Genomic DNA, 72,089 nt, shown 5'->3' on the forward strand with positions numbered 1-72,089 from the left:
CTTGGTTTAGTAGACATCTTTTTATTGATCTGTTAGACATCTTTTACGTATTCTAATTAATGTTAAAACATCGATACTTTGGTGTTAATTCATTCGGTACTATGTTCTGTAGTATTCAAAATGAATTATTGAGGGTAAATTTGTTCGATAACTCTAGGTTATCTAATCTTAAAACTAGATATTTTTTCCGACTCCTGTTTTGTGACAGGCTATCGAAGACTTAAAACTAAATCGGGGGAAAGAAGACCATTAAGTTATCGATTGTCTTAACTTGCAGGCTACATGAGCAACGGCTCCAGAGTTAACTAGAACAGCTCATTATTTGCCTGTTATATATAGTTATGTGGTCTATAACAGATATCTTTTTAGTGGTCATAACTAAACATCTTTTTTATATGGGCTAATCTTAATAATTATACTTAATTTAGAGATAATATATACAAAACTAAGATCTATTAGAATTATCATATTATATAAAAACGATGAGCAAGGAAAGGTTGAGAAAGGGGATGTAGTAAAAAGGGTCTGTTCCAAATATTATATAATAAATAAATAAAGTTTTAAAGAATGGTATGATTCAATCACCTAAATATGCTAGTCATATTGATATAAAATTATGAGTGATTTTAAAAGGTGAAAAGAGCAATATAATAAAAAGTGACTGATTCAGATGTAGGTATCAATATTGTAGTTGTAATAAATAAAGCTTTAAAAATGACTATTCAATTAACATCCATCTTAAAGTCAATCAAATTATCAAGGATAAATGTTAAAATAGGATTGGCTTATTGAAATCTTACTTTGTGTTAAATCTAATCAACGTCCAGCTCAAGATTATCAACTAAATAATGCCCCCAGGGAAGCGTGTCATAAGACTCCGGAAGGTGATTTCTTTTATCATCATTAGGGCTGAGCGCAATCTTGCTTTGTGTTATGGTATAAACATGGTGCTTATCTGAGCGTATTAGATTCTGTGAGGCTGTCTTAGTTGTAAAGTTATCTAAACACTCGACGTAGTCTTCGAAGGTAATTTTAGTGTTTACAACAGATTTCTTAACCCCCTTCGCCTTCTTTGTCACACCATAATTTTTAATAAGTATCTCAATCTCATCGTCCTCATACTCCTGATCTATTAACTTCCCCTTCAGTTTTTTGATGTCATTATCTGTGATAGCTACTTTTATCGTGTATAATTTAGATCGGAGCCCTATGTAGTCAGTCATAATGCAGCCATTATTCTCATCCTTCATCATACCCAACACCTTCTTGTTAACCTGGGGAATGCCATAAATATTGTCTTTAGGATAGTCAGACGTGTCAAAGTGCCGATGACAGTCTGTTTTCATAGCTTCATAGGGATCTTTTTCCCGTATCTCCACGATCACACTATCGGTATCTGTATAGCAGGTCGTAAAGTTCTCACCAAACCTTCTATTTAAATACCCATAGTGAAAATCGTATATCGTAGTTTTAGCCAAATCCAGTATACTCATGCCCACATATATTGGTTTATCTAACCATATTTCCGCTCTACGCATCTCGACAGCTACCAAATTTTCGTTAAAAATAGTAACATTCTTAAACAATGGACTGCTTATTCGAGCTTCAGCTCCGTAACGACCCTCCCATTCAGTAAGCAATTTAATATCAACGCGCTTGCGTACATTTTCCATGGTCTTGCCGAACACAGCATTGTTCATAAGTTTGAAAAGATTTTTCTCTAATTCATTTTTCGCTGCCTTCCGGAGATTTGTATTCAAGTCAATGTATGACTTTAACCAAGGAGACTGCTTAAATTTCAGGACTCGGTGAATCTTTTTGAGCACCAATCCGTGAGCTAGCGCTTGCTTCAAGGCCCTGTAATGAATTACGTATCTTTCTTTATCATGAAGGGTAGCCATTAATTTGGTTTGCTCTCGCGGTCGTTTAGGGGGAAGCATAGTTTTAGAGTTCAATGATTGGGGGCAAAACGGAAGATCTTTATGACGATCGTGGATATGTTGGGGGTACGCCAGATCGACCTCGAGAAAGTACCCTTCAGAAGCATCGTCAGGTATGGACAGGACATCAATGTTGGCATCGACCCATTCGAAGCCTCCATATGGAAGGAATTGAGACATTGCCCAGCCATATTGATTATTGACATCGAAATACATCAGATATGAGTCGGGCTTCGATGGATCGTAAGATGTCATATACTTGTTATTAGCGTGGACGCGGCGTTTCGAGCAAACTTGACTCAAACCACCACGAATACCACGCTCCACAAACAGAAACATATCTGGATCTGTTAAAAGCTCCAGTTCCTGTTTTGTGTGCTTAAGCATTGCATCCCACGTGAAGCCGGGAAGAGTAAAGTAATTAGCTGGGTCAAGATTATATGTTTTGAGACAACTGGTTCGAAATTGCTCAAAGACGTCTGCAAGAAGAAGAATGTCCGTTTTCATGTATAAATCGACATAATCCCCGAGAGTGGAACAGGAGAATGAAGACCAGACATCTTGGGCTCTATGATAATGCCGACGGGGACATGGTTTATCGTCAAGTTTATTATAAAAAGACTCAATAGGAGGTAGAGACGTTTCAGTAAATTTTATAAAAGAATCAATATAATCATATGGCATGATTCCTTTCTTAGTTAAAAGATGAAAATTCTCCTCAGGAAGCGAAGTATATTGAGAGCGGAGATTAGGATATTCGGTCAAATAAGAAGAGAGCTTATCGAGAGAAGACGCCAAAAATCGAAAACTATCGATAAAACGGAATTTAATTCGAGCATCATTGAGGTGTTTCGTAAAAGAGATATATTTCTCCTTAGTAATAGGAAGAAGATCTACGGGACCTTTGATGTGTGTAGCAATATCATTAACAATAAAGTGGGCGGCATATCCACTAAGGTTATGAAATATCACTGGGATAGTGTGAGCATCTTTATAATTAATGTTACACCCTTCATGGGCAGCCCCTCTGTAGTTATGTTCTGGAGTGAGGTGGTTGTGGTCCCGCACTTTCTTATCATCGAGGGAGAAGCGCTGCTCGCAGATATGGCAATGAGTGGCTGCATGAAAATCACTCTCTTGCTGAGATGTCATATCTATATCATATGGGCACATAAACACTGTAGAAACATTCACAGCAAGCTGATTAAGTTCATCTGCGAACCACTTCATACAATCCTTTCCTCGATATGAGCTATAAAACGATAGGGTATCATCATATGAACATTTGAAAAAATACCCAACTGCTACAGGAATGTGTTCCTGATGTTTCTTAGGATCTCCTGTACGTTTTAGAGCACTTTCGAGATCTGCGTAAACGGTAAAGGGGGCTTTAATCTTATTCCAGAAATTCTTAAATCTTAGCATTTTACGACTTTGTTCTGGCATTTTGATGGCTGTTTCATTTATTCTTACACAATCGTTGGTGTGGGCTTCTAGCTGTGTAGACGATGAAAATGTTTGTAAACACCTATCACAGTTAACATCTGATCGCCCTTTGCAGCATGCCTTATGAACATTTAGCTTTTCCTTAGTAATAAAATAATGTAAACAACTATCGCAGAAATACTTTGTTCCCTTATCTTTACTTAATTGGTTGGAAAGCAGACGGGATAGATTTTTTATCCAAACGTAATGATATCTAATCGGACCTTGCTCATCATATGTATCTTGAACAAGAAGAAGATTCACATGTTTATCTTTCTTGTTCTTTGTTAGGAAGGTTGGGAGGGTCGTATAGTTTTCCTTCTCCTTTTTCAAAATGTATACGTTGATCGACATATTATTCTGCTTTTCAAAATTCGGAATCTGTTTGATGGTCATAGGCCACTGAATACCTTTAAGTTTTAATATGCTCGAGTAGTGCGGGTAAGATGTCATTAAATCGACATTTTTAGTTGTAGGGTATAATGCCGATATGATAGCCCATGCAAAGCATGCCTCGTCATCGTTCTTAACATTAATGCATGCCTGTTTTGTTTTTATCTGAGGGGGAAGTTCAATGTATGAGGAGCCAAGCTGCGGTGTAAATTTGTTAATGTTGACTCCCAGGTTAACAACTGCCTTTAGAGCCCATCCAGAATCGCGTTCTTGGAATTCTTCCAAGTCTCTGGAGATGGGCTCCACTACTTTTTTCTCAAACCATTCATCAAGATTCGTATCTCTATAGATGGGGGAGTTTGAAGTAGTGAAATACTTGGTATCATTAAGGACCTTATCTCCGCTGGCTACTTGAAATTCTCCACCAAATACCATATTCACCTTTACTGCCTCATTTTGCTTAAGAGCGTTATGAATTCTACGTTTGAATAGGGCTTTGCAATCTACCAGGAAACTACCCGGGTCCTTGTGTTTAAGGTTTGAGATGACTCCAGTTCTAATTCTTGAATTAAATGCAGATATAGAGTCATCCCATTGTACCCTTTTGTAAGCAGTCTCCGGTCGAGTGTTAAGTCCCGCCCCCTTCTTCTGTTCGGCTTTTAGTTGGTTTCTTAACGTTTTCACCTGCCGCATCTGGGATTCGAGGTGCTGCTTTTCACCAATCGTCTTGGCATATCTCATGGAGTTCCTTAATTTTTTGGATGTCTTATTACATTCTATCGAATAATACAGAGCGTTTTCGAAAAAATCCTAAAACAAACAGTGCGGAATAACAAACAGTAGCTGGTAGCAAAATCTCCAATTTAAGATTTGCTGATGACACTACACTTATAGCAGCAAATGAGCAAGAAATGCTTGATCTCCTTCGAAGAGTTGAGTAAGAATGCTGCGCATACCTTGGACAGCTCATAGGACAAACGTTTCCATTGTAAACCAACTCGACATTAAATAGAGGCTGTCCACAATATGTATGCAACGAATTCTACAATTCATCAGTCACGTGGTTCGCAGAGGTGACGATAGTTTGAAAATATTAATCTAGAGGACGATTACCAACTAGATAGTCCGACCAAATTATGAATTCAGCTGAAAACTCATTCCGCGAAGTTCTTAGAGTAGCTGAAGATAGAGACCAATGAAACAGAATTGTTAGGAATATTGGAAGAAATCATGATCCTCAGTAATGGGGAAACGACAAGAGAGAGATGATACATGAAAGTATCAGTAGGTTTTAGTTGTCTCAAGTTATTTCGGATTTTTTTTTTCGTTTAGTTATAAGTTGTCTCTTTAAATCCTTATTCATTGTAGGTATCAACGTCTGAACAGCTTTGAATCAGGTCTTGATCAGGTCTCGATCAGGTCTCGATCAGGTCTCGATCAGGTCTTGAACAGGTCTCGATCAGGTCTTGAACAGGTCTCGATCAGGTCTCGACCAGCTTTGATCAGGTCTCGATCAGCTTTGATCAGGTCTCGAACAGGTCTGATCAGGTCTCGAACAGGTCTTGAACAGGTCTCGATCAGCTTTGATCAGGTCTCGATCAGCTTTGATCAGGTCTCGAACAGGTCTTGAACAGGTCTCGATCAGCTTTGATCAGGTCTCGAACAGGTCTGATCAGGTCTCGAACAGGTCTTGAACAGGTGTTGAACAGGTGGTGAACAGGTCTGAACAGGTTTCAAACTGGTCTAAATATATCTGTTCGATATCAGAACAGTTATGAAATTATTTAGTGTGTACATGTGTCAAGGAGCTTACTGAAGAGACCAGCAGATACCAACACAATTACTTAAAAAATATGCAACGGAAGGGCGAAGAGAGCATACATGAAGAAGATGAACACCTTCAAACATATTGGTATCATTCACCAGATATTGATAGAGCTTACGATCCACAGTATGTTTGGCAAACTGATAAATGGATGATGGGCGATAAGGAAATCAAATTTACTCCCAAAAATGTTTGGATTAACGATAACAAGTATACAGCTACTTGTGGGCTATATAATTTACTATTTTATAAAAATCCACAAGACTACGACAAAGGACAGCCTTAATTATAAAAAAAATATTAGAAGTCACATGTATGCATAGAGATTCCAGAGAATATTTGAGACATCAAGCATTTCCGGATAAATTTAATAAACTCATCAAGCCTTTGTTTAAAAATGAGCAACCACATCGTCGAGGCTGCTTTGAAAATGCCAAGAAAAATTAAAAAAAAAACGTCGCAATAGTGATGAACAATCTAATTGACAATTTAAACAGCGCACAGACATAGAATGCGAGACACCATCGTTTAACCGTTATGCCGTTAGGTCCATGTGTGAAAATGTTAAAATAAATCGGCTAGGGCATCTAGTTTTTTAATTTCCAACTTTAACAGTGTACTAGTACGAATTTAAATAAAAATAATAAAATAACGCATAGTGTTTTTATTACTTACCTAATGCAGCACTAAGATTGACAATTCATTTTTATAAAATAAAATGCAACACGATTACTCTCATACTGTTAAAAATTCATTACTGTCATACTGAGAATCAGCTATACTTGGTAGTATATTGTTAAAAAGAAGGAATACGGTAGAATGTAGCATAAAAAAGCTACTATTTTTTTAAATAAATCGTAAAATTATTTAAAAATATAAGGACAGATGTATCATACAATTTATAAAAACAAGAAATAATAAATAAACCATAAAATACTATTATCCTAATGTAGATAGCAATCAAATCCCGTCTCGTTTCTGTCTTATAACAAGAAAATGACAAAACAAGACGAAGTACTTGCTACATGTGTCATCAAAAGGCATTATTTTTGAAAATAAAACATAAATCAACAAAAAATATGTGGACAGGTACATCATACAATTCGGAAAAAACAAGAAATAAAAAATATTTGTAAATCAAATTAGAAATTAGAAATAAACCGTATAATCAAATACCTTTAAAAGAAATAAAATTATATTAATTTGTTATTATGTGCTAAAAATAATTGCAGAAAACAAGAAATCTCTACATTTACTAAATACACCTACCTTATAAAAGTATACACACACACACTTCACTGAATTCACTATTTCTTTCGCTCATCTATAATGTTCTTGTTAGATTCTGTGATTTTATACCCTCTCTTATCTCAGCTTAAAATTCTAGAACAAAATAATATATTTATCGTTTTTATTAGTAGAAACCGCATCATAAAACTGATCTTTTTGACCTGTAAAAATGTAGTTTGATAACAACTTATTTACGTCAGAGTTGACCTTTTTGACCTGTAAAAATGTAGTTTGATAACAACTTATTTACGTCAGAGTTGACCTTCTTGATCTGTAAAAATGCAGTTTAAAATATTTCTATAAAAATAATTCTAAGTCTTTGATTATTCATTTCATACAAATTATATAATATTTTCGTAAAATATACTAGGATTTGATATTGATTTTTCATTTCTTCTTTAAGTACATTGTGAACGTTGGTTATTAATTTGGAAATTCTGATGTTGCTTACGTACGGCACTTCTGAATAGTTCGACCAAACGTAAACATTCGCATTGCGCAATGCGCATCCATGTGCATCCAAACCACTTCCACAGATTTTGGACCCACGAATGTTTTCTTCTGACCAACCCTTGCGTACTGTCTATTTTGTCCTTGATAATAAATTGTGTTCACGATTTCTTTCTATTTTCCGATTATGTGGATTAGCTCCACGTTGGCTACATGTTCGGTCTAGTATATACGAAGATTGCGTCGGTACACCCACATTTCAAATGCAACTTCTTTTTCTTCTTCTTCGTGAGCGTCTAGACCTTTCTAATGGTATATTGTATGGAGCACTTGGTGCAAAATTGAGCGAATTAGGATTTGCTAGAGATCAAACTGCGATAAGCGATCATTCTTTGCCAATGGTTTTGTTTTAGTGTCAATAACAATAAATAAGCGTTTGCAGTTCGACCAAGCTACCGCAACGGCCTTTATGGTACTGTACCATATATCTTTTGAATGGATAAGCGGAAATCGATGTATGACCCATCAAATTAAAGGATTTTGAATGATGAATTACGTTGTGATGTCTGTTTTAACAAAATGCCACGTATAATGCCTTTTTGATATCATATAGATAAGTTTTATATCGATATAATTAGTACAAGAGTATTGAGAATTTGACGTTGGTTCGTTTTATGATGTTTTTGGACATAAATAATGATCGTATCGCACTCGGTCAGTGATTTTCGTAATATGCATGAAAATACCTTCCTAATGGTATATTGTATGGAGCACTTGGTGCAAAATTGAGCGAATTAGGATTTGCTAGAGATCAAATTGCGATAAGCGATCATTCTTTGCCAATGGTTTTGTTTTAGTGTCAATAACAATAAATAAGCGTTTGCAGTTCGACCAAGCTACCGCAACGGCCTTTATGGTACTGTACCATATATCTTTTGAATGGATAAGCGGAAATCGATGTATGACCCATCAAATTAAAGGATTTTGAATGATGAATTACGTTGTGATGTCTGTTTTAACAAAATGCCACGTATAATGCCTTTTTGATATCATATAGATAAGTTTTATATCGATATAATTAGTACAAGAGTATTGAGAATTTGACGTTGGTTCGTTTTATGATGTTTTTGGACATAAATAATGATCGTATCGCACTCGGTCAGTGATTTTCGTAATATGCATGAAAATACCTTCCTAATGGTATATTGTATGGAGCACTTGGTGCAAAATTGAGCGAATTAGGATTTGCTAGAGATCAAATTGCGATAAGCGATCATTCTTTGCCAATGGTTTTGTTTTAGTGTTAATAACAATAAATAAGCGTTTGCAGTTCGACCAAGCTACCGCAACGGCCTTTATGGTACTGTACCATATATCTTTTGAATGGATAAGCGGAAATCGATGTATGACCCATCAAATTAAAGGATTTTGAATGATGAATTACGTTGTGATGTCTGTTTTAACAAAATGCCACTTATAATGCCTTTTTGATATCATATAGATAAGTTTTATATCGATATAATTAGTACAAGAGTATTGAGAATTTGACGTTGGTTCGTTTTATGATGTTTTTGGACATAAATAATGATCGTATCGCACTCGGTCAGTGATTTTCGTAATATGCATGAAAATACCTTCCTAATGGTATATTGTATGGAGCACTTGGTGCAAAATTGAGCGAATTAGGATTTGCTAGAGATCAAATTGCGATAAGCGATCATTCTTTGCCAATGGTTTTGTTTTAGTGTTAATAACAATAAATAAGCGTTTGCAGTTCGACCAAGCTACCGCAACGGCCTTTATGGTACTGTACCATATATCTTTTGAACGGATAAGCGGAAATCCATGTATGACCCATCAAATTAAAGGATTTTGAATGATGAATTACGTTGTGATGTCTGTTTTAACAAAATGTTCTGCATAAGGCTTCTGTGAGTTTATTATTAGTATTAATTGTCGAATCTTGTAATATGACACCACAGATTAAATGATTTTGAATGTTAAAGTACGTTGTGGTGTCTGTTTTACCAAAATGTTACGTATAAGGCCTCTTTGAAATCCTACCACTTAATATTAGCATTAATTGTCGAAACTTATCATATGACAACTTAAATTAAAGGATTTTGAATGATGAATTATGATGTGATGTTTGGTTTAAGAAAATACCACGTATAAGGCCTCTTTGGTATTCTATCATACGTGTTATTTGATTATATAAATTGATGCTTATACAATTATGGATCAGTCTATTTTTGAATATAAACAAGGATGGAGGTGTTTTTAATATGTGTTCTACTTCTACGTTTCATAGCAGCAACAGACGCCTTTTCCGAAGACGATGCTATGAAGTTTCTTCAACGATATGGATATATAGATAACAATTCTATAGCAGATTTCAATACAACGCTCCTACATTTCCAAGAACAATATAATTTATATGTGGATGGTACACTAAACGATGAAACCATATCATTAATGCAAAAACCTCGATGTCAAACTGGCGAAAACGATTACTCTCTTAAGGGAAAATGGTATAAACATAATCTAAGATGGTATTTTCCCCAGGCGAATCATGTGAAAGATATAATTCAATTAGTTGAACGAGCCTTGAAAATGTGGGAAGATGCTTCAAATTTGCATTTTACTAGAGTGACTGTTCCTGTTCCGAAACCAGATATCACTATAACAGCAGTTAAAAGAAAACATTATTTTCGCTCCAACTGTATGGGGAACCAAAAGTGTGGAATTCAGTTTGATGGTCCTGGTGGAAAATTAGCACATTCTTATTTTCCCATCGATAATGATACTTGCGTAGAAATACATTTAGACTTGGATGAAAAATGTAGTTATAATTTGAATGATACAGATTATGATTTCACCAATCTTTTTATGGTTATTCTTCATGAAATCGGTCACAGTTTAGGATTATTACACAGTAACGATGAGTCTGCTATAATGTATCCATGGTACCATAATAAAGTACGAAATATTAGTCAAGATGATATTAGTGGCTTAGAGGCTTTATACGGACGCAAAAGTACAGATGCATATATCCCTACACAAACTAGTGCACCAACACGGTCAACGTCGCATATATCGAGGGTGCATACTACAAGATCCCGTCCTAGACCAAACGAGATTATACCTCAACAATCAACGAAAGCTACACCACATTTTTGTGCTATTGAATATCCCTATATTCTCTTTCTAGCATATGATCCTCAGTTTAAAAACCATCATATGTATATAATACATGAAGGATTTGTGTGGAAAAATGATCTAAATGGACATATGGTACCAAATAATCCAGAGCATTTGAGTACTTATTTACCTAAACAAATAAGAAATATCTCGCATGTGTTTCAGAATATAGCTGGGAACTTAATTGTAGCATCAAATAACACTATGTACTCTGTATCATTTCCCAGCATAACTATTTCAAGAGATATACCTCTGTTTGTATTACCACCCCATGCTGAGATAAATGTGGTATTTCAGACTCACACCGGAAAAACATATATATGGTATGACAATACATCATTCATCATATACAGTTCGTTCGTGATCATTGAATCGACCGGTCGATTTATCGAGTGCGAAGTAATTAATACCAGTGTCCAATTTCGAATAATTTTGTTAAAATTTCGAGTGTAGTAGATTTTATAAAAAATTTAATTAACAGTGAGTGTATAATATGAGTGCCACCGAGGGGGGTGGTGAAGCCCCCCAAATTGGAACTCATTCTCCAAGCAGTGGTGACATGGATGTCCCGAATAATTGGGATATGGACGTCGAATCACAACGTAATGTATTAGACAAAAAAACAATAGAAAATATCAACATTCCAAATGTAAGTACAAATAATATTTCTAACGTAAAACATACGGAGACAACAACAGATATACAACAGAAACCAGTACGTATTGCAACTTTTTATAATAATGTCGATATCGCACCTTACTACGTGTATATTGAAAATAGTCTAGACAAATTCGATGGTAAATTAAACGCTATTAGAATAGGAGATATTTTGTTCAAAGAACATCCAGAGTTGGATTCCAAAATTAATTGCATAGATTCTATAGGGCGTAATAGGTTGAGAATTAAATTAAAAGACTATAAATCGGCAAATAATTTATTAAAATCGGTTAATTTAAAAAAATATAATTTGTTGGCATATATCCCTAAATTCATTACACATAAATTTGGTATAATAAGAAATATAGACTATGAGTTTGGTGAAGAGTATGTTAGAGGGAAAATAAATCCGTTTGATATGCATTGTAAATTTAGTGTGGAGGCGGTTAAACGAATGAATCGAAAAGTAGTTAAACAGGACGGTACTAAAGAATACGTGCCTACAAAAACCTTTTTTGTTACTTTTAAAGCATCTAGGTTACCACAATATATATGCATTAATCATGTAAGAATTCCGGTAGAACCCTACGAGCAAAAGGTCCTTTTATGCTTCAATTGTTATAGGTACGGACATTTAATTAAGCAGTGTAAAAGTAACGTTCGCTGTTTAAAGTGTAAAGATGGACACGAGACAAAAGACTGCAAAAAAAATTTAGTAGAAAAAACATGTTTCTATTGCCGTGGAAAACATTATACAAATCAAATAAAAGAGTGTCCAGAATTCGATAGACAAAAATCAATTAAAAAATTAATGACTGAGCAAAATTTATCTTATGCAGAAGCAAACACAAAAACCCCTAAAGTTACTTATGCACAAGTGGTCGTTAAAAATCCGGGACCGACCGAAATTTTAAACAATAAATATATAGCCGACAGTAATCATAATTTAAACAATAATTCTCATGACCTTCAGTTACAATCTAATATATTTCCCTCTTCCCAAATGCAGTCAAGCGGGCAAAAGTCGAGTTCGGTGCACTTCCAGCATTCTGCGGTTTCTCACAAAAGACCTAGGTTGGTGAGGTCTCAAGAACAGGATAATACACTGAATTTACATAAAAAAATTATATCACCAATTCATTTACCGAGTTCATCGACAGCCGTTTTCGAAAATCAAAATTACAAATCAAACTTAACATTGAATCAGTATCATCAAGAGACTTGTGTCACTGTTACGGAGAACGCTTTAGTAGGTTTAATTTTATCCATTATAGGAATCTTAAAACAACAAAATAAATTTGAAATTCAAGAATCAACTTTACTTAGTATTATTCAAGATAAATTTAATGCAATATCTGATGATGAGTTGTTTTAAGATCTGCCAGTGGAATTGTAGATCAGCTATATCTAATAAAGAAAACCTTCAAAATATGTTAATAAATGAAGATATAGATATTGCTATGCTTTCAGAGACGTGGTTTAAACCATCAAAATATGTAAATTTTGCAGGTTATAACGTTATTAGGGAAGACCGCCCTGACGGGTACGGCGGGGTGGCTTTTCTGGTAAAGTTAAATTTAAAATATAATGAGATTATTGTAAGACACTCCAATAAATTGCAAGCAAACTGTATCCAACTACTATCAACCAACAAAATCAGTATATTTTTTGTAAACATTTATGTTACTCCAAGAAGTTCCATAGGGACGGATGAGTGGGGCGAGTTTTTTGAATCTCTCCCGAAGCCATGTGTAATCGGGGGCGATTTCAATGCTCATCACACCGCTTGGGGATGTTTAACAACCAATTCTCAGGGCAACAGGTTACAAGATGCCATAGACAATACGGATTTGGTATTATTAAACGATGGCAGTCATACATTAGTGCCCACATTAAACAGTAACTCCTCAGCGATAGACTTAACACTCTGTTCATCAGGTATAGCACATCTTTTTGAGTGGCAAATTATGGACGATCCACATGGTTCTAACCACATTCCGATTTTAATTAAATTTAATTGTGAAATGAGCAGTAATGAAATGATGGTGTATAGTAGATGGATAACAAAAAAAGCCAATTGGAATAAATTTCAAAGCGAAATGGACGAACATTTTATAAATAATGATAATAATTATAATTACAGCCAATTTATTAATGCAATTAATAATGCAGCTGTAAAAGCAATACCACAGAGATATAAATATAAGCAAAATAAAAAAAATAAACACTGGTGGAATGATGAATGTCAGGCAAAAGTTAATAACAGAAAACAATTATTTATAATATACAAAACCAATCCAAACCTGCAAAATTTAATAAATTATAAAAGAGCTGATGCAATAGCAAAAAGAACGATAAAAATAACTAAAAAAGAATCATGGAAAATATATTGTCAGTCCTTAAATAAAACCACGCCTATGAAACAAGTTTGGCAAAAAGTAAATAGTTATAAAAATAGAAAACAAAACAATACACATTACATAGAATCAAGTGCTGAATGGATAGAGGATTTTCAAAATAAATTATGTCCAAAAGTTTGCATTTCTAAACCATTGCAACCTTGTTTATATGATTCCTCTGGAAATTCAGATAATTATTTAACAACGCCTTTCAGCATGCATGAATTGAATAGAGCTATGAAAAAAAATTGTAATACATCCCCTGGAAAGGATCAAATTCAGTATAACATGATATTTAATCTATCTTATTCCGGCAGAAATGCGTTGTTGGACATATATAATAATATATGGTTTAATAAAATACCAATTCCCAATGATTGGCTTGATTATATTATAGTCCCTTTATTAAAGCCTGGGAAAAAATCTAATAATTCAGATTCTTATCGACCTATAGCTATGGCATCTTGTTTATTAAAAACTTTTGAACGAATGATTAAAAACAGACTAGAACATTTTTTAGAATTCAACAAATTATTACCCGAAAACCAATTCGGATTTAGAAAAAATCGTTCAACGTTAGATAATGTGACTACTCTAGTTACTGACATACAAAGTGGATTCTCACACAATTTTTCAACAACCTGTTTATTCATAGATATAAAAGGAGCGTACGATAATATTCAATTAGACATTTTAATGGACAAGATGAAAAAGCTAAAACTACCGGAACTACTTATTTTTAATATTTATAAATTGTACAACGAGAGAAATATTTATATTCGTACAGTAGACAAGTTAATAGGTCCTCAAAAAGCCGCTGTAGGGCTTCCTCAGGGCAGCATATTAAGTCCTATTTTGTACATTATATACGCATTTGACTTCGATACTATATTCCATAGGAATATAAAAACATTACAATATGCCGATGATATATGTATATATACGGCGGAACAAAATATAGAAAAATGTCATCAAAACTTAGAGGTAGCTTCAGATTCATTAGAAAAGTGGATAAAGAATAACGGACTTTCCATTTCAGAAAATAAGTCAGCAGCTGTTACATTTACTAGGAAGAGGTTTCATCATCCGTCTTCCATAACACTAAAAAATTACACAGTCCCGTACCTAGCTTCAATTAAGTATCTAGGTATTACTCTAGATACGAAACTTAACTGGAAATCTCATATTCATTATATAACATCTAAGATTGAAAATGCTATAAACATCATAAAAGTTTTCAGCCATAGTAAGTGGGGGGCAGATCCGAATATTTGTCTTCTATTTTATAAATCTTTTATCCAGTCAATAATCGATTATGGGTGCGTATTATATGGATCGGCCTCTGAATGTCATCTTAAAAAGATTGATCAAATCCAAAATAAATGTCTACGAATCTGTAATGGGTATCTGAAATCTACACCCATAGTTGTTATGGAGGCGGAAAGTTGCATACCTCCACTTCTGTTAAGGAGACAATTCCTAAGTAATAAAAACTTATTTAAGATATACGCAAAAAATGACAATCTTACACACACAATTCATCAGTTAACTATCGAGGTTTTAACAAATCGTTATTGGAAATATAAAAAAACTCCTCTATTGATCGAAAGTTATTATAACTACCCAGAAATTAAGGACAATATATTGACTATTAACAACTTCACATCATTTAAACACTACGATAATCGCCCTGTATTTTATTTAATCGATGACTACCCCAGACTCCCGGAAAAATTACTAAATAAATATTTTCTTAATAAAATTCATCATCAATGGGAAAATCATGATTACATATTTACTGATGGTTCTGTAATTAACGGAAATACCGGTTTGGCTCTTTATCACGTTAATAAAAAGATAAAGCGACTGTATAAACTGCCTAAGGGATCGTCAATATTCACTGCAGAAATAGTCGGAATTAAATATGCACTAATCCATGCTCAATCCCTATCCGGCACTAATATAGTAATATTCTCTGACTGCAGAAGTGCATTAGAAAAGATAAAAAATATTAACATAACTGACCAGTATGACGATTTAATGAAAGATGTATATGAAGTACTTACAAAATTGAATAAAAATGGAAAGATAATTACATTATCATGGGTGAAAAGTCATTGTGGGATAGAATATAATGAGATAGCAGATATATTAGCAAAAAGAGCTACTACAGAAGGGGAGATGATTAACATGAAGCTACCTTTTAACGATCACGTAAGCCAAATGAAAATAACTATGAAAACTAAATGGCAGGAAAAATACGAAAAAGCCAACTCTGGGAAAAAGTTTAAATTGTTGCTTCCAAAAATAAAAACAAAACCATGTTTTTTTAATGTACATAATAGAAATTTTATAAAAACAATTTCACGAATCAGAAGTAACCATGCAATGTGTCCGGAATATAAACACCGTTTAGGTATCCAAAACGAAGATTACTGCGAATGCGGAAAACATGGTAGTTTAGAACATATTATATTAGAATGCCCGTCTATTCAACAAGAGATCTCTACACTACTTAATAATCTATATAAATTAAAAGTAGACACACCTTTTAACTTGTCGAGCTTACTAGCAACTGAGGATATACGAGTATATGAGGTTATTTATGAACATACGGTTAAATGTAAATTTAAATTATAAGCACACTAACATAAATCCTACTCTTTTGTATCCATTCCAGGGGTCCCCTCCCCCGTGTTACAATACCCCGCCGAGATGACCCTTCGGCAAATTAGCACTCCTTCTAAATCTCCTTTGTGATAACTAACAAATTTATATGAATGGTAAAAAAAAATAATTAAAAAGTAACCAATATAGTTAAAAAAAAATAAATAAATTAAAAAAAAAATGATAAAAACAAAATAAAAAAAATTAAAAAAAAATAAAAAATAAAAAAAAATATTAAAAAAAAATAATAAATAAATACTAAAAAAAAATAAAAAAAAAATAATAAAAAAAAAAAAAATATACGTACCTATATTAAAAAAAAATAATTTTAAAAAAGATACAATTAGGTACATTATAAGGATAACCATTAATGTAATATTGAGTATTATGTACAATAATATGTGTTGTTCATTAAATATAAGATAATATAAGATACACATTATGTGAAAATTAATACTTACCTGAAGCATTTTCCTTATAACTTTTACACACTTGTTCTGGCTAATTGGCTTAGTTCCAGTGCCATAAAAAAACACACACACACACATACATCATTCATCGAATATGACGATCTAATAGACCTAGTCATTAGCAGAGGCCTTATAAAGGACATATTTCCTGGAGTACCGACCACCGTTAAATCAGTGTTTAAATACATAGACGGTCATTTATACTTTCTAGATGGCAGCACTTATTATAAATATAATGAGTTTACAAAGAAAATGATCGAAATTGGCAGATTTAATTGGAACTTATTCGGGATTCCTTGTCCAGATGATGGCTTAGTTACACAGTTGAAATATTTACTGAATAAAGTTGGCTCTTTTTATAAATAACTTTGTAATATATTATATGAAATAATAAACTTGTTATCCTCATTTTATTATATCCCTTATTTCTATTGTACGATATCTAATATGAGATTAATAACTGTGACAGTTTCATATATACGATCTTGAAATCGCATTTGATTTAGAAATTCAATATGTTCTTTGTAAAGAGCAGGTGTATAATTAGAGGGAAATCCATGAATTGTCATTGTACGCTACACCATCCATTATTTTAAAGTACATTAAGGTTCATTAAGCGCGAAGGAAATAAAATATGGTATATATTTTATAGAAATTTATTATGGATATCTAAACATTACATTATAATTCATTAATCCATGATTAATACATTTACATTTAAAAAAAAGCCGTTCAGATTCATCGTTGGAGCAAAATGTTGTGAATTCATTATTTTTCTTTATGTGATGTATAAGTTTGCATGCATATCCTCTTCTCCGATGGTTAGGTAAAGTGTATACGTAATCTAATACTCTTGGTACATCGTGTTTTCCGAGTGGATCAAAGTCACGTTTTGATAATAGTGCAAATGATGCTGGTACTCCGCTGACATAAAGGATATAGCAAGTAACTTTTGTGTTTGTCATCCATTGATTAATATGTATGTCATTTACATTTAACTGCTTAATTTTTCTGAATGCGCTTGGACCTCTGAACAACTCAATTTTTTCCATCTTACTTCATCGAATGATTGATTGATACTGATTTTTGCTTTATTACAATTAGCGATAACCAAACAATTAAAAACCAATGTATAAATATCCCTATCATCACTATAACTTGATCTTTTTGACCTGTAGTTTGACCTTTTGACCTTTACAGTTTTCACTTATTGACGTCAATTTCTCTGATTTAGTTTTAAGTTTTCGATAGCCTGTCACAAAACAGGAGTCGGAAAAAATATCTAGTTTTAAGATTAGATAACCTAGAGTTATCGAACAAATTTACCCTCAATAATTCATTTTGAATACTACAGAACATAGTACCGAATGAATTAACACCAAAGTATCGATGTTTTAACATTAATTAGAATACGTAAAAGATGTTTAACAGATCAATAAAAAGATGTCTACTAAACCAAGTTACATAATAATGAGCTGATCTTAGTACGTAAGTTACGTATATTGCTATTATTAAACATATTATCATATAATGTAAAATAATTCATTCCTACTAACCATCATCCTTACTAACATGGCGGTCGATGTAGTCGTACCTTCACGTTGGTGACTGCTGTTAAGAACATATTTTTGTTTTTTCAACAAATTTATGTTCGACCGAATTGACTACCTTTCATTCATTGCATGCTTACATCATTTTTTATACATCGCTTTACACACATTCCGTCGCTTAGTTAGTAACATTATTTTATTAACGTTTTTAGATACTTATTTTAACCATTAGTTACTGCTTGACTGTCGTTGCTAACATTTTTCAAACAGTCTTTGTAGCTATGCACTCTAAATTAATTTATGGTCATAGGTAAAATATAGTACATGTATTTTTTATTTCAATAATACTGCTTATTACACTATGTTAAATGCCTTTTCTATGTCAACATATACATCATACCAGTATGTTTCCATTATTAACCCGAGACTGTAAGTACACTACCAACCTACAAAATATAATATTACCCGACTTACCGTAGATAAAATAAAGTATGCAACTCACAATACCATTTGTATTTGGTGATTTTCATAATATTACCTGACTTTCTGTAGATAAAATATTGTATGCAACTCACAATACATCTGTATTTAGTAATTTACATTTCTTTGCAAAGAGCAGGTGTATGATTGGAGGGAGATCCATGTATAGTAGTACTCAATCAGAGAATATAATATTGAGGATGTTTGTTGGTTTGGGCATACTGTAAGAATGGTATACGCTCTTCGACATATACTATTTCTAGTAATACCTCATAGGCTGCTGCACGGTATATCGTTTTCAGCGACACCTCGTCTGTATCTTTTATGAATTGTTTTGAAAAAGAGAGAGAGAGAAGCCATAGGCTGAACATATAGATGCTAGATGGCTTGGACATAGTTACAAGTTGTAGCAGGCGGCCATGAGAAGTCGGTTTGTTTAATAAAACGAAAGAACTCTAATACACGAAATCTAATCTCACATTAATTTGACACATTAACATAGGTCCAATGGCAATGACGATACGATATAGTGCTGTTTTGGTAATGTTATCATGTTTGTTTTCTTCTCGATTGGCGTATCTCCATTCATTCTATGTCTCTTACACTAAAATCGGGTCAATAGCAACGGAGATACGAAATAGTGCCGTTTTGATAATTTCTATATATGGTTGTTTTTTGCCCTAACGAATTCGCTATACCCTCCTCTTTCATTTAACGTTTTAATCATTAAAATCAGACCAATAATAACGGAGATATGTAGTAATGCCCTTTTGATAATATCTTTGCGTTTGTTTTTTGTATTAACGTATTCGTTACCCCCTCCGCTGTCCAACGACCCCTCACACGTAACGATCCGATGAGCCGTCGCGCCTCCAACACAAAAAGAGTCAAAAATGAGCAGAATGAACCTTAGCGATTTTATTCGTTTTCCCATAAGAAATAACATGGGGCGCCTCCACCAAATAGCCCGTTCCCGTATAGCCCTTTTACTACCGTAGTATCTTTTGATTTGCATATTTAGTCTGGTCTGGTAGTTGAATTTAAAATTTGATATCAATACGTATCATTTTTAATATTTTTACGCGTATCTAACTACGCATTATTTTGAGTATCACATGTTATTTGATATTTCATCATTTTCATGTACTTTTATTGTCTATTATTTATGTTCATACACGAATATTACATTTTACGTCACTATTCCACTAATTTTTACAAATTTGATAAATATTTTGACTTGCAATAATATTCGCTTATATTTTGTTTATTTTTTATGTTCTTGCACATTTAAATGATATTTTGCGAATTGATAACGCCGTTTTGACACTAACTCTAAACGTTTTTCATAATTTTGCAATGATTTTTACATTTTTTATAACTTTTTTTCCATATATATACTAACTTTTTTTTATATATATACTAACTTTTTTTTTGTTTTCTATATATATACTAATTTTTTTTTACATTGTTGGTACATATGGATTTCATGCCTTTTCGACTTTAACTTTGACATTTTCTTGCTGTCACGTTTGTGTTTTAGTCATTTTAGGCCCTTTTTTTGACCAACTGCTTGTTTCTGGCCCTTGTGTGCTCCCTGTCGCGGTAGACTGCATTTGTTCCAAGTTTCTGCAGGACTTGGACAAATTTTGGGTCTCCGATGGTAGGGTTGCACATACAGGGTGCGGCAAAAGTCAGTTCTCCGATTTGCATAATCGAAAAATATCGGAAAATGAAAATGCAAAACGTTTAATTAAGTCGTAAATTTGGGTTACAAAGGTGCATATAAAACTCTAAGCTTTATGTTCGAACTGGTGTCCATCTTCCTCGATACAACGTTCACAACGGCTCGCAACGCTACGGCATGTTCGGTTGAGGATTGCCTTGTTCTGACGGAGGTGTTCAAATTCTTCCTCAATAATTGTCTTCAACTGTGGGAGAGTTTGCGGTCACCTAGCATACACACTATTCTTCAGCAGACCCCATAAAAAGAAATGGCAAAAGAAAAACGCGTTCTTATTTCGTGTACTTGCCGCCCGCCTGCATGCTTAACTCGTTACTAAAAACGCACCGACACTCACAACGAACAGCAACACGCGACAGACAGATGAACGAAACTCAAGGTTAACCCTACAAACAGTAGGGAACACCCGTTATGCGAGGCCGATTGTTAGCATGTACTTATCGCGCTTATGCACGAAATTTCATAGCGGGAACTGACTTTTGCCGCACCCTGTATATAAGGGAGAAATATGCATGAGGTTAATACTTTTATTGGTGGAATCAGACGAATTTTCCAAGATTTCTACGTTGTTCTCACCGATGTTAGAAGGTGTTCGATTTGCGTAGAAATCTTCGAAGTAGGGGGGGGGGGGATAACACCAGGTGTTGATTCCAGTAATCAACACACGGCGTGCCTTTTTCCTCCCCTCTCACCCCTTTGCCCTTTTGGCACTCAGATACTCAAAAGTTTTTTTTCTAACATGCACAGTTGTCTCACAGTGCATCATTTTGCACGTCTCTCTTTCTTTTAGGGTCCATCGCACCCGTTTGTACAGTAAGTTGGTGGGAATAGCAGCACCCACACCCAACTTTCGATTTTTTTTTCTGTCGTTCTACTTAATAGAACAGACAGAGTCAATTGGCCTACGCGATATAGTCGCATGTTTTTCCGTCAGTGTGTTCGTCTTCGCCGAACCGACGGATTAACATTGGCTCTTTGCGATTGAGACGGAAGTTATCTTCCCTGGTCTCTCGCTCTATCCTGCGTCAGAAGATTCTCTGCATAGAATCGACGTACAGGAATTTTTACCTCCGTCAAAAGTTCATCTGAGTCGAACTGACGTCGAGGAATCTGTGTTGAATTGGAGTCCGGCCTCCTTAGGATTCGACACATTTGTCTTTGCGCCCGGAAGTGCGGATAAACTCCGCAAAGGCGCAGGTTTTTGGGTTTTTTTGGTCTTTGTATATAGTCGTTTCGTCTAAAGCGTTCTCTAAGCAGAACAGACGAAGGGTTGGTGGTTTTAGCAGAAGCTCTGCCTTCCGATGCTTACACCGTTTCGTTTTAACTATGCAGCGTTATATGCGGCCCAAGCCCGCATCTGCATAGTCACGTTAGATATAGCTCTTACGTATATGTCTAACCGTTGTACATACATAGACGTCTGGATGGATTTTTGGCTCTAAAAATTTTACTGAGTTTTTCACTTTGCTGGAAGCTTTTCTAAGTCACGTAATTCGAATTTTTTTCACAAAATTCTTAGTCTTTCAAAAGTCGCTTATTTGGTATTTTACAAAAATTTTTACAAGTCCATTATTTTATATTCATTTTTTTTTACTTTTCACTAAAATTTTTCTAAGTCATTGACTTCGCATTTTTTTTGTATGAAAAATTTTATAAGTCTGTAAAATGATTTTTGTCTTCTCGCAAAGTTTTTCTAAGTTGCTTAAAAATTTTGTCTTCACGAAAATGTTATGTCGCTTGTGACTTTTGAAAAGTTTTCTAAGTTTAAGAGTTCTACCTCTGCCAAAAATCTTTCTAAGTCGCCTGTTTTACCTTTTTCTTTTTTTTTACTATTTCTATTAACTTTTTCGTCAAAAGGTTTCCTTCTAGTGAAACAGATGATCACCGATGGTCAAACAGAAGCCTGCCTTCCAATGCTTCCATCGTTTTAGCGCACAACGCGCAATTTTCATGTAAAATTTGAGTTTTCATCTAAGTACATATAGAAGCTCATACTTTTCTGTCGTTTTCTACGACCCACCTTGGTGGATAAATCTTCCCTAGAGGGTATTGTCTTTTCCGTGTGTACAATTACTCTAACTTTGCCCTTAGTATGGTGTGTTCATAATCGGTCTGATCGTGGGCAGATGAGGACTGGACACAGTTTACACGATAATGGGTTTCCGTGGTACCCGTTGGACGGTGTATGGCCACCTCCACGGTACACTTTCGTATCGGCTTGACGACTTAGGGCGGATATAGGTAAAAATTTTTTTTTATCACGTACGATTTTTTTCTTTTTTTTTCTGACTTATTTTAGACGTTCTTTCTTGACTTGTTTAAGTTTATGTTAGCGTCCCTACTTTTAGCGTGACCTATACTGCCCTACTAGGAAAAAAGACCTTAAGTCCAAAAAAAAAACATTGAGATAAGGTCATATTAGGGTTTTATAGGTGGTTTTCTACCTTTTTTTGAGGTTAGAAAGCGGTAGCTCCACTTCTTCAATGAGAAAAACGCTAATGAAATATGCCTTATGTCCTAAATTGTCTGCCATTCTAGTGAACAAAGCCTCAACTGCAACTTTTGAATAAAGAAAGCCTCAAGTTACAGTCGTTTTTGACTTAAGGCTTTTTTACTTCAAATTTCTATTATTGCAAGAGAAATTGGAACCACGCCTTAACTTACATCAGATAAAAGAAAGCCTTATATCCACTTGCCAGTGGAGTTAAGGTTTTCTTTTCTCTGATGAGTTTCTTTACAAGTGGCTTTTGATGCTGTTTTTCACTAAAACTAACAGGTGTTTCTTTTATGCTCAGCTGTTTCCCTCCGTTATTAGGTATATTATTTTGACAGTGATTACCTAGTTACTAACCTCAATTATTCAAGAAGAGTGTTTTGTTATGGTGTCGTGGGTTGTATGAAAGTTTTACGCTTTTTTTTTGTAACTTGTGACATAAATTAATTTACAACGTGACATTGGACATGTGTAGTTCAAGATCAAGTTATATTTTGAGTTTAGTGAAGGATGTAAAAAATCGAAACGAAGATGATCCTGACGATCCGTTGCCGCTAGCAGCTATTATGTCAACTTCAACAACTACTCCTGTTGTTAACTTTGATTGTAATAATAGTGAGGAGCACGACAACAGTTATGTTTTAACTCAGCTTTCACCAGTTCAACTTACTAATTTCGACAATAATTCAGGTTCCCATGACCTCGACGTTCAGGATGGCCTAGGCGTAGGGATTGTTCAGCCTATTAACTTATTGCCAGAAAGCGAAGACCAACCTGCTGAAAATATACAACCGGAAGACACCCGAGAGGTACTCCAAAATGTACTCCGCCAACAAAAATTGACCGAGAAGTTGTAAAAGCACATATAGAGTCATACAACTCATCCATTGCACACCACCGCAGAGAACACGCTCCACTGAGGCGCTACCTCCCTAGTGATATCACCATAAATAACATGCATCAAAACTTTGTGGCCAGACATCCGAACTTGAAATGCTCCTATGATTTGTATAGGGCTATTTTAAAAGAAATGAATATATCGTTTACCAAATTGGGAAACGAAGAATGTGAAACTTGTGAAGTCTTTATTAACCATAACACTGACCACAGCAAAGAAAATTTAAACTCCGAATGTAGTACTTGCAACGAGTGGTCTGATCATATTGCAAGAAGTAATGATGCAAGAAACCTCTACAAAACCCATGCAAACACTAATATAGATAAAGACCACATATATTATTCATGTGACTTGCAAAAAGTTATTATGTTGCCTAGGATGGAAGGTTTCAAAACTACCGTTTTTACTAAACGCATAGTTGCATTTAATGAAAGTTTTGTGCCCCTTGGCACTAACTGCAAAAATGGTAGGCCAATTGCAGTAATATGGCATGAGGCCATATGTGGACGAAAGAAGGAGGACATAGTTAGTTCCTTTGATACATTTTTCAAATATTTCAGAGATGTTCCCCTCATAACACTCTGGCTTGACAACTGCTCCGCACAAAACAAGAATTGGTGCCTGATGACCTACCTTGTTCACATTATTAACTCTTCGGAGTCAGCCACTCAAACCATTGAACTGTACTTTTTTGAACCAGGGCACACATTTATGTTGGCCGATTCTTTTCACCATCAAGTAGAGTTGTCTCTCAGTCGCCATGGCAAAGTATATGACTTTTCAGACTTTGAGAATGCTGTTGGAGCAACTTGTTCTGGGAAAACAGTGGTCAAATCAATGCAGCATGAAGATTTTGCAGTATGGCCTTCTTGTGTCTCTAACTACAAGCTGAATAAATTTGTGAATCGACCCTACCTGAATGATTTAGTGTACATCAAAGCCGAACGTGGCAAAGATACATTGTTGTACAGACTTTGCTACGATGAATATTGCCCCCTTCAGGAACTAGACTTTATGACCAAAAAGGGAGCTGAAAAGGCGAAGAGCCCCCCTATTTTCCGAACTGCACCTCGAGGCATCTGCTCGGCGAAGAATATATTACAAGAAGATATTATTACAAAACTGCTTCCCTTGATGCCTGAAAATAGGAAACGTTTTTGGTTGGACTTGCCTGAAAGTGATGTTCCAGACTTGTGTGTTTCAGACGACATCCCTAGTTGAGAAAAGGGTGTGTGTGTTCCTAACTGTAAAACATATTTTTTTTGTTTTGGCTTAAACTTTTTTATGAACGCATTGTTATATTATATAGATACAGGTCTCAAAATTTTATTCATTTTTAATGTTGACACAAATCCTTGCTAAAGTTGTTTTATTCTAATAACTTATAATCCTGTATTTTTAATGTAGCATACCTTGAATTTTATAGGCCTAATTACAATAGTTTCACTCTAACTCAAGCTAAATATTATGATTTTTTTGTTGAAATAAGTTTGTGTATATTTCAATTAGCAAATAAGCACTATTTAACTTTTTAAGAAAGCATTATATTATAACAAACATTTTCAAACAAGACTATTAAATGTAGTTTTAGATTTCAATTAAAAATAGTAAAATGTGTTCTTTCTTAAATAGTCCGTCTCTAAGTATATTTTGAGTAACATTCTATGAATAAATTTTGCAAAAACTCCTGGGTGTTTACCTTTTTTAAACCCTAAATGTTTTTTTAGTTTTAAAGTAAAATACATAATGAGCCACCATGGGAGTTAAGGTTTTTATGTTACGGTTTGCACTACTGTTTGGAGGTAACAAGGCCTTAAGTGCCATTTTTATGCCCAAAAAAAGCCAAAAACAATTTTTTTTAACAAAACTTGTTTTTTATTTATTTTTATTAAATTATTAAGGCCTTTAAACGTACATTTTAGAGAAAAAAGGTTGTGAAAAAGTATATTTCACGTTTTATTGAATATCTCCGTTTCAAGTAAATTGGAGTTAAGGCTTTCTTCTTAAGCAGGGCAGTATAAGCGTATTAACAACTGTTCACAACTTTGTAATTTTAATACACTGTAAACCTTTCAGTTTTGTGTTATTTTTTTTATTCTAGGAACATGACGTATAAAAATTGTTCTATTTTTCTTTTGACACTTTAGGGAAACCTCTAAATAAAGGTTGTACCCATTATTTCCCTAAAGCTGTCGCACTACATTTATTTTCATGTATTTTCATGTATTTTGTATGTGTTTTTTTTTTAATAAAATGCACCGCAGCACAGGTTCTTCGAAGCAGGGGGGCGTCACCAAACCGCGCATATCTACGCGTTTGCTTTTGCTTAGCCTCCGCCCACCAGCCAGGAAGCTTTCTGATTGGTCGGTTTGTGTTTCGAATTCTATTGCGTCTTATTCGCGTACCTCGAAAAGGTATATAATAAAGTGAATCTTTTCATTCACTCTCTTTTTTTTTACTATTTTTTTAGTAGTAGTAGGAGTAGTAGTAGTTCGGTGCCGGCCACCGACGGAAGCAGACGTGCAGTAGAGAGAGCAGTAAGCTTATAGAGTAAGAGTAAGTTTGGTAAGCAGGTCTTTTCAGACCAAACTGTGAATGTAAGCACAGTAGCGAGCCAAACCCTCAAATTCTAAAAGCAAAAACCGAGGCAAAAGCTAGTTTAGTTGATGCAGTGAGCTTAGCGAGTTGTTTTTTTAAATCGACTCCTGAGACGCTGTAGCAATTAGCTAGAAAACAGAAAATCCAAAAACGGGCTCTCGGTGAGCCTGTTTGGGACACCTACTGTGCTCCGTAAGGGTAGACACTGCAGGGTGTAGTTTTTTTAGTAATCTACACGGCTGCAGACACGGCCCCTTGGCGAGTAGGTTAAGAAAATCAAGAGGATCCCCGTACCCAGTTCTGTCTGGGTACGTGAACAACCGCGGACTGTCTAGGGCTGCCTACCCTAAAACCGTGCTGGCAACGGGCCAGACGGCGGCAAAAAAGGCTCATTTAAGCGACGATTCCCTCCCTGACGACATGTCTGACAGTGCTAAGTCACTGTCTGTCCCTTTCCACCCTTATGCAGATTCACGTAAAGTGAGTCTGAACCTTTTTCAGGGGTTGGAGTCAGAAAATGAAGGCAGAAATAAGAAAACAACAGGAGGATTGGTGACTCTGAGTGACGGCGGAGGAAAATTCAGGGAACCGGAGAGACCAAAAAAGAAAAAATTGAAGAAGAAAATAGAAAAAACCGAAAAAGACGACCTCACAACAGACGATGAGACAATAAACAAACGAGACGAAGAAATGGACCACGAAACGGCCAAAAAACCTGCCTCAAAAAGGCAAAGAACGACACCACTCAACGTGAGTGAAGATGAAAAGAACGAGGAGATAGAGACTTTGAAAAAAGTAATACAGCAACAAGCGGACGACCTAAAAGCAAGAGACGAGGAAATCAAAAGTCTCAAGGCACAAATAGAAGACCTAAAAAATACCATGGTTCAGACAAATAAAACCTTATTGGAACGCATGGACGCGAGATTTGATCAACTCGCCGAAAAACAGAGCACAAAGGCCACGCCTACCATAACCGACAAAGATGCCACGCCCAACAAACAGGTCCAACCCACCAAAGAAAATAAGGGGACAAAATCTAAGGGGGCAATAACGAAAATAAAGGAAAAAGAAGACTTTCCAGCGCTGAAAACGACTGAAAAACCAAAGAAAAATGAAAAAGACGAATGGGAATCAAAAGCAAAAGACGCTATGAGACCACATTCACCACAAAAAGACGACTACACCTTACCAAAAGGACCAATAGAGCCTATCCATCCGGCTAAAAAAGCAAAAAAAGACGAAACAAACAACAAAGAAGAAAACAACGAAGCAGAAAACAACGAAAATACAATGGATATAGACGGGGAACAAAAAGACGAACCAGAAAAAACCAATAAATACAGAAAACCGCCGATAATAAAACTCCAAACGGTGAGTGAAACACACGGCATCCTGAGCACAGCGCAAAAAGCGGGAGTCATAACTACAAACAGGATGTCAAGAAGTGGCAGAGAAACGCTAATACAGGCAAAAAATCCAGAAGATTATAGGAAAATGATCCATATAATAGAGGACTACAACGCAAGAAAACCGATACAATGGATAGCATTTGCCTTAGATGAAGATGTAAAAGAACAGAAAATAGTAGTAAGAGGACTACCGACAAACACAAAAGAAAAAGAAATATTAAAAGACCTAAACGATGACTACGAGATAGTAGGAAAGAACGTAAAGAACATGACATCGAGGAAAAAGGACAAAAGAAGCCTACCAATGTTTATAATAACAATCAACAAAGACGACCTGAAAAAAGCACTGAAAATCACAAACATAGGACATATGAAAGTGACAGTAGAAGAATTGAGGAAACCCACAGGTCCCACTCAGTGCTATAACTGCCAAGGGTACCACCACGCACAGTCAGCCTGCCACAAGGACCCCAAATGCGTGAAATGTGGAGATGACCACACAAGCAAACTGTGCAAAAGACCAAGACAAGAGAAGGCAACATGCGCTAATTGCCAAGGAGAGCATCCAGCCAACTTCAGAGGATGTCCACGATTCCCAACTTGGCAACAAAGGCCACAACAGAGACAGCAGAACACAAATGTACCACAAAGGAATGAGAGAACAAATGGAACCACATACGCACAAGCGATGAAAAAGAACACAGAAAACCCAATGATGACAGCAATACTACAACAAACAGATCTAAAAGAAATGCTGAAAGACGTAGTAACGTCATTAGTATACAACGCGATCAGCGAAATGAGGTTAGCACTGAACTAACCAGAAGTAATAGGGGATACTTGAGGATAGGTTCCTGGAACTCTGGAGGAATAAGGACCAACCAGAACATCTTGGACGAACTGGTCAACAGGTATGAAATGGACGTAGTAGCCCTACAAGAAACAAAAATTACTAACAACATCAACTTGAAGTTTCCAGGCTACGACGTTTACAGAAACGACAATACAGGAAGATCGGGTGGCACAGCTATCCTAGTAAAAAGAGGTATAAAGCATACTAGGATACCAACACCACAACTAGTTAACATGGAAGCCACTACAGTGAGGATACAAATGGAACAGGGAGAAATCAGAATTACCTCTGCATACGTAAGACCACTAGACCCACTGTCAAACGACGACCTGAACGCGTTTCTCGACATTGACGAACCTGCAATAATAATAGGAGACCTAAACGCAAGATCCCCAAATTGGAACGACAGAGCTACGAACAGAAACGGAAGAATACTTAATCAATACACAGAAAACAGAGATGACATAGAGGCAATGGGACCAATTGAACCAACCAATTATCCACCTAACGGACTTCCTACACACATAGACATAGTAGTAGCAAGAAACATCGATATGCAAACAGAACTACAAACAATAAATGAAGGTACAGTAGGCCACAACCCGATACTACTAGAACTAGGAACGTGGGAAGAAGAAACCGTCACAAAAAGAACAAAAAAGAGGACAAAATGGACAAACTTCAAACGACTAGTTAGCCAAGGGATAAACACCGTTCCTGTAATAAATAGTCCGAGAGACATCGACGAAAAAGTCCTAGAGTTGGAAAGGATAATTCAAGAGGCGCTAAGAAACAGCACAACAGAAGAAGAAATCGAAATACAGACAGGAAGGTTCAAAAATATCACACAAGAAATAAAAGACATGATTCGGGAAAAGAATAGAGCCAGACAAAGAGCCAGAAGAACAGGACGACAAGCCGATAAAGACAGAGCAAACAGATTAATAAGAGAAGTCAAAACCGCACTAAACGAACACCGAAGTGAAACGTGGAATAATTACATACAAGAGATGGACGAAGATGCACCAAATATGCAAAACATTTGGAAACTACAGAGAATACTACGAAATGACAGAAAACCCATCCCACCACTACACGGACAAAACGGTATAGTGTATACTATAGACGAAAAATTAGAAGTAATGAAGTCCACCCTAGAAAGAGAATGTACGCTAAACTACAGACAAGAAGAGGACGTGGACTTCATAGAAGAGGTAGAAAACCAAAGAAATAGGCCAGATGAGCCAGAAGAAGACATCCCTCCAACTTCACCAGCAGAGATAAATGTACACATCAAAAAATGTTCACCAAAAAAAGCTCCAGGCCCAGATAACATCACGAACAGAGCTTTAAAATATCTACCTGCGAGGGCTATAGTATACCTAACAAATATAATAAATGGCATATTAAGATTCAAAAAATTCCCGAATCGATGGAAAGAAGCCCATGTCATAATGATACCTAAACCTGGCAAAGACAGCACATTTCCGCAAAACTACAGGCCGATAAGCTTACTTCCAGCAATCAGTAAGATAACAGAAAGAATAATCCTAAGCCGCTTACAAGCCGAAACGAACAGGCTAGAAATCATCCCTGAAGCTCAGTTCGGTTTCAGAGCAGAACACTCCAGCGAGCTACAGGTACTCAGAGTAACAGAGTACATAGCAGCTGGACTAAATGACAAGCAATACATAGGGACAGCATTCCTGGATGTAAGCAAAGCATTCGATAGAGTCTGGCATAAAGGACTAATATACAAAATGCGTGAATATGGATACGGTGAGGCAATGACAAAGCTGATCTCTTCGTACCTGAGCGGCAGGAGATTCAGGGTTCGGATAGGACAAGTCCTGTCGGAACTCGGAACTCCAGAAGCGGGGGTACCACAGGGAGCAGTACTGTCACCCTTGTTGTATTCAATATTCACTGCAGACATACCTAGGTCACATGGTACTATGCTAGGCCTTTATGCTGACGATACAGCAATAGCGGCCAAACATAGAAACATCGCTACAACAGTAGAGAATCTACAATCCGCACTAGAAGATGTAGAAGAATGGTGTACAAAATGGAAAATAGCCATAAATGCGGATAAAACACAAGCGGTAATGTTTAAAAAGAGAAGAGAACAGCCAGGTGAACAGCTAAGACTACTAGACAATCCAATCGAGTGGAAAGACGAAGCAAAATACCTAGGAGTCACATTAGATAAAGACCTTACCTTCAACAAACACGCAGAAAAAACAATAAACAAAGTCAACGCTGCAAGAGCATCGGTAAGAGGACTCATAGGTAGAAAAAGTAAACTAAAAATAAAAACGAAGATACGACTAATAAACAGCCTAATTATACCGATAATAACTTACGCATCTCTCGCATGGGGGCAAGTATGCACGACAACCAAAAAGAAAATTCAAGCGGCACACAACAGAAGCCTAAGGGAAGCAGTAGACGTACCTAGATACGTAGCAGAAAGGTTCATATTTAGAGAACTACAACAAATTAGAGTAATCGACACCATTAAAGAAAGAGCGAGGATAATATTCCCTGAACTAGAGAACCATCCAAGTCCAATACAGCGAGAGATGCTAAGGTACGACGCTTTCCACCGATGGAAACACAGAAGACCGAAACAACAGATAGCTGAATAAAGGTACAAAAAACGACAAAACAGACGGTTCGTAGCTCAACAAAACTCAAGAGATAAATCAAAGGTGAGACTAATTAATTAAGACATATTTAATAAATTAAATAATAACAATGGGACCAGACCTTAAGTCTGGGACCCAAGCAAGCAAAAACAGTACCGCGGACAAATCATTCCCAAAATATAGAGTGCAAAAACTCAACAGTTTGCTGTTGCTATGCGAGAACAACATTTTTCTTTGTAGTTGTAAAACCAAACGGCGCTGTTTTCCGTGAGGATCCCGCTACCCCTCGCCCCTCGAGCTACCGGCAGTCTTTTTAGTAAGTAGTCAGTCGGAAGTTAGACACCGTAAGGATTGTTAAAAGTATGTACCTAGTTAGTGCCGATCGCTTTAGTCACGAATAGCTCGTGTAGGCTATGATGCCAATTCTCTCAAAGTCTCTATACCTATAAACAATGTATCATAGTTTAGTATCTCTTTTGTCAGTAAAAAGTGTATGAAAGTGCAGTGCGTCAACAAGAAACAAGTGCGCCACTCTATTGTAAGTAGAAGTTAGTATGTGCTCAAGGTTCTGACGCCTAGTCGCAGCAACATTGTTGCTAACACCACTCTCTCATGTTTTGTAAGTAGTTGTAGTTTATTCTCGCTACCTCACACACCAGGTATTTCTTAACCCTTTGTTTAATATACTATTGTAGAGTATAATTCTCTAACATTTCGTTCACATGTTATTTGTTTATTTATGTTTGATGTTAAGTTCCTTTTAACATTAAAAGTGTTTACAGTTTTCTGTGGTCTTATTTCTTAACATTTGAACCATAGGAACTGTCCCCTTGCTCTGACCAAGGTCTGAATGATTTACAACCATTCACGGCTAAAAAGTGCAAGAACCAGTGCGCATGAGCCAAAGCCCCTGGTTAGAACAAGTACCGGCCCTTAATCTATCGGGAGCTCTAATAGTTCAACTGCTTCTTCTTAGTTAGTCAGTGGTCTAATTGGTATAGAGCAATTATTATTGTCAAAGATAACTGTTCCTCTAGCTTGAGGAAGTTCAAAAGCTATATGACGAGCATCAAAATTCAAATTTTGTTTTCCTTTCTCTTTTTGATAGTTTCTTAATGTCTGGAATAATATTAACTCTACAACAGGCTTTTTATTACCTTTTCTTTATAAAATAAATTAATACTAAAATAAATTAATGACATTACAATGACCTTTTTTACACCTTAGTCAACCAACAACGCCCAAGTTTGTAATCCGACTTGCCTAACAATACCACATCAGAAAATGTTTTTAATCTATCTATTATGACATTAGGGTGATCGTTCCTAAACCTTAGACAATCAACGATGCTCACGTTAGTAATCCGGCTTACGTAACATCACATCAGAAAATGTTTCTAACACTACGAAATTATTATGATGATGGATTTAAGTTGGCGGTTCCCAGAATCAAAATTTTGTAAAAATAATTATTGAATAATGCCTATTCAGCCATATTCCTTCATAGTTAGTTCGTATTCGTTCAGAAAACTGTACATGAAATCGCAAAGCGACGAGCAATCGATATTTATGTCAACGTGGAATGAAGTAAACACTTCTGTTGTATGTAGGTATGCATATGAATTTATTAAAATTCTTAAAATTTATCCACAAGGGAGTGGAAGCACAAAATGTTTTCGGTCAGACTGACCATCATCAGTGTAAACGTCCAGTGTTCAAGTAATTGTAACTAGCCACTTCAATAGGTGTAAAAACCTCTGAATAACATTATTGCTACATTATATGCTATATAGTAGTCGACGTCAAGTCGATGTCTTAAGATTATAAATATCACATCTTAAGACATCGACTTTGACCGAAAACGTTTTGTACTTCCACTCCCTTGTGGATAAATTTTAAGAATTTTAATAAATTCATATACCTACATACAACAGAAGTGTTTACTTCATTCCACGTTGTTTTAACGAAGGTATACAGCCAACTACAGGGTTTGCCCTTTTTAAAGTTTCGATATTTATTTACTTTATTTAATAACTTATTAATTATTTATTTACTTTATCAAAAATGAATAGAAAATTATTACAGCAAAGTGTAATATTTCTAAACAAGTTGTTAGTTACAAAACGTCTATAACAAATTTAAAAAACATATGCAACGCAAACATCCACTAGTGAGACTTGACTCTGAAGAATCAACAACAAAAGTTACAAGAGATGTCAGCAGTGAGATTCAAGCGGAAAACTGTCCAAGTACATCTACATCACAAACCTCTAAACTCTAAACATTCTCCATCACAAACCTCTGAACCGTCTTCATCACAAATGCCAGATAATAGTACCGAAAGACCTTTAACAACGACTATACAAAAAACATCTCAAGCCAAATTTCCATTTATGCCAAAAACTATAGCTATCCTTACAAAAACAATATTGGACAAATGCTTAATGGATCTATTTATCTTAGATTTGCAGCCTTTTTCCATTGTAGAAGATCGAGGATTTAGAAATTTTGTGCGAAAGCTAAATCCATCGTATCAATTGCCGAGCAGGAAATATTTATCAAATGCTTTGTTACCTGCAATATATGAGGAGAAATATAACGAGGTTAAAAATTTATTACAGAATCTTCAGCAGAATGTTACATTAACGACAGATAGTTGGACCTCCAGAAATGCTTAAAGTTTTACTGCAGTAACAATCCATTTTGTAAGAGAGGATTTTAGGGCGAAATCGGTATTGCTAGAATGCTGCTCTCTTCCTATTTAACATACCAGTGCTAATTTGGCTAGTGAACTCGATCGTGTTGTAACTACATGGGGACTGGAATCAAAGATAACGCAACAAATGTTACGAAAGCAATAAAAGAAGATCTAGCATGGACACACCTTGGATGCTACGCTTACACCATAAACTTAATTGTACAGGATGGGTTAAAACAAGTTTCACCAGTTGTCACTAAAATACGCACATTAGTAGCACATTTCAGTGCATTCAAGTACTAATACCTGTAACAAATTAATAGAAATACAAAGACAAGTCGGAAAGGATCCAAAAAAACTCCTTCAAGATGTAACGACAAGATGAAATTCCACTTTTTACATGCTTGATATAGTTTTGTAAAAATGTAAAGAATCTTTCCATTATATCAATTGAAGAATTGCAACTAAACAATATGTGACTTTATCCTCAGTGACAATTTTGACAAAAGGAATCGAAAATATTTATATTAATATGAAAAATGAAGATCTATTGCCATTGATTAAAAATGTGGTCGAGCAGGTTTTAGAAGGTATTTCAGATCGTCTGGGAGATTTGAAAAATTCGAAAACTTTGCTAGTGTCTAATTTTCTTGATCCAAGATTTAAAAATGTGGGATTTACTTCTGATCAAGTAGCTGAACGAGCCAAACAATTAGTTATTAAACTGGTAACTCAAAAAATTTCTCAATCAGTTTCAAAATCAAAAGAAACCAAGCAATCTCCTTCCACTTCCACAGACGGATAACACAGAAAATCGTTCTGCAGGTCAGTCTTCTGTATGGGGCCAATTTGAAAAAAAAAAGTTGCTTCTTTTTCATTAAAAACTATAGAACCTGCCACATCTAGGGCCATAATTGAGGTGCAGCGATACATAGAGGAAGATCTCGTAGACAGAAATGAAGATCCACTACAATGGTGGCGTGATCAATCTTACAATTATCCACATCTTTCTAAAGTGGTGATAGAAAAATTGGGTACAGCTGCAACATCTGTTCCTTGTAAGCGTATCTTCTCCAAAGCTGGAAAATTAATATCAGAAAGACGAACTTATGTACCTATATTTTCTAAAATAAATATCACAATAATATTGTATAAAAAATAACATATTTCTCAATTCTCAATTCTAAAAATTTCTCAATCAGTTTCAAAATCAAAAGAAACCAAGCAATCTCCTTCCACTTCCACAGACGGATAACACAGAAAATCGTTCTGCAGGTCAGTCTTCTGTATGGGGCCAATTTGAAAAAAAAAAAGCTGCTTCTTTTTCATTAAAAACTATAGAACCTGCCACATCTAGGGCCATAATTGAGGTGCAGCGATACATAGAGGAAGATCTCGTAGACAGAAATGAAGATCCACTACAATGGTGGCGTGATCAATCTTACAATTATCCACATCTTTCTAAAGTGGTGATAGAAAAATTGGGTACAGCTGCAACATCTGTTCCTTGTAAGCGTATCTTCTCCAAAGCTGGAAAATTAATATCAGAAAGACGAACTTATGTACTTATATTTTCTAATATTTTCTAAAATAAATATCACAATAATATTGTATAAAAAATAACATAAAATAATATAAGTATTATATGTTTTATGTTTTTTGTTATAAGTATTATAGTTGGTAGGTGTTATTTATCGTTATTAATTTCTGTATTTTTTTAGTTTTCTGTTGTTGTACAATAAGTATATTATATTTTATTTTATCTTATTTTTTATGTTTTTTGTTATAAGTATTATAGTTGGTAGGTGCTGTTTATCGTTATTAATTTCTGTATTTTTTATGTTGAAACAAAATACTTTATTATAGTATAGGTAAAATAGTATTTTAGACAATATTTTTGTACTTACTGACTGCTTTTATCTTTGATAATTGATGGATTCGACCGTTACTTGATGGAAGTTCATTTTATCTAACAATAAAAAACTGAAAACGTTTGTTTTCTATACTTCCACAAAATTTATTATATCTAAGTGACTACAGCTGTTTCGGCGGAGTGCCTTTCTCAAGTAATATAGTTTACAATGTGTTTGCCTTTTTAATCTTCAACTGAAGAGGTTGAGGAGTGGGGAGCTGTTTGTCTCGAGTTGGTCATTCAGAATTATATCTGTATTTTTCAGTTTATTAATTTCCATAGATTCTAAAAAAGATAGCTTAAGGCCTTTATTTTGAATATGTAGAATTTTTCATTCTTTCAATGAAGAGTTTAAAATTCTACATATTCAAAATAAAGGCCTTAAGCTATCTTTTTTAGAATCTATGGAAATTAATAAACTGAAAAATACAGATATAATTCTGAATGACCAACTCGAGACAAACAGCTCCCCACTCCTCAACCTCTTCAGTTGAAGATTAAAAAGGCAAACACATTGTAAACTATATTACTTGAGAAAGGCACTCCGCCGAAACAGCTGTAGTCACTTAGATATAATAAATTTTGTGGAAGTATAGAAAACAAACGTTTTCAGTTTTTTATTGTTAGCTTTTATCTTTGTTTATTGTGAATATATGAATTTCCCTTTTAACGTTTAAATAAGTATATATTATTGATTTTATTTTATTCAATTCTTGTGTTATTTTACTTTATTATAATTTAATACGACTAAGAAAATTAATAACCTCCCTCGACAACGTCGTTCGTTCCTTATAATAGCAATCATATGATAGCGCCGTTTTGAAAATGCTCTGCCGACAGGGACAGACGACAAGGCTTGTCCTCAAATACGATCCATGGACCAGCGTGACGAGCCGGAGTCCGGACCAAAGTGAAGTGCTGCAGTCGCAGAGTTGCAGCGCAGTAGAATAAAACACATAAACGTGACTAAGCCCCGTATTTATAGTCAATACTCAAGACTGATCTCGAGATCGGTCTCAGCCAAGACGATCTTACGTCGACGTCGTGCTCAAGACCACGTTGTGTTATATAAACGAGTTTTCGGCTATTCTCGGTCAAGATTGATCTCGAGGCTGGAAAATTAGCGATTTTGACATAGGACACCAAATAATAGACTTGTCAGCTGGATTTTGATGTATTTTTTGATAGGTTATGTTTTGATAGATCCTTGATTTCGCGCCTTGTTTTGTGTTTTGGCGGTTTTAATTACTGTCCATGCACATATTTTCTCCGTCTGGTGTCTGTTTGGAGGTTGTATTTTGTATTGCAACAGTAAACATCACAAACAATTTCATTTTTGTATTTCAATTGTTAAAAAAACAACTGTTCGTTAGAACACATTAGCAATTTAAAAATTAATGTTCAATTAATTGTTGTAAGGTATGTATCTAATTTACATTATTCATTCATGAGTATGAGAATAAATTTCAATTATGTTTCTATCTCTGCAGCATAATGTTATATATTCAACATATAATTTTACCTACATTTCTGTTTGTAATGCATTATAATTATAATGTACAGTAGAACCCCTCTAATCCGCCCTCGGATGGCCCGACGCTCCGGGTAATCCGACCTGCCCGCATGCCCCGGCAAATTCCTTCAGTGCCTGCTCGCAATTCTTTCAGTGTTATTTCCAGGGCCGTAGATAAGGGGGGGTTTAGGGGGTTCCCCATGAGACGAGGACGAGACAAAAAGTACATACTAAACTCAACATACCGTGCTAATAAGAATTCAAATAAGTTACAGGTACCTATTTAAATTCCAGAGATTGTTTGTACGAATTACGAATTGTCTAATAAACGTGCTGATATTAAAGCTCAACGCTGTGCGACGGTGCGGCTAAATATTTACCACTTTTATGCATAGAACAAAGATAAAAGTTATGTTTATTATGCATTGAGATTAAATATTATTCTGCACTGCTGACGTGTCGTGTCCTGGCTGCAGTCGCCTGGCGAGCTGATCCGACGCTATGTCGACGCTTGCCGATCGCGCCGCTGGCATGCGTAATTTGCTTGCAGTTTGCAGTTGCAATTTGTTTGTGAGTGTGAGTGTTATTTAATCGACAAAACGGGTTACGAAAATACTAAAAACATAATATTTAGGTAAGTGCTATGTGCTATTAAGTTTTTAATATATAGAATACAGGTTTATGTATATATTTTTATTTCCGATAAATAAAAATACCAAAATGCGGTTATTTTCTTCATATTTGTTAAAACAGTTTGGTGACGTTAGCTAATTTGGTGGAATAGATTTTTTTTATTTTATAAAGTTTATGTGGCTATTACATGGTGGTTAAAAAATTTAGGTTGAGTACCTATGTAAATATGTTCGAATGATTAATTTATAGTAAAAATAAACCCAATAAGCTGTCAAATCATGGACGTTGTGGTTTAAACCTTTACAGCGAACAGTATTTGATTTGTGTAGCTTCGTTAACATTTCTATACTAATCAAATAAAAACTTCTATGCCACATTGCCACGTCAGATTTACCTTTTTTTACAGTTTTTTCGACAATCTATAATTTTTTTATTATTCAGCTTCGGCATTACGCTCGGTAAAACGTCTGCATTTTTTTATTACAGCAAAAATATGAAGCGACTTCAGCAGACTTCTATTGACAGTTTTATCGGGACCGTCAACAAAAAAAGTAAGTCAAGTGTTATCAATGAAAGTAGTATTCCAGAATCAACAAGTAATGATCCACCTTCAGCACCAGCTTGTAGTTCGACCTTTAACATTGATACACCTAAATTGGCTGAACCTGAGGCTGAGCTTGAGTCTTCGTCAAAGAAAAACGATTATAGTTTACTGGATATTGGAAATTTTATAGACAGTGCTTCTTCAGATGATTTTTTAAAATTAGAAGCTTTGACCAACTGTTGGACTCCCCCGGAAAATTATGTATTTCCCCTTTCTGAAAAGAGACACCTATATTTTCAAAGAAGTTGGTTAAAACTTTATAGTTGGTTGACATATTCTGAAAAAGTAGAAGGTGCTTTATGTAAAGTTTGTGTTTTATTTGGTCAACGCGTGGGTGGAAAAGGCAGGCAAGACCTTGGAACTTTAGTGGTTAAACCGTTTTCTAACTGGAAAAAAGCGAAGGAGACTTATGAGGCACATCAGACAAAGGATTACCATAAAAACGCAGCAGTTAAAGCTGAAAATTTTACGTCTGTAATGAAAGGAAGGGCCACAGATATTGTCAACATGCTGGACTCAAAGCGGGAACAACAAGCAAAAGAAAATCGTAAAAAACTTAAACCTATAGTTGAAACAATTTTGTTGTGTGGACGGCAAGAACTGGCTTTACGAGGTACAAATGATGCTGGTCCCATTGAGCTGGAGGAGCCTGAACATAATGATGGAAATTTTAAGAAGATATAGGGCAAAAAGTGACGATGTCATTCTTTTAAACCATCTACAGTCACAGTCTTGTGGTTCTAGGAGTATGTACACAAGTCCCACCATTCAAAATGAACTGATTCAAATATGTGGTGACTTAGTCCAACACGAAATCTTATCACGAATAAAATTGGCTGGGTATTTTTCAATTTTAGTCGATGAAACCCAGGACATATCTCGAAAGCAACAGCTTTCATTGTGCGTTAGATATGTGGACAGCAGAAAAGAAGTAGTTAGGGAAGATTTTTTATGTTTTGTCATAGTTAATGATGTAACAGCAGTGGGTTTAACCAATACCATTTTGTCTATTTTAAAAAAATTTGACTTAAATTTAGATTGTCTTGTAGGTCAAGGATATGACGGTGCCCCCGTCATGAGTGGCCAGTACAAAGGGGTACGAAGCCTTATTTCTGAAAAGTATCCACGAGCACAATTTGTTCATTGTAGTGCTCATACATTAAATTTAGTCATTGCACATTCATGTGAAATTCCGATGATTAGAAATTGTATAGGAACCGTCAAATCCGTTGTAAATTTTTTTAAAATATCATCGTTGCGAACAGATGTATTAGACGGTATTATAAAAAATCGATGTAAGAGCAAACACCACAAAACTTTACTTGGTCTGTGCGAAACACGCTGGATCGTAAAACATGAATCGATTGCTCGATTTGTAGAGCTCTATGAATACATAGTTGAAGCTCTTGAGGTTCTTCAAGAGAAACCTAACAGAGAGACTTCAGTTCAGGCTTTACAACTATCTTCCACTATTATGAATTCAGAATTTATTATCACTCTTTTAACACTGAATAACTTATTCTCTTTTACCGTAAACTTAACAAAAAATCTTCAGAAAATTAATGTAGATTTGGTAGCGTGTGTTGAATACGTCGATTTATTAGTACAGTCGATCCAGTCATCTAGAGACACTTGCGACAGATCTTTTAATAATATTTATAAAGAAGCAGAAAAGCTTGTTTTGAATATTGGTGGCCAGATTGCAAAACCAAGAACTGTAAGTCGTCAAACTCAGCGTGGAAACATTCCGGCTGAAGATGCTGAGCAATACTATCTTAGAAATCTGTATATTCCATTTATCGATCACATTTTAGTTGAACTAAAAGATCGTTTTTCTGAACATCACAAATTAATTTCCCACTTGCAGTTACTTATACCAGAAAAATGTGTAATCGCTAAAGCTAAACTCGAAACTTTTAAACAAATTTGTGAATTATATGACAAAAATTTTTGTTCATTCTCGGCAGAATTTCATGTGTGGCAGAACAAGTGGATTAATGCCAATTGTAATAATGATAATCTCCCGAGAACTGCCATTGAGGCTTTTCTTAATGCAGATGGCTCGTTTTTCCCCAATATTAAGGACCTACTACAAATACTGGCAACTTTGCCTTGCTCTACGGCAACTCCAGAAAGGACATTTTCAACGCTAAGACGTTTAAAATCTTGGTTAAGAAATTCCACCCTTAATGAAAGATTAAACGGATTAGCACTAATGTCGGTACATAGAGATATTCGAATAAGTTCTGAAAACGTAATAGAAAGATTTTGTCTTAAAAACCGCAACATACCTTTATAATTAATAAATAAATAAATAAATAAATAACAATTTCTTTTATTCAAGTAAGTATACCTGTTACATATCTACTGTTTTAAAATAAAAAATGGTCTGAAGCGAAGAGGTTTCCTCTCTGAACTAGTTCTTGAACAAAATGCATTGCTAAAACATTGTGGACAGTTGCAGATAAGTTTTGTAAACTTGATTAACGATTCTTGGTTTAATTGATGAAAAAAATTGGGCGTGGCTCCAAAAAATTTTTGCTTTAAGCGGTCCTTCTTAACTTATTCTGGCAAAAAATTTTCGTACTACCTAACCCCCCCCCCCCCATGGAAAACACCTAGCTACGGCCCTGGTTATTTCAAACCTTGTGGTGTGTACATATGTTTTCAAAATGTCCGCGAAACGTAAACACATTACTCTTTCGTTAAGTGAAAAATTTGCAGTGCTTCAAAGGCTGGATAAAGGTGAATCACTACAAAAAATTGCCAAGGAACTGAACGTAGGCGTGACAACAATAAAGGATTGGAGAAAAAATCGGAAAGACATTGAATCACATACAATGACGATAGATGGAGAAAACGCTCTTAAGAATCGAAAAATATTGAAAAAGCCTAAACTTGAACTGCTTGATAGTGCATTATGGATGTGGTTCAGCCAAGAAAGAAGGAAGGGAACTCCGATATCTGGCCCAATCATAAAAGAAAAGGCAATAATTTTGCACAAAAAACTAGAAGCCGGAAGTGAGTTTAAAGCTAGTGAAGGCTGGATTGATCGCTGGAAAACCCGTCATGGTATCCGGTTTATCTCAATTTGTGGTGAAAAATTATCTGCTGATGCTGAGGCGGCTAAAGAGTTTTCGGTGAAGTTTCAAGAAATCGTAAAAGAAAATGAACTGTTACCTTGCCAAGTCTATAACATAGACGAGATAGGCCTAAATTACAAAATGCTTCCCAGTAAAACCTTAAGTACGCCAAATGAAACCGTAGCGGGAACGAAACTCTTAAAAGATAGAACTGTTGCTCGTTGTAGCAATGCCGATGGTACACACAAGCTTTACCTGTTTGTTATAGGCAAATCTAAGAAGCCCAGGGCTTTCAAAAACATCAATTTATTATTATTGCCGGTTTATTACCGCAATCAAAAATCTGCTTGGATGGACTGCAATCTTTTCAAATCGTGGTTTTTTGACGAGTTTGTGCCATGTGTTGAGAAGGATTTGAAAAAGAAAAATCTTCCCGTTCGAGCTCTACTGCTATTGGACAATGCACCATCGCATCCCTCTGAGGAGGATTTAGTAAAAGGAGATATAAAAGCTATCTTCCTCCCACCAAATGTCACACCACTTATCCAGCCAATGGACCAGGGAGTGATAGAATGTTTTAAGAGGCGTTATCGCCGAAAATACATAAGTTCTATCTTAGAAAAATCCGAAGACGGATGACATTTTTCAAGACTTGAAATCCTTAAACATTAAAGATGCTATCTATACAATGGCTGAGTCATGGGCAGAACTGAATCCTGACACGCTAAGAAAATCTTGGCGTAAGCTTTGGCCAGAAGTTATGACCGAAATTGACCAGATCGAAGATGAGCAAAACGACATGCAGGAAATCGTTAAAAATCTTCAAACCCTGAATAATTCAATCCCTGCTGGTGAAGTTGAAGAGTGGATTGAACAATGCGACAGAAACTGCGAAACCAGTGAAGTGCTGAATGATGACGACATTGTTGCCGCGGTTTTGGAACACGATGGTTCCGACGTGAACTCGTGAAAACAACTCAGAATCCGACAGTGATGTTGACGAGCCTCCTGTCCAGAGTTCACACACCGATGCCAAGAATGCATTTGAAATCGGCCTTCAGTACATAGAGCAGAATACAGCATCAACACCGATGGACATCTTGTGGATCAAAAATTGGAGAAACATTGCAGCTAAGTACAGAATTTCGTCTTGTAAACAGAAATCTATCACTGACTTTTTTTCCAAGTAGACTACTAATTTTTTCAGTACATATGTACCTTTTTTTTGCAATTAATTTAATAAATACATAACAAAGAATTCTGGCATTTTAATGCAATATAATTATGTACATATGTATGGTTATTATATCACTGAAGAGAATAATACAGGCTTTTTTTCTTGGCTTCCCACCATACTCCTAGTCCCGAGGGTGACGGATTAGAGGGGTTCTACTGTATTTATAATAATATTGTCCTTGTACACCATAGGCTAAATAAATAAATCTGTTATGTGAATTTTTAGATGAGTGGAAATAGTATGCAGGGTAGGAGCATACCAACTCAAAAGTATGCACCGTATACCCAAAGGGAAAAATCTCTTCTGGCAGAATTAGTGAAGGGAAGCACAGTGATAGAGAACAAACGAACAGACGGTGCTTCCCTAACAGAGAAGAAGAAGGCTTGGGAGAAGCTAACAAATATCTACAACGCCCAACCTGAGGTCAGTACAGTAAGGACCAGTGACCAGCTAAAGAAACTGTGGACGAACCTAAAGCAAAGGTAGAAAACTTTAATTTGTTTAAGCAAATGCTTATTTATTGACTATTACAATTTTTTCATAGGAAACGCAAAGAAACAACTGAATGGCGCCACAACATGTTGGCTACAGGTGGTGGCCCAATGAAAATTCAAAAATATGATGAAGTGCTGGAGCTGGTCGAGGATGCTGCTCATGATGTGACCATCGACTGTACTTATGACAGCACAGCAGTCTTTGAAAGAGGTATAGGACAAACAGTTTCTGGTAATACTGGTGATATGACCCCTGCTGCCTGTACAATATACAAAATAGATGTACACGAAAGTAGTAAGTATTTTGAAATATACTCTAAAGATATATTTGTAACGATAATAACAATTTTAGCAAATATTAATACTACTAGTGAGGCAGTGGGTCTAATACCACATGTAGATGAAAATCAGCGCTCAAGAACCAAAATGAATGCCACCATTAAACTGGAGCACCACAGCCCAAAAGCTAAAAGGCAGTTGCTATGTAAGTATGATGTAATAATTTTGAGTAATTTTTCTGTACATTTAAAAATAGTTTCAGGTAATACTCGTGGTGAGATACCTACTGCCAGTACAGTATACAACATAGATGTACACGAAAGTAGTAAGTATTTTGAAATATACTCTAAAGATATATTTGTAAAAATAACAATTTTAGCAAATAATCCTACTACTAGTAAGGCAGTGGGTGTAATACCGCAGATATTAGCTGAAAAGCAGCGCTTCCAAGAGAAAATGGATGGCCCCAAGACAGTAGAGGAAGAGATCAGACAAATCAAGTTAGAAATTCTGCGAGAAGAACTGGTGAGGGTGAGGATAAGAGCTGCGAGTACAAAAGCCGTAGCGGACGAAGAGAGATCTCGGGAGGAACTGGAGAAGTCACAATCTGAGAAGAGGCAAGCCTTATTAAACTAAAAGAGATCTCTGGAGGAACTGGAGAAGTCACAATCTGAGAAGAGACAAGCCTTAGTGAACGAAAAGAGAATTCTGGAGGAAGCAGAATTGATTACAATGAAATTAAACGATTACAAAAAAAAAACACAAAGAGGTAGTTTAGCAGATGTAGATTTTGGATTGTAGGTGTAGATTTTGTTCTGAAGCTATTTATTTGTGACGTTTATAAAATTTATTATTCTAAATGGGAAATAAGCCACAATTTAACTTAATTTTTAACAATAACATCATTTTTTAAGTTAAATTGTGGTTTTTTTCCAATTTAGAATAATAAATTACTCATAGATTTTATCATGTTTGAACTTTTACCAGAGTGGGTTATAATTAATTGTACATTTACAGACTCTAGATGAACTTTTCCCAATTGAAGGTAGTGCTTCGGAAGTTTTACTCGGTCTTGCTGCAGCCAGTTCGGTTTCAGAGCTCTCTACGACAGAGGAGGGTCTGTTTTAGCAGATAGGCGTTTAGTGTAGACTCGGCGACGAGAGGACTTTTATAGTAGACCTGGATCCCTCGTACCAAAAAGAAGTTGATTAATAGCAAGCTGAAAATTTGTTAATAGCTTAACAGTGTCTTGTCGAACAAACTATGGGAACACTGGAACAGGGGATGTTTCAATTGTAGAATAGTTTAAACATTTGGAACATCAGTCTAGAAAACGTCCCATGTATTTTGTTGCACAGAACTTCCAATTAATTTGTTACCCTTTCGTTAAACTCTCATGCAGAAATCAGACTTGTATTTATCACCAACTGGGCATTTTAATAAGTCCAACACGAAGAACATGTCAAGTGACAGGAATTATATTGGTGATAAATAGCAGTCTGATTTTTGCATGAGAGTTTAATGAAAGGATCAATTGGAACTTCTGTCCGACAAAATACATGGGACGTTTTCGTAGTCTGACGTATATTTTCAGACTCTAGAAGATTTTTTTCTAATTAAAGGTAGTGCTTCGGAAGTTTTACTTGGTCTTGCTGCAGCCAGTTCGGTTTCAGAGCTCTCTACGGCAGAGGAGGGTCTGTTTTAGCAGATAGGCGTTTAGTGTAGACTCGGCCACGAGAGGACTTTTATAGTAGGCCTGGATCCCACGTACCAAAAAGAAGTTGATTAATAGCAAGCTGAAAATTTGTTAATAGCTTGACAGTGTCTCGTTGAACAAACTTTGATGTATGGGAACACTGGAACAGGGGAAGTTTCAATTGTAGAATAGTTTAAACATTTGGAACATCAGACTAGAAAACGTCCCATGTATTTTGTTGCACAGAACTTCCAATTGATTTGTTACCCTTTCGTTAAACTCTGATGCAAAAATCAGACTAGTATTTATCACCAATTGGACATTTTAATAAGTCCGACACATAGAACATGTCATATGACAGGAATTATGGCAGGTGATAAATAGCAGTCTGATTTTTGCACGAGAGTTTAATGAAAGGGTAAGGGACCGTTCAAGTATTACGTAACGCAGGTTGGGGGGGGGGGGGGGTCAAAAATCTTCAAAAATTGCGTTACGCCATAGTTAAACTCCCATAAGAGTGCGTTACGGTGGGAGGGTTAAAAATCTTCAAAAATCGAGTTACGTAATACTTGAACGCTCCCTAACAAATCAATTGGAATTTCTGTCCGACAAAATACATGGGACGTTTTCGTAGTCTGACGTTCCAAATTTTTAACCTGTTTCACAATTAAAACTTTCCCTGTTCCAGTGTGCCCGTACATCAAAATTTGTCCGACTAGACACCATTAAGTTATTAACAAATTTTAAGCTTGCTAATAGCCAACTTCTTTTTGGTACGCGGGATCCAGGCCTATAGTACCTCAGGAACTATCGCCGAGACTACGAAGAATGAATCCTGCACTAAGGTCAGTCAGGCGGCGTCCTGGACGACATATCGCTTGCTGAGAACATTAGTGACGTAACTCAAAAAATACCAATTTTGACTTAACCTATTAGACATACTCCTAATATTGAACTTGATGTTATGCTTTAATGACGGAAGTATAATTCTACTATAAACCACTTGATGGCGCTATACGTCAGTAATATTTTGTGACTTTTAGTTCCACTTCTGCATGCATCAGTGGCGGAAGTCAGTGTACGCTGGACAGTGACGACAGATTGAGCATAAGCTTAGACACTTAGTGACGAACCTTGACTTACGTCAGTAGTGCAATAACTTGAGGCATTATATATCAACCTAAGGAAGACGAGTTCGTGCTTTACGTCAGTAGTGCGTGATAGTTAGTCTTAATATACCGTTGACTTAAAATATTTTGTCTCAATTTTTTGTCAAACAATTTGTCTCAAAAATGAGTACAAGGGGAGAGAAGATGCTCTTAGCATCAGGAATAAAGTGAGTATAATTTTCTTATTATTCGTGTTTTTAAAATTTCATTAATACATACTTTCATTAATACTTTACATAATAATAAAGTAACAATTTGGATTTTTTCTTTACCATCAATCACTAATCCCTGGTTGCACGAAGAGATCTTAAGCTCCAGCTTAACTAAGCGCAGCTTATATTTTAATGCTGGGGCCCCACTAGCGTCTAATACCGTTAATTATCGCGTTATTTGCATTAGAAATATGTCAAATAATGCGATAATTAACGGCATTAGACGCTAGTGTTGCCCCGGCATAAGGATTTACATTTATATTACGTCTTAAGCTGTATATCAGTTGGTGCAACCAGGCATATAAAACTTTTATACATCCATTGTACTTTCACGGTATTTTATTAAATATATTTCTTCAGGTTGCGACGCGTACAAAGAAATGAACAAGGAGAATCTAATTGGATAATTGATGACATAAATATGCCAAGCTCCAGCCAGGTACCTGAATCATTGCAAACAATTAATATGCCAAGCTCCAGCCAGGTAATACCTGAATCATTGCAAACAATTAATATAGAAGATGTTATTTCCGATGAATCTTCAGGTAAATTTAATAGATACTTTCTTTGTAATTACATTAAAACCCCCGTTAACCGAAATAATTGAGGGTAGGCCCCTTCGGATACCAAGAAATCGGGTTAAAAATAACATTGTTTTTAGTATTATTCTTGTATAAAATTACATGCATAGTATTCTTGGTCAAAGTTGGTATTATAAAATACGAGGTGATTTCGTAATTTGTTTTAAATTTAATTGCGTTCTTTAGTTGTATAAAAGCAATGTTGACGATGTTGACAAATTTAACATCGAACTGTTTCTGTTTTGAGATAAAAATTTGCTTTTATTGACGAAATTATTGAAACTGTCAGCCGTTTTGGTTAAACGATGTTTAGGTTAAAAAGGTTTCGGTTAACAGAGGTTACTGTAAATTGGACCTACAAATGCCCTTATTATAATCAACTAACTCAACTATTTTTTAAGGTAACGTACATGGAGATATTGCGAACGAGATAAACACTGAAAATACATCATCTGTTTCATCAGCATCATCTACCTGTTCGTCGGCTTGTTCTACCTGTTCGTCGGCTTGTTCTACCTGTTCGTCGGCTTGTTCTACCTGTTCGTCGGCTTGTTCTACCTGTTCGTCGCCAATTGATGACAGTGACAATGATAGTAATTACGCACCTAGTAATGAGGACTCGACAGACGATGACGATGAAAGTCCAACTAGACAGTCTGCAAGTATGGAATCAACCAATATTACGGAAGTAAGTCCTAAAACCAAGTCAAGAAAGCGAGCTAGAAATCCTGGACGTTGGAAGAGGAATACCTGCAAAAGACTAAGAAACACTGGTAAGGAGTATAAAACTTTGTCAAAGGGTAAATTAATTGCTGCAAGGAAGATTCTTCCTCCCTGTAGTACAAAATGTATACGTAAGTGTACCACAAAATTTAGTGAAGAAGAGAGAAAGTTGTTATTTGACAGTTTTTGGGGATTGGCAGATTTACACAGTCAAAGGTCTTATGTATTAAACTGCATGCGTCCTATTCAGAAGAAATATATTAAAGTAGTATCTACTAACACAAGGCCGCGAGGACTAAATAACGCTTACTACTTTACAAAAGAAGACGAACCTCGTCAAGTTTGTCAAAAATATTTTATATCTACATTAGGGATCACTGAAAGATTCATTAGAACCACAGCTTCAAAACAACAAGACGGATTTTTGGAAAGTGAAAAGAGGGGTAAAATAGGCAAAAATAAGGTACCCGAAGAAATAAAAAAAGATATGCATGAACACTTGTCGTCAATACCTGCAGTAGAGAGTCATTACACAAGAGCGAATACTCAGAAAAAGTATATCGATGGAGGCAAGACAGTGATGGATCTGTACCGTGATTACGTTCAGTGGTGTAATGATAGTGGGAAAAATCATGGAAAGTTGTCTATGTACAGGCATATGTTCAATTATGATTTTAACATGTCATTTCATACACCAAAGAAGGACCAGTGCCTTACATGTACAACTTATGAGAACTCTGATCTGGATGGTAAAAATGCCCTTAAAAATGATTACGAATCTCATATTCTAGAAAAGAACTTAAGCAGAGAAGAAAAAAATGCAGACAAAAGCAATATTGGCAACTTATTTCACGTAGCTTGTTTCGATTTACAAGCAGCACTACCACTTCCTAAAGGTGACGTTTCAGCCTTTTATTATAAGTCTCGTTTAAATTGCTACAATTTTACAGTTTGTAGCCTTCAACATAAAGGACTTGGTCCTGTAGAGTGCTATATTTGGCATGAGGGAGAAGGGAATCGTGGATCCGTTGAAATAGGTTCTTGCCTACTTAAATATCTAAGAAAAACGGCTAATGAAGCTGACTCTGAAAATTTGGAAGTAGTCTTCTTTTCAGATAACTGTGGAGGACAAGGCAAAAATAAATTTGTTGTAACCACCTTTTTGTATGCAGTTACTAATTTCAAAATAAAAAGTATTGTCCATAAATTTTTTGAAGTGGGACATGGGCAAAACGAAGGTGACAGTAGTCACTCCATAATTGAAAAAAACATTAAAATAGCTTTGAAATCTGGCCCCATTTTCCTACCAGCTCAATACTCAGCAATCATAAGTACTGCAAGTAAAACAGGAAGTACGTTTAAAATTAATGAAATGTCTCATAATGAGTTTGTTGACTTAAAAAAAATGACATCCGATTGTACTAATCAGCCATTTAATGTAAATATTAATGGCGAAAAGTTTAATTTTAATGATATAGTTATGATTAAAGTCGACAAAAATTGTTGTTGTTTGTTTGGGTTTATATGACTGCGGACACTAAATCCATTCGCCAATTTTACTATTTTTTATTTTATTAGTCATTTTTTCGTATCTTATCCTAAAACTAATACTAATATAATAAACAATTCTACTAATAAATAATTATTTTTGTATTTTTTTTTAATAATTTATATATATATATATATATATATATATATATATATATATATATATATATATATATATATATATATATATATATATATATATATATATATATATATATATATATATATATTTTTATTAATTTTTTTCCAAATGATGTTCTCAGAGTTCCACAGCAAAAACTGCAACATTCTTCTTTAGCCCTCTACTTCATTCGAAAGCTATTTTACTATGGACTGTCCAAGTTCGTCATTCATTTTTATCTACATATTTTTTTTTATATTTTTTTAATTATTATATTTTTTTTTCTATTTTTTTTTATATATCTTTTTTTATATTTTTTCTTTCTTTTTTTTTATTATTTTTTTATTTTTTTTTTATTTTTTTTTTTTATTTTTATTTTATTATTTTTTTTTATATTTCTTTTCTTTTTTTTTTTTTCTTTTCTTTTCTTTTTCTTTTAACATATAACAATTTACAAGAAATACTTACTCTATATTTTACAATTACAATTTAAGCTTAATATCTAAAATATGTTTATACAATAGTCGGTATACCAACTCATTATTTTCTAATGTTAATAAATAATTTAAATTAATGGGATGGTGGACATCAGTCAAAGAATACAGTGAATTTAAAAACATATTAACTTTATTAGAGATAAGAGAACAGGTCAAAATTTTGTGTTGTAGATTGCCCAACTGTCCACAATTACATTGTGGACTATCAGCTATATTAATTTTAAATAAATATGATGGAGTAAGACAGTGGTCAAATCTCATTCTGCATATGGTTCTTATCATATCTTTTGTCGACTCCATTTTATAAAACCACTTATACCAGCACAGAATTTAAACAAGTTATAATCAGAAATAATAAAACAAGGAGCAGAATAACTCAATTACAAAAATATGATCTATCCCCAGCATATTTGGATACTATTAAAATTAATAAGAAAAAGTATGAGGACCTACAAACCCTCGTCCAAAACAAATCTATACCGCCTATACATGCTCCCTTCTTCAGTGCATTAAATTATAAGGTCGCAGAATAATGTTCCGTTGGAAAAATTCGCTCTTTATCTGATGTATTTCGACTCTATGGAATAGTTTTGATTTTAAGTTTTGAATGTTTATACTTAAGTTTTTAAATAAAAATTAGATCAAATATCTTGGTTTTATTTATAACGTTCGACATAACTTGTATAACATGTATGTAACCAAACTTATATTAGAAGGTGTTTACTAAATACATCCAAATTAATAAAATAATACGTCACTAGTACCTCAAAAATTTTTAAAAGTGCCACGTACTTGAATGCATTAGTGACGTAACTTGAAAAAAAAATTGCAAAAATACCACTATCAGCAGTTAAACGACTGTATTATGTGAACTGTCATCTCACCTAGATGAATAAAATCGAAAATACGTCAATAAGTCAGTCAGCTACCGAGAAATCAAAGATTGCATTTCTCCCAAAACTTTAAACGCACTTTACTACAAACTACGTTTTTGAAGTTACGTCACTAATGTTCTCAGCAAGCGATATCTTTACCTTATCTGTTGTATATTCTTATTTCTGAATAAAGACTATTATTTTAAATTTGTGTAATTTATTTTTCGTAAGGAAATAATAATAAGTTAGATCATCAATTAAATCACATTGTCTGGAAACAAAAATAGTTCGATTGAACCTAACTTACCTCAGTACAAATGTGCACATAAAAAGTTACACCCCTTTGAAGTTACAAAATGAGATATTAGATAATGAGTTTTTTATTTCGTAACTTCAAAGGACTGTAACTTTTTATGTGCACATTAGTACTGAGGCAAGTTAAGTTCAATCAATTAAGTCCTAGAATATGTGATTTAATTTATGATCTACTTTTTTGTTGAACCCTGTATATATGAATTCACGAGAGCCAAAGTGGCCTAACTTATAAGAACATCACTTTACATAATTAAAGTTTGACTAAGTACTAAAGTAATTGACTAAGAGTAAGAATCATACTTTGCTCATTATCAAACAATCAGACATTGTTAGCTTCTAATGATTTTCTTATTAGTAATGTTCTTCGGTTAGTCCACTTTGGCTCTCATGAATTCATATATACAGGGTGTAACAAAAAGGTAGATCATAAATTAAATCACATTCTAGGATCAAAAAAATAGTTCGGTTGAACCTTACTTACCTCAGTACTAATGTGCACATAAAAAGTGACAGAGCCCTTTGAAGTTACAAAATGAGATATTAGATAATGAGTTTTTCATTTTGTAACTTCAAAGGACTAACTTTTTATGTGCACATTTGTACTGAAGTAAGTTAGGTTCAATCGAACTATTTTTTTGGTCCTAGAATATGTGATGTAATTTAAGAACTACCTCTTTGTTACAGCCTGTATATGTATACAGGGTGCGCCAAACCTCTGGTCTTTTTTGATTATGGCTAAACTATGAGATATACAAAAAAATGTTTATAACAAAACTAATGTGTATCAAAGAGGTCTATAATTTAAAATTATTTTCAATTATACAGGGTGAGTCAGAACGACGGTATGAACCAAAGTTGTATTTTTTTTAAATGGAACACCCTGTATATTAAATCATTTTTGAATATATTATTTAAAAATATGAAAAATTTGTATAAGGTCTTATAGGCCTAAAGTTAATAATTTTCAAAATATTTACATTTTTATTGAGAAAAATGGTAATATTTATAGGGTTGTGGATTATGTTTCCAAGGAAATAAAAATTTAGGTGATAGGTCAAAGTTTTTAAAATATAGTGTTATTTTTAAATAATTTAATATTTTTTACTTTTAGCCATAAAATATACAGTGTGATCACTATTTGCAAATACAAAATTTTCTCATTTTTTTTTAAATGGGACACCCTGTATATTAGTTTTGCGTTTGGTAGTAAATATTACAACCTTTCTTTTGGTATAAGGTTGTATGTACCTAGCATGTTTCGTTTTGTAGATATTTTAAAAAAACTATAGATTTTACGTTTTTGCGGATTTTTTTATTTAAAAATTTTTTTTGCAAAAAAAATAATTATAATCTGGTTTTAGAAACATACAGTAAAATATAAAATATGAAAATAAAAACGTAATTAAAGATTAAAATAAATCGTATGCTAGTACAATTCAATTGAATTTAATAACTTTAAATTATTTTACAAAAAATATTTTACCTTATTAATGAATACATAAATTAGTTACTAAATTAAATAAACAACCAAATTTTAAATCAATCTTAGTAATTCTTCTACCGCAGCAACTTTCCTGTACCAAATTAATTGTTAGTTATATTGTATTTACGAGTAAGATCAGTTAATAACTTTTTAATTTACCTACATCTTGAGAACGTATAAAGTATGCTTTGAAACAAATGAACGTTATGGAAGTATATTAAGAAGTAAATAGTATCTATGTACCTACTCGTGTCACAAAAGCTGGTAATAATTTCTAATGGTTTCGCCCAAAACAAGTGTCATATCCAAAAATTTTTCGGTTAAAAAAATAAAATTTAAAATATAAAAAATTGTTACAAAAATTTCAACTACAAAAGTATTACCAGTTTTTGTGACACCAGTAAATACTATTTATATTAATAAATAATTTGGATGATACATTTAACATTCATTTGTTTCAAAGCATACTTTATAATAATTTTTATATTCTCAAGATGTATGTAAGTAAATTTAAAAGGTAAATTAAAAGTTTAACTAAATACAATTTAACTAACAATTAATTTGGTACAGCAAAGTTGCTGTAGTAGAAAAATTAGAAAAGTTATTAAATTCAATTGAGTTGTACTAGCATACGATTTATTTTAATCTTTAATTACGTTTTTATTTTCATATTTTATACTTTAGTGTATGTTTCTAAAACCAGATTATAATTATTTTTTTTGCAAAAAAAATTTTAAATAAAAAATCCGCCAACACGTAAAATCTATAGTTTTTTTAAAATATCTACAAAACGAAACATGCTAGGTACATACAACCTTATACCAAAAGAAAGGTTGTAATATTTACTACCAAACGCAAAACTAATATACAGGGTGTCCCATTTAAAAAAAATGAGAAAATTTTGTATTTGCAAATAGTGATCACACTGTATATTTTATGGATAAAAGTAAAAAATATTAAATTATTTAAAAATAACACTATATTTTAAAAACTTTGACCTATCACCTAAATTTTTATTTCCTTGGAAACATAATCCACAACCCTATAAATATTACCATTTTTCTCAATAAAAATGTAAATATTTCGAAAATTATTAACTTTAGGCCTATAAGACCTTATACAAATTTTTCATATTTTTAAATAATATATTCAAAAATGATTTAATATACAGGGTGTTCCATTTAAAAAAATACAACTTTGGTTCATACCGTCGTTCTGACTCACCCTGTATAATTGAAAATAATTTTAAATTATAGACCTCTTTGATACACATTAGTTTTGTTATAAACACTTTTTTGTATATCTCATAGTTTAGCCGTAATCAAAGAAGACCAGAGGTTTGGCGCACCCTGTATAAGGCCATGAGAGTCAAAGTGATAAGAAGATTACTTGAAATAATCAAAGAAAATTATTAGAAGTTCATAATGAAAGGTTTAATGAAAAAACACTTATTTAAAAGGAGGGAAACTCCTTGTACTCAGCAAAGACATACTTGCTTTTAGTTGTCTGAGTATAGTGAGTGAAAAACCCTCATTTATTTTAAATTATAATATAAAAAATACATTTTGAGAAATATAATAAAAATAATACATCCAATATACTACAAACATTCGATAATGTACCTCAAAATAAAGAAATTCCACTTAAATAAAGATTAGATACAGGGAACAAACTAATATAAGCAGACATATGAGGCGCTCCGAGGAAAAAGGGCGAATACGCCAGTTACAGTTTTTTTTTTAATGCAATGGATAGCCTGATCATTATTCGAACAATGTACCACCATAACATGGTTTATTCGTCCTTTCTATTCAGAACTATAATAGGTTGACTTAACGGAAGCAAACTATATGAATCTTAAAAAGTATGGTAAATGTTCCGTGGAACAACGGCGAATACGCCACCGCTACGTCGGTACACAGCTAGCCCTCCCACTTCTGTCTTGCCAAATTTCTGAATAAAATTTCCGTGATTTCCGTCTTATTTTTACCGTTTTAAGCTACAGTGTCGTTTTGCTTGTCAAAACAAGTAGTTTTTATTTTGATTAGTTTGAATAGTTTGAGTTACTTTACTAATAAAGTTAAAATTTTACTGCTACAATGTCAGAAAGCGAGTTTACAGAAGACCAAAACAAAGGCTACACTAGAAAAAGGTCGAAAACTGAAGACACGTGGCAAAAGAATGTGAATAAAGTTAAAAGAAACTCAGGTGAAGAATACAGCACCATTAAAAACAGAAAACTTGTGCCTAAGCGGACTGTGGGAAGTCCCTGTTCCTGTGGATGTTTTGAGAAAGTAGGTTTGGAGAAAATTAGTATAATTTTTAAAAACTTTTGGGAATTATCTGAGTATAACCTACAAAACGCTTACTTATCTAAAAGAGTGAAATCTGTTTCTGTCAACCGTTGTCGCATTAAAAATCGACCTAGTCGAAAGTTACGTAGTATTGAGTACAGTGTACTTTTTGAAAGCAATGAATTTAAAGTCTGCAGAAAAGCATTCTATGCGATTCATGGTGTCACTGAAAAGAGGGTTCGAACTGTTTTGAATAAAGTATCCACAAGTGGCACTGTAGAATTGGACAGAAGAGGAAATAAAAATCCAGTTAACAAAGTAAGTGTAGAAATGAAAGAAACTGTAATGTTACATGTAAATAGTTTACCCAAATGTTCAAGCCATTACAGCAGAGCAAAAAGCCCTTACCGAAAGTACCTTTCCACAGACTTAAACATAAACAAGTTGTATGACCTGTACTGTGAGTGGATGACAGAAAATCACCCTTTAATTGACCCTGTCAGCTCACGGTTCTATCGTGACACATTTAATAAAAAATTCAATATTGGTTTCAACCCTCCTAAGTCGGATACTTGTAATTTTTGTGACAAAACAGATATGGAACTTTCAAATTGTGATGATTTACAACGTAACCAATTGCAAGTTGCCAAGGAACTTCATTTAAGACGAGCCAAAGCAGTTCAAAAAATACTTAAAAGTTATAAAAGTAATAATGAAGACTCAGTTTCAGCAATTTGTATAGATCTGCAGCAAACTCTCCCTACCCCTAAACTGACGACATCTGTACAGTATTACAAAAGGAAGCTTTGGACCTACAATTTTGCAGTCCATGATGTTAAATCTGGAAAATGTGTTATGTACATGTGGAATGAAAGTACTGGAGGTCGTGGTTCATGTGTGCTTGTCCCATTACTTTGATTCTATGGATCATCAAGTCAAAAAAGTTGTGCTATTTAGTGACAATTGTGGGGACCAGAACAAAAATATGAACATTGTTTTAGCTTGTTTGAAAAAAATTCATGAATTAAAATTTGATTTCATAGAACATTACTTTATGATTCCTGGACATTCATATTTACCTTGTGACAGGGATTTTGGTCACATTGAGTTAAGGCTTCGAAATATTGATGTTTATTCTGAAGACCACTATATTGACTTAATTCGTTCATCAAGGAAGGTCAGACCATTCAAAGTAGTAAAAATGACATCATCAATGTTTTTTGATTTCACTGCTCTTCAGAAGTTAATTACAAAAAGAAAATCAACTGCTAGTTTTAAAGATGGTAAAGTATTTCTTTACTCCAAGTTGTTCAAACAAGGGTTTTCCATACAACCAACGTACCAAAATGTTTTGTCCGAACAAGTTGTTTTGCAGAAAGGAAAAGTAGGAGAATATCAACGCCATTTGTTTGATTTATCTGCCGCAGTTTTGTCTCCTAAATACCAACAGCCTATAAAACTTTCAGAGGAAAAAATAAAAGACATCAAGTCACTTCTTCCATACATACCGCTTCATCATAGGAGTTTCTTTGATGAGCTGATCTCTCTCCAAGAATCACAAACCAATTTGGCAACGCTAACTGGAGAAAGTCAGGATGATGTTATGGATTTTTGCTTGAATTAATAATTTATTGTTTGGTGTTTTTTTAGTTTTTGATTTATCTTAAACAGAACAATTTTTAATTAAAAAATGTTTTTCATATCATATCCTTTGAATAAAACTTTTTTCAATATCCTGAATTATAATTTTGGTTTAGATGGGGTGATCTTATTTGCTTAACAAGCAAAACTTTTTATAAAAAAAATAGTTTTTACCTAACCGCATTACAAAATTTTGATGACGTGTATATTCGCCCTTATTGAATTAAAAACACTTTTTCAACTTTAATCGCGTTTTTCTCAAAATGCCCATTTGGCGTATTCGCCGTTTGTCCACGGAGCGCCTCATATTATACAATTAGAAAAATACAATTAGAAATTTAAAAGTAAAATATCCGAAGAATACATTATGAATTAGATTTGAATATAACTTGCAACACGTCAAGACATAAAGAAAAAGGGTTGTGAAGCTAATAATGATTAAACTAACATTTTGAGAAATAAAATACAAAGAATATACCTATCTTACATAATACAAATATTCCATAAGGTATTCTTATAATATTTAAAAGGAGGGAAACTCCTTGTAATCAGTAAAGACATACTTGCTTTCAGTTGTCTGAGTATAGTGAGTGAAAAACCCTCATTTATTTTAAATTAGAATATGAAAAATACATTTTGAGAAATATAATAAAAATAATATATCCAATATACTACAAACATTCGAGAATGTACCTCAAAATAAAGAAATTCCACTTAAATAAAGATTAGATACAAGGAACAAATTAATATAAGCAGACATATTATACAATTAAAAAAATACAATTAGAAATTTAAAAGTAAAATATCGGAAGAATACATTATGAATTAGATTTGAATATAACTTGAACAGGTCAAGACATAAAGAAAAAACATTTTGAGAAATAAAATACAAAGAATATACCTATCTTACATAATACAAATATTCCATAATGTATTCTTATAATATTTAAAAGGAGGGAAACTCCTCGTACTCAGTAAAGACATACTTGCTTTTTGCTTTCAGTTGTCTGAGTATGGTGAGTGAAAATCCCTCATTTATTTTAAATTAGAATATAAAAAATACATTTTGAGAAATATAATAAAAATATTATATCCAATATACTACAAACATTCGAGAATGTACATACCTCAAAATAAAGAAATTCCACTTAAATAAAGATTAGATACAAGGAACAAATTAATACAGTGTGTCCATAAAGTAACGGATAAATTCATTATTTCGTAAACCGGCGACTTTAAGGAAAAATCCCGAAACAGGTCGATTTTTATTTTTAATTTCCGATCTTTTGGCGTATATATCATACTAGTGACGTCATCCATCTGGGCGTAATGACGTAATCGCTGATTTTTTTTAATGAGAAATGGGGTCATGTGATAGCTCAATAAAATTGAAAGGGTATTCAATTCTCTATTCACTAACATAAACATTAACATAATTATTTATACAGGGTGTTCAAAAAAAACTTTTTAAATTAAAATAATTGAGACAAAAAGAAGAATGTATGTAATTTATTTAATTTAAAATGCGTTTTACTACTGTCGGAAAACAGAAAAAAATGTATTTGACAAATAAACATTGATTTTCGCTTAAACGAAATATTCAAACTGGCAAGAGGCAGGTGGGTGGCAGCTTTAACATTAAGTGAAAAACAATATGTATTTGTCAAATAAACGACTTTTTCCTGTTTTCTGACAACATTAAAACGTATTTTAAATTAGATAAATTACATACATTCTTCTTTTTGTCTCAATTATTTTAATTAAAAAAATGTTTTATGAACACCTTGTATAAATAATTATGTTAATGTTTATATTATGGAATAGAGAATTGAATACCCTTTCAAATAAGCTATCACATGACCCCTATTCTTATTTAAAAAAATCCTCGATTACGTCATCACGCACAGATGGATGACGTCACTAGTATGGTATATATGCCAAAAAATCGGAAATTAAAAATAAGAATCGACCTGTTTCGGTATTTTTCTTTAAAGTCGGCGGTTTACGAAATAGTGGAACTGGAATATATGGACGCACTGTATAAGCAGACATATTATACAATTAGAAAAATACAATTAGAAATTTAAAAGTAAAATATCGGAAGAATACATTATGAATTAGATTTGAATATAACTTGAACAGGTCAAGACATAAAGAAAAAGGGTTGTGAAGCTAATAATGATTAAACTAACATTTTGAGAAATAAAATATAAAGAATATATCTATCTTACATAATATAAATATTCCATAATGTATTCTTAAAATAATATTTAAAAGAAGGGAAACTCTCCTTGTAATCAGTAAAGACATACTTGCTTCAGTTGTCTGAGTATAGTGAGTGGAAAGCCCTCATTTATTATAAATTCTTCTTCTTCTTCTTGTAATAGGACTATGTCCTGTTTCTTCTGTTACAGTATTTGCTGCGATCCGGAGCTCCAACTCTCGTACCATCGTTTTTTGGGTCTTCCTATGGGTCGCTTGGTGTTGGGCTTCTGTGTTTTCGCCCAATGCGCCATACGTTCAGGGTCCATCCGATCTACGTGGTCCCTCCACATGCGTCGTCGCGCTCTTGTCCATCTCACTACGTCCTGAACGCCTAGCTCTCTCAATGTGTCTTCGTTTCGTACTCTATCTCTGAGTGTGATACCTCTTATGGATCTTAGGGTTTTCATCTCTGTTGTTCTCATTATCTGTTTGGTCTTTGTTGTCTCGGCCCTTGTCTCAGCTGCGTATGTCAGTACGGGTCTAACACATGTCTTATAAATGCGGACTTTGCTTTCGGTGCTCATATATTTATTCCGCCAGATTATATCCCTCAGGAAACCAGATATTCTCGCTGCTTTCATTGCCTGCTGTTTTGATTCTTGCCACAGATGCCTGTCGCTAGATATTTCCACACCTAAGTATCTGCAATCCATTACCTGTTCGATTATATGGTCGTCCACTACTAACTTACATCTAATTGGGTTCCTGGATATTACCATCGATTGGGTTTTCTCTTTGGATAGTGTCAGGTTATACTTTTCGGCGGTTATTTTGAATTTTTGTAGTAGGCGTTGTAAGTCATCTTCGTTTTCGGCTATTAAGATTGCATCATCTGCGTAGCAAAGTATTCTCATGGTTCGGTTACCCATTTTGTATCCCTGATTCATTATGTTAACACTACCTATAACTTCATCCATTATTAAATTAAATAGGCATGGACTGAGGCTGTCCCCTTGTCTAATGCCTGCATTGATTTTGATTTCTTCCGTGAGCCCGTGTGTGGTTTTAATTCGTGTTTTGTTGGATCTATTGAGCTCTTTGATTATGTGTCTATACCTCTGACCTATGTTTTTCTTTTCAAGGATAGTGAGCACGTCCTTTAATCGTACTCTGTCGAATGCTTGTTTCAGATCTACAAAGCATGTGAACATGGGCTTGTCGAATTCTATTGATTTCTCAACTAATTGTCGCATTATGAAAATAGCGTCTATTGTAGATCTGTTTGGGCGAAAACCCTGTTGTTCTTCCGATACACCGGCTTTCTTATATATTTTTTGGGATAGAATTTTTGTCAATAGTTTTGATGTAGAATTGAGTAGTGTAATTCCTCGGTAGTTCGTAGGATCTGTCTTTACGCCTTTCTTGTAGATGGGTATTGTTATACTCTCTCTCCATTCCTCTGGTACTGCCATGTTGTTTATAATTTTTTTGAATAATGTTGTTATCTCTTCTATTATTTTTGTACCTCCGTATTTAATTAATTCATTTGGTATATTATCCGGACCTGGTGATTTTCTATTTTTTGATCTTTTGATTGCTTCGTTTACTTCTTCTTGGGTGATGTTGTCATTCTCTGTTTCTTCTTGGTGAATGTTTTGTAGGTCATTTCTTTGTACTTCATTATTATCGTCGTTATCGTCTTTGTATAGATTCTCGAAATGAGTTACCCATTCTTCTGGTTTTATTGCGTTAATTTGTAATTCTTCGGTAACCGGCTTCTTCCTGTTCCTCAACATGTTCCATACCTTCCTTTGACCTCCTCGTAAATCATGTTCCATGTCATTTGAGAATTTTTCCCAATATATTTGTTTTAGATCTTTGATTCTGTTAGTTGTTCTATTTCTTTCTGATTTATATCTTTGATATTCTTCTGGGGTCCTATTGTTAATATATCTTACGTATGCATCTTTCTTCTCTTTTGCTAAATCTTTGACTTCCTGTGTGAACCATGGTTTTTGGTTTCTGCCGCTGTTTAAGTCAATTGTTTTTTCTCCAATGGCTTCTTTTGCACTACTAGTTATATGATTTTTTATTTTTTCCCATGCTTCGTTTATATTGTCTGTGATTTCAATAGGGCTGAGATTGATCTTTTCCTCAAGTCTTTTTTGGTAGAGATCCTTAGTACTTTCGTCTTGTAGGGATTCTATGTTGAACTTGGTGATGTAGTTAGGTGGTTTCTTTCTCTCTATTATGTACGCGTGACGGTACTTACATATAACCATTCCGTGTTGCGTTCCCACATTCGCAGATGTTATTGTGCGTACGTCCAGTACTTCCCGTGGGTGAACTTTTCTGTTGGTTATCACATAGTCAATCATCGATCTGTGGCCCCTTGTGTTAGTGAATGTATATTTATGTTGTTCTTTGTGGTCAAAGTATGTATTGTTGATACGCAACTCGTTGTGTGCACATATCTCTATTAGTGAATCTCCGTTATCATTTGTTGGTGCTTCGTTGAACTTGTGCATTATTCCTTGGATGGGTGTATTTCCTATTCTTGAGTTGAAATCTCCCAACAAGAAAATTTTTTCTGTTTGTGGCAATCTATCTAGGGTCTCTTGAAGTTTTTCGAAAAATTCGTCTCTCTCGTTCTTTGGTTTGTTTACATCTGGTGCATAAATGCTAACAATATGGATTTTTTCATTAGCTAACTTCATTGAAATATCCATTATATGCTGGTTGGTGTAATTAACCTCTTCGATGTTATTTTCAAATTTTCTGTTTTCTTCGATGTTTATTATAAATTAGAATATAAAAAGATACATTTTGAGAAATATGATAAAAAAGAATACATTTATCCAAAATAATACAAACATTTAATAATGTACCTCACTAAAAAATGCCATTTTACCAAAGATTGGATATAAGGAACAACTATATTAAGACACATTATACAATTACAAATTTAAAAATACAATATTAGAAGAATACATCATTCAATCGATTTGAATATAATTTGAACAAGCTAAGACATAAAGAAAAAGAGTGATGACGAAAAAACAAGCTAAGGATGATTAAACTGACATTTTGCGAAATCAAATAAAAGCAATATATCTTACATAATACAAATATTCCATATTGCATTTTTAAAATAAACAAACCAATGTTAGCTGAACAAAGATTAGATAGTATATATTAGACAGTGATGAGCACGCTAATAAACAGCAAAATAGCGCAACAGATGGAAAACATAATAAGTTGTGAGGTTGTCGTGTTCGTATTAACAATGATATATCGAACCTATCTCCAAAGTCAACATTGGAACAAGAAACAAATTCGACATAACATCACCAACACCAACACGGCGAGCATGAGACTTTATGTGGGTCCTTATATCCTACTCCTCTGCATTCTCCAGGCATACGGTACACTATCAGTAAAAAGGAATGAATTTCGGTATAAATGCTTTATTTTCTCATTTCTTTGGTTATAATTTAGGATCTACATCATTGTGAAGTTATTATGAAGTTAATTTATATAAAAAAACTGTCTCTGCTGACAGGCAAATATAAGATTCTAAGGAAGACTTAACTTGTGGTGTGAAGGCTTCTTCCGGTGCTGTCCTAGGTTATCCACACCTCATGATCTTCTTCGGGAGGCGCCGGGTTTTGATGTACTGGTCTGATGTACTGGTGGATCGGTTGTTGCCTCCGGAGTTGTCTAAATGTTCGTCGAACCCATGGGTCTTGAGGAGCTGCTATTTACCATTTACGTGATTTACTTTCTGGGGGGCATGATATCCTCTGGGCCAAAACAGATGGTGTAAACGCTAGGGCCACGCCCTTCTCCTGGGTGCCTAGAAGAGAAAACAAGATGTAGACAACCCGCAGCATAAATTTATGAAGGGCCCCTATCACCCAAGTCAACAAAACCCCAATATTCCCCACCAGCAGCACAGAAAATCTTAGAAGTGACTTTTAAACCAAACAGTAGACCCCAAATGTGTTAATGTGAACACCCCAATTAAAAAAATACAATAAAATAAATGAAGAAAAATAAATTAATTTAATCCCAAATTTTTCTATAAAATTAACGTAATAAATTAAACTTGAAAATAATTAATCCACAAGGAAAAGAAAAAGTTTTCCTGGAGTTGGCTGTATACCATCAATCACAAAGTTGGAAAGAAATCCTTTGTAAAAGGTATACAATTTTTTTATTAAAAATCCCTTGAAAGGGCTACATCACAACAAAACGTTTTCGATTTTTATAAAAAAATGTGATCAACTCAATTTGGATCCCACGTGTTGGGAAACTTGTATACCTTACCTTAGGGCATTATCCTGTTTGCCATGTGACCATCACAGGCCTTTTTATTGCAGTATGCACTTTTAAGGCATCTATATTTTATGTAAAGGGTTTTTACCCAGATATTTTTCTTTTGTGGCTCAGCTAGCATCCAGTTTATCGAACACTGATGATGATTTTTTATAAAAATCGAAAACGTTTTGTTGTGATGTAGCCCTTTTAAAGGATTTTTAATAAAAAAAATTTATACCTTTTACAAAGGATTTCTTTCCAATTTTGAAAATAATTGATATTTAACACAACTGCTGATGCTAATGAATTAGCATTCACGGAAAATAAGTAAATAAATACCCCAAAATTATTTTCTTATTGGATGAATCAAATTTACAATACAAATAGGTAAAAATATAAATATATCCTGCAAATTCGAGTTAGTCAATTAACAAAAAAATATTATCGGAAAAGTAAATGATAAAACCCAAAAACAACTTACCAATTAGACCTGTAGCGCTCGCTGCTACCTACTTGGCGAAGAATATAAAAATGAGCCAGAAAGGCACCAGCATGGTATTTATAAAGGTAAAAGAAATTAATTGAAGGTCAGTATTAGCTGACAACGAAAAAGACACTCTCGTTGAAATTGACAAAGTTGAACGTTTTAAAATTACAAAAAATTAATGGCTTGATAAATAATTTTGCTTCGAAATAAAATATTTAGGAAGAACGAAAACTGGAAATAATTAAACTGTTTAAAATGAAAATGGCAATAATATTTTCTCAATAAATATTATTCGAGATGATGGAAATAACTTTTCTAATTTAAATCAGGCATCACTAATTTCATTATAGAATTGAAAATGTATATATAGGGTGCACGAAAAGAATATAAATGGACCGACTAATAAATATTTGCTACAAATGAAAATCAACAGCTACCCGAGAGGACCTCTAAATGCAGAGTGGGTCTTATTAAAATAAATTCTACAAAGTAGCGGGTTTGCACGCTACAAGGTATAAAAAAATCAAACTAGTAGGGTGGGAAATTTAGGAATCTAAACCTATAAATTTACATTATTTTGATTTTCCCACCTTTAGATGTATCGGATGAGTTTGGCAACTACCACCGTGACAGTTTCAGTTGAAATACTCCTCTGATACCTCAGGTGTGAAACAATCAACATAATGTAAATTTATAGGTTTCTATAGCTAAATTGCCTACCTCTATGAATTTCATTTATCTCACAACTTAATGTTTTCCATCTTTTGCGTTATTTTGCCAGTTATTAGCGCTCATCATCACTGTATAAGGAACAAATACAATAAGACATTGAAATTTGAAGTATTGAATGATGTATTCTCATTCTCTTGCAAAATGTTGTTGGATAAATTGTCTCCTAAAATTTAGACCTCGTTATACATCATTAATATTCCTATTGACTGGCACATCAATATTTTCCACAATATCATCATTAACTTCATCATTTTCCTGTAGACCTATATTGTGAAGCACTGCTGTAGCACATATTACGGCAAGGGATGTATTTAGTTTGGTTTTTAGGCCTTGTTGTAGACAAATCGCCTCTTCCATGTTCCAAACAGCCTTTCGGCAACATGTCTTGTACTTACATGTGTACGATTATATCTATTTTCTTGATCATTACCTGGATGTAATACTGGTGTAAGCAGATAGTGTCTGCATGGATATCAACTGTCACCTACTAATAATCCTGGAATTTCCCCTCTTTCCATCCTAACCCTTAACGCACTTCGATCGAATATAAGACTGTCATGACTTGACCCTGGATGTCGAACAACAATATCCATAATTTCTCTTCTAGGACCTGAAACAACCTGCACATTTAATGAAAAAAAGCCTTGAGTTGACCTTCTGTTATCTTTTTCTTGCTGACGATCATAGCTTTGTTTTCTTTACGTTTATATTGAGTCCATATTGTTGACTGTAATACGTGATTTTGTCCATAAGGACTTGTAGGTGTTCTAGGTTGTCCGCAAATACTATGGTGTCATCTGCATACCTGATATTATTACCCGGTACCCGTTTAGTAGAATACCTTTTTCAGTTTCGTGCAAAGCTTCGACAATTATTCTTTCAGAGTAAAGATTGAAAATTAGGGGGGACAAAATGCAGCCTTGTCTCACTCCACGCATGATTTTGACATATTCGGTGAGTTCACCGTCAACTATGAGGTTTGCAGTCTGATTCCAGTAAAGGTTTCTAATTATTTTCAGATCTTATGTATACGCAGACATGCGTATACATCGCAATTTACGTATCTGCGTCTCTGGAATAAGACTTGTATTGAAACAAAGCCTCTCTCGTACCAACAGCATTTATGAACCCGAACTGGTTGGGCGAAATTTGACTTTCACATAGCTTGTAAATTCTCGTATGGATTACCTTTAGGAACAATTTTAGGAGATGACTCATCAGGCTTATCGTACGGTATTCTTCGCACTTTTTGGCTCCTGGTTTTTTTGGAAGTGCAATAAACTCAGACTTCAGCCATTCTGTTGGTATTTGTCCAGAGTTGTATATGTTGTTGAATATCTTTGTGATTATTGCCATTGATTCGTTGTCCATCAGTTTGAGTAGTTCTGCTTGTATATTATCGGGACCTGCTGCTTTGCCATCCTTTAGCTCTGTTATGGCAGAATAAACTTCCTGCTGTAATATTCTTGGTCCATCATTTACCTCCTCTAGCTCAAAGGTGTTATCTCTTTGGACTTCAGATAGTTTTTCTAGATATTCTTTCCACGTTTTAATTTTATTCTGTTTATCTAAGATGATGTTTCCGTCAGAATCAGTTAGATTTCCTGTCTGTCTCCGTCTTAGTCCACCTGTGAGTTCTTTAACTTTCCTATGTACATTGTGACTATCGTACTTTGATTGTAGAATCTCAATTTCTTGGCATCTCTCCATTGCTTCTTTTTCTTTCGCTTCTCTAATTTTCCCTCTTATTGATATATTGATTGTTTTGTATGTGTCGGGGTAATTTTTGGCATTTCTTCTTTCGTCCATTAGTTTCAGGATCTCATATGTCATCCATGGTTTCTTCTTGGTTAATTTAACTGCCTTTAAGTGTCTATCCTTTAAATTTTGAACTATTTCGGTCATCTGTTTGATCATTTGTTCTTCGTTCGATGCGTCTCTAATTGCAGTCACTTGCTCGTTTAACGTGGCTTGGACCCTCATTTTCGGGTCAGGGTCTTTTAGCATACGTAGGTCGTATGATTGTGATTTCTTTTTCTGCACCATTTTGAGTTTGACGCGAAATACTCCCACCAGCGGAAGGTGGTCCGTCTCTAAGTCTGCTCCAGGATAAGTCTTGACAGATGTAAAGCTGTTTCGGAATCTTTTGTTTACTAAAATGTAATCTATTTGATTTCTAATAATTCTCCCGGGTTTCGTCAGGCCATGTAGTTGGGGTGTTCACATTGTTAAAATGGCGTGCACCCTATACTCCATGCTATGGCATGCTGGTAAAATTCCATTGGATTTTCCGTATCACGAATATACCGCTTTTGTATACGTTCCGGGCGATTTTCTTCTACAATATTATCGATTCTTTCCAACGATCCTTCAACTGGTTCATACCGATCCAACATTTTTATTGTAATTAGAAAAACAACAAAAAATATTGGAACTGAAAAATTATTATTAAAATATAAACACACAAAGTTAGGTTAGAAACACATTCTTGAGGTAGGTCGATCGAGGACTTGAGATTCGGCTGTCATTTTACACTTCCCAAGACAGCGTCGGGTCTCGAGATCGGTTTATAAAACACAAATTTGGTTCGAGGTCGGTCTTGAGCATCGACGCTGTCTTGAGACTCGACTATAAATACGGGCCTAAATGTCACCGTTACATTATTCCAGCTGAAGCAGCCTGCGACTGTGACAGCGTTGTAGCAGTGACAAAGTAACAGTTCGTGAAATCGCAACTTCCTACAAGTAATAACCTTGTTTTTACGAACACTGAAAATGTTTAGCCTGTAGCAGACAGTTAATTTATTATTGTAAGATATCTTTGCATGGGTATGTTTATGAGAGTGGAATAGGCCTACAGGGGATACCACTATAAAAAACGCGCCAAACGTTATCTACTTCTTTCAGGTGGTGTGGAAATGAGAACAATAATTATGTAGATACCAACTCCTTAAGTCATAATCGTCGCAGATCTTTATATAATTACTATGAACCTTCGTAAAAAGTCATGTAGATAATAGATTGAAATCTTTAACATTTATAAAAATAACATTTTACATGAAATTTGATTAATACTGACAACTAATAAATATATACATATATACAGGGCCGGATTTAAGGGGGGCAGGCTGGGCAGCTGCCCAGGGTCCCCACATTCCGGGGGACCCCACAAAGACAAACGTAAAAAATATCAGCAAATTATTCACATAGAATTATTTTTGTTTTATGCAAACACTTGCGCTGCCCACTCTCTAAATTTAGTTGCAAAAGCTGTAGCTGAGTGTTGTCCTGCTGCAACAGCATTCTTTGATTTCTTATTAGAACTATATGTATTTTTCACTTCTTCTACGTATAGATTAACACAACTTGTTAATTGAACGTTTAAGCACTAGTTACAGGTTATAACCAGATTAAAGGCTGTATGACACTATGCATTTTCTTGTATCGTTTCTGATATTAGAAAGTTATATACATTTTCTTGTATCGTTTCTTGTACGTACATTTGTGCCCTGTATGACATTATGCAAGTTCTTGTATCAAAAATTGTATGAAATTCGGCACGTGATTGGTCGAAATTTTGTCTGCCACCCTGCGACACGTTACATTGGTAGTACTGCCTACTACAGCGTCAGCCGATATTTTGATGTTTGTTGTTTCGTTTCCATTTCGTTTAATTTGTTTGTTTGTTTTTTTACTTTGTAGCGTGGTTTTTGTTTCCATTTGGAGAATTTTTAAATTTAAAAATATTTCATTTAAAAACTGTCGTGGACCAGAGAGCAGGTATTAATGTTGGTCGAGCTTTATGGACACTACAGCAATTTATACAATGTGAAGTCGGCATTGTACAAAAATCGACATGCCCGGCAAAGCTCATTAGAAACAATTGCTACAGAGCTGTCTGAGGTGAGACCAGGCACCACAGCAGTGGATGTCTCGAAAAAAATTAATTCGCTTAGGGCAACCTATTTGGCCGAAGCCAAGAAAGTAGCACCTTCCCTCAAAAGTGGTGCAGGTGCTGACGATGTACAATGGTGAATTTTGCCGAAAACTTGGCCAAAATGCAAAAATTTAAGTTAATATATTCCGAGAAATTTTATATGAATCTTGCTCTGTAGGTTTCGGAGGATCATAAACGGCCGTTGAGGGTAGAACAATACAAGCATATCACATATTTATATTAGTGTAAAGTTGGGATTGAACGAAAGCGGACCGAATAAAATTAAAGTATGTTATACAATTGAGGCATTGTAGGTTTTCGTTTAAAACTATAGACGTGTATTATTTTGTTATTTTATAGTGGATGCTATTTCTTGAGGCAAGTGGAGTATTTCAATATACTTTTTAGATTCTTTTTCCTAACATAACCTCTATTTACAACATGTTTTGTGTTTACGAAGTTTTAAAATGGAAAAAGTAAAAAAGTCAGCTTTGGTCAGCAAAGATTTTTTGCTTAATAAATAATTCAATATGTATATAAATATTCCTCAAGAAATCATCTGCAACAAGTTGCAAACTTAGCGGAATTCTTCATTTTAAAAAACTAACATGCTGGAGAATTTCTACTTTAAGAGACTTTAATGTTATGGTCAGTTAATAAAGTAAGAACAAAATATCGTCGCCTCAAAGCAACAGTAGGATATGTACATATCCTACTGTTGCACTAGTGCACCGATCAACCAGTTAGTCATATGGGACCGATGCGATGTGTATGGTATATACGCATATACGGTGCACTAGTGCAACAGTAGGATATGTACATATCCTACTGTCGCTTTGAGGCGACGATATGAAGCAGCTGATCCAGTAAATTTAGTTTTTTTACACAAGAACCGCAGTTTTTTGGTATTTTTTTTTGCTTTCTTCTTCTTGTTTTTTAATCTTTAATGACTGGTATTATAAGCAACAAATAAATCATCAAATAAGTATCTGTGGGTTAAATTTACTCTGCTACTAAATCGAAAAATGAATTAAATTCCGTATTATAAAGCAAAACTACCAAGTAAATAACTGATGAATATCATATTTATTGAAAACTGTTTGCAGTTTCTTAGTATAATTACAGATGGCGGTGTACAAAATATGTATAAGTAAGAAAAATATTATATAAAGTAGTTTAATTTTATTTTTATGCCTTCCTGAAGTGTCAACCCATGTTTTTTAAATTAGAAATATATAAATTATTATCAAAAAATTGATAATACTGAAAAGAAACGAGAGCGAGGAAAAAATGACACAGAGCAGGAGAAAGAAAACCTTTTAGAAATCGTAAAACAATACTTTAATGTAACTGGCAATAAACAAATGGATGGCACAAGTGTAAAATTGAAGAACGACGTATGGGAGGTTATCACCCAGGAGTTTAATGCAACGACACAAAGTGGAATAATAAATCGTCACTTGGATGCAGAAGTAGTCTATGTCCATTTTTGCCTAATTTGATATTTTATGTCCATTTGAAAGTAAGAGCATCGTTACATTGGATGCAGAAGTATTGTAAGTCAATCTTTACAAATAGCGCCCGTATCGGTTAAACTTCGAACTAGCCTATGTTCAGTAGCGTTGTTAGTTTTCATGCAGAATCAGTCTATGTAAGAGCGCGGCAGTGAACCGATCGCATCTCCATCGCTTACGCGGACATAGACTAGTTCTGCATAAGCTTACCGTGAAGATAGAATAGTTCAGCCTAAGTTTACGTAAAGATATTGAGGAAATAGGCTTATTCGCGATTTGAGATAACAGTAGCTCGATAAGAATTTATATTATGCTCAATCAAAAATTATTGGACCTGAACTCACGAAGTACAAAGATACTTAAGTTGCTTGAAGTAAACAAGAACCAATGTACAGGTAAGACAAAAATTTATTGGGACACGCGCCAATTCGTAACTCTTAATGACAAACTTTTTTAAATCAAAATGTACACCGGCCAATTCGTAACTTTTCTACCTGACCAACTCGCAACTTTATGCAGGTGAATTCGAAACCATTGTTTAATAGTTGTTAGGTTAAAAGGTAAGAAATAAATTTGAACAGTAACGGATTAAGCCAACACGGGGCATATAGCATATTATTATGTAAGCGAATGGTTCTTGGTTTGCTTAAACACATGTTGTGTATTATATGTACCTACCTATAAAAAAATAATAATAATTGACTTATGCTCCTTCTCAAATATGCCCGGAACATTAATAAAAAAATTAAAATATTTAAAAATTTCGAAAAACATTATTTTTTTTCTACATTCTTTTCTTATAACTTTAAAACGATTTATTTTGGAGCAAAGTCGTAGGAAATTAAAATAAAGATAATTGAATTTTTTATGATATACGACTAGTTAAAAATGTCTTAAATTATTACCCTTTCTGCAAAATTGCAATAAATACAAAAGAAGGGGGCAAAATAAGCCTCTTTTTATTCAGTGTTTTTCATCAACTTTGGTTGCACTTAGAACCTTCGTAATTCGCATAGAAAATCCTTATAACATACTTAAATCGTCCACCAAATTTCATTAAAATCGACCTGATAAATTTTGCATAATAATTTTGCAATCTAAATTTTTTTAAAAAAGTTCAAATTTTTTAAAAACTTTCTTAACAGAAAGTAGACCATTTAGAGGTTTGCTAATTTTTTCACATATAAAGAGGCTCTCTGCCTATCTAATACACTTTACAGAATTAAAATCGGATTATCTAAGAGGCCTCAGGACTGTTTTAAAGTTATAAACAATTTTTTGGCTTATAAACAAATACAGTGAGGACGTTTGAGTTGGAATAAATTCATTTTCTCGAGAATGGGCGTCTTTGGAGATAAATCCCGAAATAAGTCGATTTTTGGTATACATATCATACCAGTGACGTCATCTAGCTAAGCGTGATAACTCAATCGATGATTTTTTAAAATGAAAATAGGGGCCGTATGATAGCAGGCCGTATGATTCCGTCAGTATAACAGGTTGCCTTGCAACCAGATGCAGAACAGTACCATAAATGTTTTCCACTTTTTAGCACTTTCTTTAATTGAAATTTAAAATTATTTACCACCAATAACTTACACCCACGTGCACTCATTACGAAATCTGTTATCTGTTACAAGAATTTCAGTCATTTTCACAAAATGTATTTGGATTTTCTCTAGTAACTGTTCCAAGAGACAATACATAAATGATGAATACCTTTTACACCACCTTCAAAGAGAGTAATTTTTACAGGTACATACTTGGAATACCGGTATTCAATTATCAACATTACTTAAAAATGAAAGTTACTAATTCACCGGTAGTTAGTGGG

At 34.4% G+C, this 72,089-nt stretch overlaps 4 protein-coding genes across 4 annotated transcripts; 2 read left to right on the plus strand and 2 right to left on the minus strand.

Moving 5' to 3' along the window:
• Positions 1-812: 812 nt before the first annotated feature.
• On the minus strand, positions 813-4,559 carry LOC126891455 (uncharacterized). Its single transcript, XM_050660631.1, has one exon. It carries the CDS (start codon positions 4,557-4,559, stop codon positions 813-815), a length of 3,747 nt encoding a protein of 1,248 aa, XP_050516588.1.
• A 5,092-nt stretch (positions 4,560-9,651) lies between these two features.
• On the plus strand, positions 9,652-11,037 carry LOC126891456 (matrix metalloproteinase-18-like). Its single transcript, XM_050660632.1, has one exon. It carries the CDS (start codon positions 9,652-9,654, stop codon positions 11,035-11,037), a length of 1,386 nt encoding a protein of 461 aa, XP_050516589.1.
• Positions 11,038-17,346: 6,309 nt separating this feature from the next.
• On the minus strand, positions 17,347-17,937 carry LOC126891694 (uncharacterized). The gene has a single exon (XM_050660955.1). It carries the CDS (start codon positions 17,827-17,829, stop codon positions 17,437-17,439), a length of 393 nt encoding a protein of 130 aa, XP_050516912.1. The 5' UTR covers positions 17,830-17,937; the 3' UTR covers positions 17,347-17,436.
• Positions 17,938-46,479: 28,542 nt separating this feature from the next.
• LOC126891457 (uncharacterized) lies at positions 46,480-50,986 on the plus strand. The gene is made up of 4 exons (XM_050660634.1): positions 46,480-46,938; positions 47,344-47,528; positions 47,966-49,795; positions 50,859-50,986. The coding sequence occupies exons 1-4, from the start codon at positions 46,895-46,897 to the stop codon at positions 50,984-50,986; spliced, it is 2,187 nt and encodes a 728-aa protein (XP_050516591.1). The 5' UTR covers positions 46,480-46,894.
• Positions 50,987-72,089: the final 21,103 nt, after the last annotated feature.

The sequence above is a fragment of the Diabrotica virgifera genome, chromosome 9 (genome assembly GCF_917563875.1).
Source record: "Diabrotica virgifera virgifera chromosome 9, PGI_DIABVI_V3a".
In the NCBI taxonomy this organism is placed as follows: domain Eukaryota; kingdom Metazoa; phylum Arthropoda; class Insecta; order Coleoptera; family Chrysomelidae; genus Diabrotica; species Diabrotica virgifera.

Excerpts from the sequence above, each read along its gene's own strand:
- LOC126891455 (XM_050660631.1), bottom strand. The coding sequence starts at position 4,559 with ATGAGATATGCCAAGACGATTGGTGAAAAGCAGCACCTCGAATCCCAG.
- LOC126891456 (XM_050660632.1), top strand. The coding sequence starts at position 9,652 with ATGGAGGTGTTTTTAATATGTGTTCTACTTCTACGTTTCATAGCAGCA.
- LOC126891694 (XM_050660955.1), bottom strand. The coding sequence starts at position 17,829 with ATGGAAAAAATTGAGTTGTTCAGAGGTCCAAGCGCATTCAGAAAAATT.
- LOC126891457 (XM_050660634.1), top strand. The coding sequence starts at position 46,895 with ATGAGTACAAGGGGAGAGAAGATGCTCTTAGCATCAGGAATAAA. Across the intron at positions 46,939-47,343 it reads CTCTTAGCATCAGGAATAAA|GTTGCGACGCGTACAAAGAA; the intron begins GTGAGTATAATT and ends ATATTTCTTCAG. Across the intron at positions 49,796-50,858 it reads AGTCGACAAAAATTGTTGTT|CATATTTGGATACTATTAAA; the intron begins GTTTGTTTGGGT and ends ATCTATCCCCAG.